Source organism: Apium graveolens, chromosome 7 (genome assembly GCF_009905375.1).
Source record: "Apium graveolens cultivar Ventura chromosome 7, ASM990537v1, whole genome shotgun sequence".
Taxonomy (NCBI): Eukaryota; Viridiplantae; Streptophyta; class Magnoliopsida; order Apiales; family Apiaceae; genus Apium; species Apium graveolens.
The window spans coordinates 88,879,468-88,951,556 of NC_133653.1; the positions used below are offsets into that span (position 1 = coordinate 88,879,468).

The following is a 72,089-nucleotide window of genomic DNA, read 5'->3' on the forward strand; positions in this document are numbered from 1 at the left end:
AGTAAAGCTTTTTATGAATTATGATGAGATCATAATAGTGAGACCTAAAAAGATGATAACTCTAAACTTAAATAGTTCCTGGTCATAGGATTACTAACTGGTAATTAATAATCCGCAGAGATCGGTACATACTATGCTTGCTTCATTATGAAGGATGTCTGTTCTCATAGACATTTGTGTGGTGACACTATAGCTAGTATGTAGGTGCTTATTATGGAATAAGTTCACTGAACATGACTCGCACAGCTGAACAACTGATGGAGTTCACTCACGTGTCAGCAGTTGTTCACTTAGTGATAGTTGTACAAGTATTCTTAGACTTGAGGTCATCATAGTCATCTTGTGTACACTGAACTGTGCTTTGGTTTAGTTCTTAGTCTCCAGGGACAATTATTAGGGCTCTTCTAGGTATAGGAATTTGTACACGAAGATAGTGTATGATCAATAAAGGATCTACCCCTTCCAGTGAAGGAAGCGAATGTTCAAGGCTGATCCACTTATGCTAGTTCAGGAATCTCTGGCCAGAGTAAATGAAATTAGAAAGGAGTTTCTAATTTGCATAGAACAACGCATAGTAAATGGTAAGCAAGTGATTAAATTAGATAGGCTTGACACGAGATTCATGCCTTGTATTTAATCGGGACATTGTAGGGTAAAAGGAGTTTATTGTACGGTAACTATTCACTGACAGGTTCTTGGTATTCTAAGCAGTGAATTCATATTATCCGGATAGTCGCGATATGTTGAGAAGCATCACTCACGATGTAGAATAAATGTGATTAATTAATTAATCATATTTAATAAATTAGAGAATTTATATAAATAATGATAAAATAGTTTTATTATTATTTATTTCTACTACCGGCTTAATATTGAACCTACAGGGTCACACCATAAAAAGAGAATAATTTTATGGTGGAGGAATTAATTAATAATGGCTAATAATTATTTATTTGTGAAATAAATAATTAATTGGCAAATTTAATAATTGATTAAATGAGATTTAATTGATTATAAATTAATTAAGAAAAGTTCTTAATATTATTAATTAAGGATTTAATTTTTGGAAATTAAATCAAGAGAGAGAATTATTTCTAAAGTGTTTAGAAAAAGGATTAATAATTAAAAGGTGTTTTAATTATTAATGAGAATAATAAATGGGATAATAATAATATTTATGGGAAAATTTCAGCTGAAAATTTTGCCTATAAATACACTATTATAGACCCTATTTTTATTCTAAACCCAAGAAACCCAAAAGTTTTAGAAAACCAAATTCTCTCCACCTCCTCCTCCTCCTAAAAGTCGTTTTCTTGGTGGATAGCGGTGGAGTGCTTCACACTTGAGGAGCAACTGCTAAGAATTTCTGATCGTTGTCTCCTAAATATTTTTAAAGGTTAGATTCGATCCCTCGAATTTTTATTCACGATTTATATGCTTTTATTTGGATTTTGTGTGTGTAAAAGTGTTTTTCCACGCCCCGCTGCGTTTAAAAATCCAACAATGGTATCAGAGCGTAGGTTGTATGCATATAGATCTGTGGTAAAAATTTCAGAATTTTATGTGCTTGTATGAATTAATTATGATTTTTACAAGTTATATTATGGATTAATTTTGCCTGATGAGAAATCGTTTCTCAGAATAATTTTGAATGTTGATCTGGGTTCTACAAGTGTTGTAGATCGTCTGGGTATTTTTTTCATAATTTTATGATGTATAGATTTTTTATTATGAATTTTTGAAGTTCTTGTAATTAAAATTCGTAATTAAATAAGTATAAATATATGTATATATATTATATATATATATATGTTTTGTATCATCTGTAAGTTATCTACATCTACTGTGCTGTTGTCTTCTGTTATAGGGCTGTCAGCAAAGCAAGAGAAGGTCAGATGTCAGGCGACGCGGATTCCAAGAAACCAGGCGGCGGCTGAGGAAATAAAAAAAAAATATATATATATATATATATATATATATATATATATATATATATATATATATATATATAGGGCTGTAACACATTTCCGGAATGCGTTACACACCTGTAACGCATTCAGGGAATGCGTTACACCTTTTAAATGGCTTAAAAGGCTGTAACGCATCACCGGAATGCGTTACAGGGCTTGTAACGCGTTCCTGTAATGCGTTACAGCCCGACTGTCCATATTAAATTTGATTTTCTGGGAGTTTCGTAACTCCGTTTTGGGCGTGTAATATACCGTTGGATTCGTTTTTCCGAGACGGATCTAATGGAGCGATCAATTTTAGTTTATATAAAAGGTTTGAACTGTTTATATTTCCATGAAGTGTTTTAAAGCTGTTTTTGACTGTTTTTGATTGCTTTTAAATGCTTCATGTGATACATAGAGATGTATAATGCTTAGACTAATGTGCTAGATGATGTAACATGCCTACCTTGATGTTTATTCATGTTGATATATGTGATATATACTTAGTTTATCATGCGATGATAGATTTAGGTGAACTTAAATGAACATAAGGCGTTTGTTAGATAACCTAGCATAGTGAAATTGTTTCATAACCTTAAGAACACTATTATGAATACAATCATGAGATTCTTGTGTTTGTGAAATACGTAATTGAATATGAATTTTCGATATGAGAGAAAGGATGATTTTGTCAACAACATATTTCTATCTGTAAGAAAGGGTTATTAAGTGACGCCTCTTGACAATGCTCCACCCGATCTGGGAATCATCTGATTATTGATTATTGATTTGAAATATTTAATTTAAAAGGAAGAATTTCTTTATAATATGATTATGATTGTAACGTAATATAATCCCTCTAAAATTAAATAATATCAAGTAGTAATTGGCCAATGATACAACGGGATTGTGTCGGTCATAGCCTTCCAACATGATAGAAAAGTAGTTCTTATTTTTGAATCATTGTCGTTTCGTGCCACAGCCGAGGGCTTTGATTTCGAAATAAGAAATACTTGTCTATTACATAGAGATGTGTACATTGAATAAGAATCTAAAGGTCGTTACGTACCACAACCGTGGGCCTTTGGGGACTGATTCAATTGTACGGAATGTTGGGTTAGACTTGACTTAGAATATTGAGTTTGTCGTGCCACAGCCGTGACTCAATTATTCAAGAGGTTAAAGTTTGATTAGGGAATAACATGAGATGTAATTGACAAGAGTTGTCTGCCTATTGAACATTACATGGCGGTTCGTGCTACAGCCGGGGTCGTGTAATGGAATGTAGGATCCCTATTCCCACTAGCATTATGAATGCTTAATTTTTCATGTAGAGGGTTGAATAAATTAGATAAACTAGTGGGAGCCACTTATGAATAAAGACCCGATTCATATAGTGTTTTAAAATGAAATCGAATATTTGCTAAGTGTTGTTATGTGTTTATCATTTACAGATTTACTTTGTACGTTATATCTTCTGCACTATCACTCAGGAGCATACTAGATGCTCACAAATTGACTGGTCCTAATTATGCTGACTGGCTTCGAAACTTGAGAATTGTTCTCAGGATTGAGAAGCTGGAATACGTGATTGACTCACCTAAGCCTACTGAACCTGCTAGTGATGCACATAATGATGAACACATTGTGTATCGTAAGTGGATGGATGATGCAAATGTTTCTCAATGCATCATGCTAGCTTCCATGAACATTGAGCTACAGAAGCAACATGAGCATATGGATGCCCACACTATCCTCATGCATCTACAAGAGTTGTATGATGTGGCGGGGAGGACAGCTCGATATGAGATATCGAAGGAGCTGTTCGGGTGTAGGATGTCTGAGGGATCATCTATGAATGACCAAGTACTTAAGATGATCAATTTGATTGAACGTCTTGGACAACTTGGTTTTGCCATGGATGGGGAGCTGAGCCAAGACTTGGTCTTGCAATCGCTTCCGAGTTCGTTCTCGCAGTTTGTTGTGAACTTTCACATGAATAAGTTGGATGTCAGCCTGCCTGAACTCCACAACATGTTGAAGACTGCGGAATTGAATTTTCCCCTAAGAAGAGTTCTGTTCTTCTAATTGGTGAAGGTTCCAATCCTAAGAAAAGGAAGAGGAACTCTTCCAAGAAGAAGAAAGTAGGTGAGAAAATGCCGGTTCCACCAAAAGCTGAAGACCCCAAGAGCAAAGTTGTTTGCTTTCACTGTAACAAGTTAGGGCACTGGAAGAGGAACTGCAAGGTTTACCTTGCAGAATTGAAGAAGAAGGGTAGTGAGACTACCGCTTCTGATTCAGGTATGTTCATGATAGAAGTGAATATGTCATTTCTACTTGGGTATTAGATACCGCCTGTGGTTCTCATATCTGCAATTTGTTGCAGGGACCAAGGAGAAGTAGGACTCTTGAGGAAGAGGAGGTGATTCTACTGATGGGAAATGGAGCAAGAGTTGCTGCTGAAGATGTAGAATCATTTCATTTACATAGGCCTACGGGCAAGACTATTGTTTGAAATAATTGTTATTTTGTTCCCTCGATTGTGAGGAATATTATTCCCAAGTTAGACTTGGATGGATTTTCATTTATTATTAAGAATAATGAATGTTCTATCCTTAGAGATAATGTTCTTTATGGACGTGGAATTTTAAATAATGGTCTGTATGTATGTGACGTAGAGCATGATTTACTTCAGATTGAACAAACTAATAAAAGAAAACGAGATGATGAAAATCTGACCTATTTATGGCACTGTAGGCTAGGTCATATAAGTGAAAATAGACTTCGGACATTGCATAAGGAAGGGTTACTAGACCCCTTTGATTTTGAATCATATCCTACATGTGAGTCTTGTCTATTGGGTAAAATGACCAAATCTCCATTTAGTGGACATGGAGAGAGGGCTACAGATTTGCTAGGATTGGTACACACAGATGTATGTGGACCAATGTCTACGCAAGCCATGGGAGGATTTTCGTACTTCATTACTTTCATAGATGATAGATCTAGATTCGGATATGTGTATTTGATGAAACACAAGTCTGAAGCCTTTGAAAAGTTCAAGGAATATAAACATGAAGTGGAGAAACAAACCAAACACAGTATTATAACTCTTCGATCAGATCGAGGTGGTGAATACTTGAATGGAGAGTTTCTAGATTATCTCAAAGAAAATGGTATAGTCTCCCAGTGGACTCCTCCATATACTTCACAGTTGAATGGGGTATCTGAAAGGAGAAATCGAACTCTGTTAGACATGGTTCGATCCATGATGAGCTATGCAAATCTTCCAGTATTCCTATGGGGTTATTCATTGGAAACCTCAACATATTTACTGAATAAGGTACCTTCCAAATCTGTTCCTCAAACTCCGTATGAGATATGGAAAGAAAGGAAACCGAGTCTTAAACACGTTAAGATTTGGGGATGTCCAGCTTATGTCAAGAAAGTTGACCCAGATAAGCTGGAATCTCGATCCGTAAAATGTAGTTTTGTGGGATATCCCAAAGAGACTTTAGGGTATTACTTTTACACCGATCATCGGGTGTTTGTCTCCAGACATGCTACCTTCTTGGAAAAGCAGTTTATCCTTGAAGGAAACAGTGGGAGCAAAATTGAACTTAATGAAGTTCAAGAAGCACAAACTACTACAGATCGAGTGGAAACACCTGTTCCGACTGAACAACCTTTTGTGGAACAACCCATTCATAGATCAGGGAGAGTGTCTCGCCAACCTGAGAGGTAATATGGCCTTGTCATTGAGAATGACAATGAGTTGTCAATCATTTGATGATGACGACCCTGTGACCTATAATGAGGATATGAGTAGTGTTGACTCAGAGAAATGGCATAGTGCCATGAAATCCAGAATGGAATCTATGTATACGGTATACAAAAGATAGATTATAGCAGATGGCCAGGTGGAGACCTATAAGGCCAGGCTTGTGGCAAAAGAATTCAAACAAAGGCAATGGATTGACTTTGATGAAGCCTTTTACCTGTAGCCCTATTATAATCAGTTCGGATTTTGCTTGCGAATGTTGCTTACTACGACTATGAGATCTGGCAAATAGCCAGATGGTTTTCTTTCCAAGGGAAATGAAAACCTAGTGGTAAGCTGCTGCGAACCATATGTGGTTTAAAGCAAGCTTCTCGTAGATGGAACATCCGTTCTGATGAGACAATCAAAGAGTTTGATTTTATCAAAAACGTGGATGAACCATGCGTCTACAAAAGGGTTAGTGGGAGCGCGATAACATTTCTTGTATTGTATTGAAATAGAGTTGACACACATAACAACATAGCAGACCCACTCACAAAGCTACTTTATGAAAGTCACTTTGATCGTCAAGATGGGTATTAGATACCAGAGTGATTGGCTTTAGTACAAGTGGGAGATTGAAAGGAATATGTCCTAAGTCCAATCGTGTATTAGGATTTAGGAATAACTTTTATGTAATCTGTTTTGATTTCATTGATATTAATAAAGACTTGTTTTGTTTTTTTATTACGGGCTCTATCTATTTAAGTGTTTAAATAAGATATACCATAGTTTAGAGTAAAGCTTTTTATGGATTATGATGAGATCATAATAGTGAGACCTAAAAAGATGATAACTCTAAACTTAAATAGTTCCTGGTCGTAGGATTACTAACTGGTAATTAATAATCCGCAGAGATCGGTACATACTATGCTTGCTTCATTAAGAAGGATGTCTGTTCTCATAGACATTTGTGTGGTGACACTATAGCTAGTATGTAGGTGCTTATTATGGAATAAGTTCACTGAACATGACTCGCACAGCTGAACAACTGATGGAGTTCACTCACGTGTCAGCAGTTGTTCACTTAGTGATAGTTGTACAAGTATCCTTAGACTTGAGGTCATCATAGTCATCTTGTGTACACTGAACTGTGCTTTGGTTTAGTTCTTAGTCTCCAGGGACAATTATTAGGGCTCTACTGGGTATAGGAATTGTACACGAAGATAGTGTATGATCAATAAAGGATCTACCCCTTCCAGTGAAGGAAGCGAATGTTCAAGGCTGATCCACTTATGCTAGTTCAGGAATCTCTGGCCAGAGTAAATGAAATTAGAAAGGAGTTTCTAATTTGCATAGAACTACGCATAGTAAATGGTAAGCAAGTGATTATATTAGATAGGCTTGACACGAGATCCATGCCTTGTATTTAATCGGGACATTGTAGGGTAGAAGGAGTTTATTGTACGGTAACTATTCACTGACAGGTTCTTGGTATTCTAAGCAGTGAATTCATATTATTCGGATAGTCGCGATATGTTGAGAAGCATCACTCACGATGTAGAATAAATGTGATTAATTAATTAATCATATTTAATAAATTAGAGAATTTATATAAATAATGATAAAATAGTTTTATTATCATTTATTTCTACTACCGGCTTAATATTGAACCTACAGGGTCACACCATAAAAAGAGAATGATTTTATGGTGGAGGAATTAATTAATAATGGCTAATAATTATTTATTTATGAAATAAATAATTAATTGGCAAATTTAATAATTGATTAAATGAGATTTAATTGATTATAAATTAATTATGAAAAGTTCTTAATATTATTAATTAAGGATTTAATTTTTGGAAATTAAATCAAGAGAGAGAATTATTTCTAAACTGTTTAGAAAAAGGATTAATAATTAAAAGGTATTTTAATTATTAATGAGAATAATAAATAGGATAATAATAATAATATTTATGGGAAAATTTCAGCAGAAAATTTTGCCTATAAATACACTATTATAGACCCTATTTTTATTCTAAACCCAAGAAACCCAAAAGTTTTAGAAAACCAAATTCTCTCCACCTGAATGCGTTACACCTTTTAAATGGCTTAAAAGGCTGTAACGCATCACCGGAATGCGTTACAGGGCTTGTAACACGTTCCTGTAATGCGTTATAGCCCGACTGTCCATATTAAATTTGATTTTCTGGGAGTTTCGTAACTCCGTTTTGGGCGTGTAATATACCGTTGGATTCGTTTTTCCGAGACGGATCTAATGGAGTGATCAATTTTAGTTTATATAAAAGGTTTGAACTGTTTATATTTCCATGAAGTGTTTTAAAGCTGTTTTTGACTATTTTTGATTGCTTTTAAATGTTTCATGTGATACATAGAGATGTATAATGCTTAGACTAATGTGCTAGATGATGTAACATGCCTACCTTGATGTTTATTCATGTTGATATATGTGATATATACTTAGTTTATCATGCGATGATAGATTTAGGTGAACTTAAATGAACATAAGGCGTTTGTTAGATAACCTAGCATAGTGAAATTGTTTCATAACCTTAAGAACAATATTATGAATACAATCATGAGATTCTTGTGTTTGTGAAACACGTAATTGAATATGAATTTTCGATATGAGAGAAAGGATGATTCTGTCAACAACAGATTTCTATCTGTAAGAAAGGGTTATTAAGTGACACCTCTAGACAATGCTCCACCCGATCTGGGAATCATCTGATTATTGATTATTAATTTGAAATATTTAATTTAAAAGAAAGAATTTCTTTATAATATGATTATGATTGTAACATAATATAATCCCTCTAAAATTAAATAATATCAAGTAGTAATTGGCCAATGATACAACGGGCTTGTGTCGGTCATAGCCTTCCAACATGATAGAAAAGTAGTTCTTATTTTTGAATCATTGTCGTTTCGTGCCACAGCTGAGGGATTTGATTTCGAAATAAGAAATACTTGTCTATTATATAGAGATGTGTACATTGAATAAGAATCTAAAGGTCGTTACGTGCCACAGCTGTGGGCCTTTGGTGACTGATTCAATTGTACGGAATGTTGGGTTAGACTTGACTTAGAATATTGAGTTTGTCGTGCCACAGCCGTGACTCAATTATTCAAGAGGCTAAAGTTTGATTAGGGAATAACATGAGATGTAATTGACAAGAGTTGTCTGCCTATTGAACATTACATGGCGGTTCGTGCTACAGCCGGGGTCGTGTAATGGAATGTAGGATCCCTATTCCCACTAGCATTATGAATGCTTAATTTTTCATGTAGAGGGTTGAATAAATTAGATAAACTAGTGGGAGCCACTTATGAATAAAGACCCGATTCATATAGTGTTTTAAAATGAAATCGAATATTTGCTAAGTGTTGTTATGTGTTTATCATTTACAGATTTACTTTGTACGTTATGTCTTCTGCACTATCACTCAGGAGCATACTAGATGCTCACAAATTGACTGGTCCTAATTATGCTGACTGGCTTCGAAACTTGAGAATTGTTCTCAGGATTGAGAAGCTGGAATACGTGATTGACTCACCTAAGCCTACTAAACCTGCTAGTGATGCACATAATGATGAACACGTTGTGTATCGTAAGTGGATGGATGATGCAAATGTTGCTCAATGCATCATGCTAGCTTCCATGAACATTGAGCTACAGAAGCAACATGAGCATATGGATGCTCACACTATCCTCATGCATCTACAAGAGTTGTATGATGTGGCAGGGAGGACAGCTCGATATGAGATATCGAAGGAGCTGTTCGGGTGTAGGATGTCTGAGGGATCATCTATGAATGACCATGTACTTAAGATGATCAATTTGATTGAACGTCTTGGACAACTTGGTTTTGCCATGGATGGGGAGCTGAGCCAAGACTTGGTCTTGCAATCGCTTCTGAGTTCGTTCTCGCAGTTTGTTGTGAACTTTTACATGAATAAGTTGGATGTCAGCCTGCCTGAACTCCACAACATGTTGAAGACTGCGGAATCGAATTTTCCCCTAAGAAGAGTTCTGTTCTTCTAATTGGTGAAGGTTCCAATCCTAAGAAAAGGAAGAGGAACTCTTCCAAGAAGAAGAAAGTAGGTGAGAAAACGCCGGTTCCACCAAAAGCTGAAGACCCCAAGAGCAAAGTTGTTTGCTTTCACTGTAACAAGTTAGGGCACTGGAAGAGGAACTATAAGGTTTACCTTGCAGAATTGAAGAAGAAGGGTAGTGAGACTACCGCTTCTGATTCAGGTATGTTCATGATAGAAGTGAATATGTCATTTCTACTTGGGTATTAGATACCGCCTGTGGTTCTCATATCTGCAATTTGTTGCAGGGACCAAGGAGAAGTAGGACTCTTGAGGAAGAGGAGGTGATTCTACTGATGGGAAATGGGGCAAGAGTTGCTGCTGAAGATGTAGAATCATTTTATTTACATAGGCCTACGGGCAAGACTATTGTTTGAAATAATTGTTATTTTGTTCCCTCGATTGTGAGGAATATTATTCCCAAGTTAGACTTGGATGGATTTTCATTTATTATTAAGAATAATGAATGTTCTATCCTTAGAGATAATGTTCTTTATGGACGTGGAATTTTAAATAATGGTCTGTATGTATGTGACGTAGAGCATGATTTACTTCAGATTGAACAAACTAATAAAAGAAAATGAGATGATGAAAATCTGACCTATTTATGGCACTGTAGGCTAGGTCATATAAGTGAAAATAGACTTCGGACATTGCATAAGGAAGGGTTACTAGACCCCTTTGATTTTGAATCATATCCTACATGCGAGTCTTGTTTATTGGGTAAAATGACCAAATCTCCATTTAGTGGACATGGAGAGAGGGCTACAGATTTGCTAGGATTGGTACACACAGATGTATGTGGACCAATATCTACGCAATCCATGGGAGGATTTTCGTACTTCATTACTTTCATAGATGATAGATCTAGATTCGGATATGTGTATTTGATGAAACACAAGTCTGAAGCCTTTGAAAAGTTCAAGGAATATAAACATGAAGTGGAGAAACAAACCAAACACAGTATTATAACTCTTCGATCAGATCGAGCTGGTGAATACTTGAATGGAGAGTTTCTAGATTATCTCAAAGAAAATGGTATAGTCTCCCAGTGGACTCCTCCATATACTCCACAGTTGAATGGGGTATCTGAAAGGAGAAATCGAACTCTGTTAGACATGGTTCGATCCATGATGAGCTATGCAAATCTTCCAGTATTCCTATGGGGTTATGCATTGGAAACCTCAGCATATTTACTGAATAAGGTACCTTCCAAATCTGTTCCTCAAACTCCGTATGAGATATGGAAAGAAAGGAAACCGAGTCTTAAACACGTTAAGATTTGGGGATGTCCAGCTTATGTCAAGAAAGTTGACCCAGATAAGCTGGAATCTCGATCCGTAAAATATAGTTTTGTGGGATATCCCAAAGAGACTTTAGGGTATTACTTTTACACCGATCATCGGGTGTTTGTCTCCAGACATGCTACCTTCTTGGAAAAGCAGTTTATCCTTGAAGGAAACAGTGGGAGCAAAATTGAACTTAATGAAGTTCAAGAAGCACAAACTACTACAGATCGAGTGGAAACACCTGTTCTGACTGAACAACCTTTTGTGGAACAGCCCATTCATAGATCAGGGAGAGTGTCTCGCCAACCTGAGAGGTAATATGGCCTTGTCATTGAGAATGACAATGAGTTGTCAATCATTTGATGATGACGACCCTGTGACCTATAATGAGGATATGAGTAGTGTTGACTCAGAGAAATGGCATAGTGCCATGAAATCCAGAATGGAATCTATGTATACGGTATACAAAAGATAGATTATAGCAGATGGCCAGGTGGAGACCTATAAGGCCAGGCTTGTGGCAAAAGAATTCAAACAAAGGCAATGGATTGACTTTGATGAAGCCTTTTACCTGTTGCCCTATTATAATCAGTTCGGATTTTGCTTGCGAATGTTGCTTACTACGACTATGAGATCTGGCAAATAGCCAGATGGTTTTCTTTCCAAGGGAAATGAAAACCTAGTGTGTAAGCTGCTGTGAACCATATGTGGTTTAAAGCAAGCTTCTCGTAGATGGAACATCCGTTTTGATGAGACAATCAAAGAGTTTGATTTTATCAAAAACTTGGATGAACCATGCGTCTACAAAAGGGTTAGTGGGAGCGCGATTACATTTCTTGTATTGTATTGAAATAGAGTTGACACACATAACAACATAGCAGACCCACTCACAAAGCTACTTTATGAAAGTCACTTTGATCGTCAAGATGGGTATTAGATACCAGAGTGATTGGCTTTAATACAAGTGGGAGATTGAAAGGAATATGTCCTAAGTCCAATCGTGTATTAGGATTTAGGAATAACTTTTATGTAATCTGTTTTGATTTCATTGATATTAATAAAGACTTGTTTTGTTTTTATTACGGGCTCTATCTATTTAAGTGTTTAAATAAGATATACCATAGTTTAGAGTAAAGCTTTTTATGGATTATGATGAGATCATAATAGTGAGACCTAAAAAGATGATAACTCTAAACTTTAATAGTTCCTGGTCGTAGGATTACTAACTGGTAATTAATAATCCGCAGAGATCGGTACATACTATGCTTGCTTTATTATGAAGGATGTCTGTTCTCATAGACATTTGTGTGGTGACACTATAGCTAGTATGTAGGTGCTTATTATGGAATAAGTTCACTGAACATGACTCGCACAGCTGAACAAATGATGGAGTTCACTCACGTGTCAGCAGTTGTTCACTTAGTGATAGTTGTACAAGTATCCTTAGACTTGAGGTCATCATAGTCATCTTGTGTACACTGAACTGTGCTTTGGTTTAGTTCTTAGTCTCCAGGGACAATTATTAGGGCTCTACTGGGTATAGGAATTGTACATGAAGATAGTATGATCAATAAAGGATCTACCCCTTCCAGTGAAGGAAGCGAATGTTCAAGGCTGATCCACTTATGCTAGTTCAGGAATCTCTAGCCAGAGTAAATGAAATTAGAAAGGAGTTTCTAATTTGCATAGAACTACGCATAGTAAATGGTAAGCAAGTGATTAAATTAGATAGGCTTGACACGAGATCCATGCCTTGTATTTAATCGGGACATTGTAGGGTAGAAGGAGTTTATTGTACGGTAACTATTCACTGACAGGTTCTTGGTATTCTAAGCAGTGAATTCATATTATCCGGATAGTCGCGATATGTTGAGAAGCATCACTCACAATGTAGAATAAATGTGATTAATTAATTAATCATATTTAATAAATTAGAGAATTTATATAAATAATGATAAAATAGTTTTATTATTATTTATTTCTACTACCGGCGTAATATTGAACCTATAGGGTCACACCATAAAAAGAGAATGATTTTATGGTGGAGGAATTAATTAATAATGGCTAATAATTATTTATTTGTGAAATAAATAATTAATTGGAAAATTTAATAATTGATTAAATGAGATTTAATTGATTATAAATTAATTAAGAAAAGTTCTTAATATTATTAATTAAGGATTTAATTTTTGGAAATTAAATCAAGAGAGAGAATTATTTCTAAAGTGTTTAGAAAAAGGATTAATAATTAAAAGGTGTTTTAATTATTAATGAAAATAATAAATGGGATAATAATAATAATATTTATGGGAAAATTTCAGTTGAAAATTTTGCTTATAAATACACTATTATAGACCCTATTTTTATTCTAAACCCAAGAAACCCAAAAGTTTTAGAAAACCAAATTCTCTCCACCTCCTCCTCCTCCTAAAAGTCGTTTTCTTGGTGGATACCGGTGGAGTGCTTCACACTTGAGGAGCAACTGCTAAGGATCTCTGATCGTTGTCTCCGAATTATTTTTAAAGGTTAGATTCGATCCTTCGAATTTTTATTCACGATTTATATGCTTTTATTTGGATTTTGTGTGTGTAAAAGTGTTTTTCCACGCCCCGCTGCGTTTAAAAATCCAACAGAAGGATGATCAAGGTATTCTCAGGTTTTCTTCAAGAATTTGGATTCCACCGGTGACGGAGCTAAAGAATGAAATTTTACAGGAAGCACATAATTCAAGGTATTCAATCCATCCAGGGAGTACCAAAATGTATAGAGATTTAAAGGAAAATTATTGGTGGCCAGACATGAAGAGGGAAATTGTGGAATGGGTTAGCAGATGTTATACATGTCAGAGAGTTAAAGCCGAACATCAAAGACCAAGCGGATTGCTACAGCCATTGGAGATTCCAGAGTGGAAGTGGGAACATATTGCCATGGATTTCATAGTTGGATTACCAAGGACAAGGGCAAATCATGATGCCATTTAGGTTATAGTGGATAGACTTACCAAGTCAGCTCATTTTCTGCCTATAAATGAAAGATTTTCACTCGACAAGTTGGTCCATATGTACCTGAAGGAAATTATAGTTCGTCATGGAGTTCCTGTGTCTATCGTATCTGATCGAGATCCAAGATTTAATTCGAGATTTTGAAAAAGTTTTCAAGAATGTTTGGGAACAAGACTGAATATGAGTACAGCTTACCACCCCCAGACGGACGGCCAAAGTGAAAGAACGATTCAGACAATCGAGGACATATTACGTGTTTGTGCTATTGATTTCAAAGGAAGTTGGGACGAGCATTTACCTCTCGTAGAGTTTGCTTATAATAACAGTTATCATGCCAGTATTGGGATGCCACCCTATGAAGCCCTTTATGGACGCAAATGCAGATCTCCAGTGCATTGGGACGAAGTAGGAGAACGCAAAATACTTGGACCGGAATTAGTACAACAAACAAAGGAAGTGGTTGAAATAATCCAGAAGAGAATAATAGCCGCACAGGACCGTCAAAGGAAATATGCAGACCAGTCCAGGAAAGACATGGAATTCGAAGAAGGAAACTTGGTATTACTGAAAGTATCACCGTGGAAGGGACTACCGAGGTTTGGAAAGAAAAGAAAGTTGAGCCCAAGATATGTCGGACCTTTTGAGATTCTAAAGCGTGTTGGCAAAGTAGCTTACGAGTTGGCGTTACCTCCGCACATGGAGCACATTCACAATACTTTCACGTATCAATGCTTAAGAAATATAATCCAGACTCCAGGCATGTAATAGAATATGAGCCAATAGAGTTTCAGGCAGATTTGTCATATGTAGAGAGTCCGATAGAGATTTTAGAGAAAAGAGAGAAGGTATTGAGAAATAAAGTGGTAAAGCTAGTAAGAGTGTTATGGAAAAACCCAAAGGTTGAAGAGTTAATCTGGGAGTTAGAAAGTGATATGAGAGAAAAGTACCCTCATTTGTTTTCTTAGGAGATTCTGAGGACAGAATCCTTTTAGGGGGGAGGATGTAATATCTGGGATATATTGTGTAATTATTTTTGCTAATAAATAATTAATATATGTGTTCAGTATCTATGCTGTGAATTAATTGTTAAGTGTTAAATGTGTTTGGATGTTTAAAAATATTATTAATTGAGTATTTTAATTTTTATATGTCCAAAATAAAATATAGATAATTGTCATATCTTCCCAATTATTTTTATGTTGATTTATGAATTTATAAGGATCATATGAAATTTATAAAATCTTTTTCCGAGTATTTAAAATCTATTTTATAAAAACGGGAACCAACCGACGTCATCCGTTGTTACGTTTTTGGAACCCGAAACTCTTCCGAGAACTCCTTCCTAACCTAATTATAATATTCCGAGCATATTCCATGTTTTGACTTTTTCGATCCGGCGTACGGTTTGTCCTGCGCGGGTCCCGGCGCAACATTTTTGATACAATATTCGTTTCGGTAAATCAATAAAATTCGTATTTTCGATAAACGGGAGCTTTTTATTAAACTATCCCAATTATCACCTCGTAATACGTATAACCAGGCTTTGAGACCAAGACCGCAGTACAAATTGTACTGGTTTGAATAACTGTCCCGAAAACCGATACCGTTTGGATCAGTTTCTACAAATAAACTTACCGTTTTATATCCGGAATGATCCAACGGGATACTAATTTTCCGTAATTATAAATAGCCTTTCCGTATTTTATTTCGTATCAAAAATCATTTGCAGACAGTTAATTATATAAATTTTCAGAGAAAATTCCTATATTCATATAATCTTCTGAGAATCAAACCATCAATCGGAGGTGTTACCGGAGTCCTTTTGAAAAGCTCGAGTACTCAGTCCAAAGGTCTTGAGGTGTTCTATCAGATTTTGTGTTCCAAATCACTGTAGAAATCAAGGTTTATTTTCTGAAAAATTATTTATTTTCGAATTAATTTTATTAAAAATATGATTTTTTGTTCGGATGATTGTTTGTATGATTTGATGCTTGCATGTTGTAGAGCTTGTTTTCCTGATGATTTTCATATGTCATACGTCTGATTTGGAGTTCAATAACATGTTCAAAATTGAGTTTAATTCTCGAATTTTAAAATTAGGGTTTATAACCCGTATGAATGTTCTTAATTGAATTTGGGGGTTTCTTATTTCGGGATAGATAGATGTTGTGGTATAGTGGGTTGTATTCTCTGTGAAATTTGCAATCTATTCGTACCAGTTTCACAAATCGATGAGGTCTGTAGAGAAGGGAGTTGTCATTTGAAGTTTACGTCGAACTCGCCGAAAACCGACGAACTTCTCGGCCAAATTCCGGCCAACTCAGGGATTATCAGGTCGATTTGATGGCATAGTTATGTTCCTGATGAATTATAGATGTGATCTGGAGGTGGTGGTGGCCTGAGCATTCCTGGATCGTCTTCTCCGGCGAGACAGGGCATTTTCCGGCGACCCCCCTGTAAAATTACAGTTTAGTACCTGAATTATTGGGGAAGAAACAATTACGTCCCTGAACTTTCCAGAATTTGCAAAAATAGGATTCATGTTTTAAAAATATTCAAAAATCATATTTCTTATTTATTTTTATTAAAAAAATTCGATTTTAATTTCTGAAAATTCCAAAAATTATTATTTTAATTCCGAAAATTATTTTTAATTCAAAAATAAATCTGAATTAATTAGTTAATTAATTTCAGTTAATTTTTAATTGATTAATTGGTCAATTAATTCGGAAATTGATTGATTAATTGATTTAATTAATTATTAATTGATTTTAATTAATTATTTAATTAGATTTAATTATTTAAAAATGATTTAAAAATTCCGAAAAAATAATTTCGAGCTTTAAAAGATTATTTTAAATTGTTTTCAAGGCTCGATAATTACTATGAAATTGTTTTGAAGCCAGAATTGGCCAACCGAACCCTGTTTACTACTTCGAACTTGATTCAACGATCTATTTTAATTCCGAAAAATGTTTTAAAAATTATTTTAAATATCCGAAAGCCTATTTATGACCCGAGACTTCTTTATAAATGATATACCATTGATTATGTGACGTGTTATGTGTTATATGTGACTTGTTGGTTAACTGTCGGTCTATATATTCGATGTTTACTTGTTTATTGCATAACTTTCAATCCGTTAATCGGATTTGGGTGAAACGAAGGGTAGATAGAAGTATGTGTCGAATAGAATCGTATAAGTTAAATATTGATAGATGCTTATGTTATGTGAGCAGAAGAGGCAAAGCGTAGGAAAGGGAAACAGATAGTCAAGGAGTAATACAGTGGTGATTGAGAGCAAGTGCAGTTTAGTAAGCTAGTACCAGGCAAGTGTTCTGAACTTTCTCGAGATATTGTAGTGATTGATATTCCTGTTTTATATTGCAAGTGCTTTAAAGCACTGAACCCTAAACCTTGATTCCAGTTATTGATCTTGAGCCGTAAACCTGATTCTTTCTAGACCATTGATTGTTGTATACCCAAATACGAACCTCAAATATACGATACCACTCCACAAATATATACAAACTAAATATTAAACACTGAACCAGATTGCTTACACATTCAAACCCTTGTATCTTATGCTTTGAAAGATCAAATCCTTGGAACCCTGAAATGTTGATTCCTTTGTTATCCAATTCTTTCATTACCTAACAGCCAAACTTTGAAAATGCCATATTGATCTTTATACAGATTGAAACCATTTTCATTATTGAACGTCCAATGTTGTTAATGATCCTGTTTATTGTTTATTACTGCTTATTCTGTTATTATGGTAGAATTTGATTGTTTTTATAAAATTATGGACCAGATTCGTGGTCAGACCATATAATGGTCAAGTTAGACCAATGTGTGCCTTGGATCCAGTAGTTAGAGCAGTGATGTGTGCTTTGCTAGGGGTTAGTGTGTGACTGATCAGCAGCCTAACCTTGGTTTTTAAAATGAAAATATAATATCCAATTCTAAATCATAATCCATTGTTCACTTGATATCATAACCATATTTACCTGATGATCATTATTCTCAGTTTTGTCATTGTGACTTGCTGAGCTAGTTAGCTCATTTGTGCGATGTTGTTTATGTTCTTTCCAGTTAAAAAGGAACCGGTTGGTACCGAGGATCCCCAGTCCAGCGCGAGAGCTAGGGGTTCAGGTTGATCGAGTTGAGCTAGTAGGCTTCTTTTGGAATAATTTAAGTTTGTAAAAAGTTTGTAATAATGTTTAATACTCAGTTCTAAGTTGGATAGTTGGGATTTGAACTGTTTGTAATATAAGTAAGTATGGTTGGCTTGTGTGCATACTTTAACCTGTTGCGGTCCGTGGTAGTTGATAAGTAGGGTCACTGCATATCATTATTATTATCTTTATCATTGTTATAAGCAGGTTATTAATAAGGTGTGTGTGTGTGGACCCCAAACTTCTGACCCGGGTTTGGAGGCCGCCACACATTTCCTGTTGATAGATTATTAGAGCATGTTCTTTATTCATGCTAGCCTGTCATGTAAATGTTAGAACTGAATTACAACTGTTAGGAGAGAGAGAACACACTGCCACAAAGCATTGCCATGTTCTACATTTTTTGATAAATAATTTTATTAATATAGTTACATTTATCTACATAATTTTGATAAATAATATTGGTATTTTCTTACCCTCTTTTTTAACTTTTTCATTATTAATATCATGACAGGATACTTATCGCCGTTTATTTGTTGAGCGTTATCTTGAAGGCGCCGAACGTCCTGATTTTGATCAGAAGTTGTGGGAGGAGGCTTCAACTGTCAAGAAGAACTATGTTAAAGGTCAAGGTCAGCGACGACGCCCATCCATTTATGGCTCGGGTAGCACACAGTATTCACAATCATCGAGCCATCCATCTGCCCATGGTCCGGCTGACTGTGTGAGAGCTATATGCCAAAATCCAGAGCTACTTCTTATACTGGCAGGGTATTTAGCGGCTTTACATCCTGATGAGTTAGCTCGTGCAGTGGCTGCGGCAAATGCATCACAACAGAAGGACAATAATGAGGTAATCAAACATCTAAGCATGTACTGCCCAATTAATCAGAGTTATTCAATAAAAATTTAAATGGTTTTATTATTGTGTTAAATGCAGGGATCGCACCAGCAGCATCTTGATAAGGATGACGAGTTTGGTTCATCGTAGGATTTTATGTATGCAATGATATTTCTGAATTTTCTTTCGTACTTTAACGATATTCGAACATATGGGTGTGGTTCTCAAGGATTATGTTGTTTTAAGATATTGTGAACTCTTTAAGTTGTTCAAGGATTATGTTGTTTCAAGATCTTGTGAATTTTTTAATTTGTTCAAGGATAATGTTGTTTTAAGATATTATGAACTCTTTAATATCCCAGGAGATGTTATATTTGTGTTGGGACAATTATTATATATAGCAAATTTTTTGTGTGGGGATAAAACATATATAAAATATAGAAAATTTGAAAAAGCAACAATATTTTAGTTAAAAAATAAATATCAGCGACAGAAAGCAGTAGTTGTTATTATTTCGATAAAATAATTAATCGGCGACAAAGACCAGTAGTTGATGTTGGTCGCTAGTTTCAGCTACCGCAAATAGTAGCTAAAACTAGTAGCAAATAAGAATTAAATCAGCGGCAGAAAATGGTCGCTAATACTGGTCGGTGTTTTCAGCGACGGCAGGTTGTAGCAAAAGTTTGTAGCAGATAAGTATGTCCAAAAGCGACGGAAAAGTTGTTGCTAAATTTTTCGCAAATATTGGAGACGGACTACGGTCGCTAATATCAGTCGTGAACATGTGCGACGAGAATCTGTTGCTGAAAGGTGTCGCAAATGTTGGCTACGAAATGCGGTCACTGATGGCGTCGCAGACACGTGGCATCACATAAGACGATGCTGACTAGGAGTAGCAACCTCGTTGTCGCTAATAGCGGATGCAAAAAAAGCTGTCGCTGAAAGACGTCGCCGTTGTACCTAACAGCGACCAGTTTATCTGCTACTGATTTCTGCGACGGGAGGCGGTCGCTGATAAGCTTCTCCTACCGGCAGCGGTCGCTGATAGTCGGTCGCTGATAGAACTGTTTCTTGTAGTGACAATGGCGTCCAATTACGAGTTCGAAGAAATTCAACAGCTCGAATTGGCCGGTTACGACCCGAATTTCGTACCCAACTCGTTCAAATCATTCGTGGTTCATCTCTACCGACACATCCGCGAAAAGAAGATTCTTCATATGTACGAGACCTCGTTTGAAACACTAAGTGAACCCTTGTTCAAAGACACTCATTGACCTTCTGTGGATGTTGTGGCTCAGTACATTGATAATGATCACGGGTTATGCTTGTTGTATCGTGAGATGTGGTTTCGACATCTTTTCGATAGGTTATCGCCCACTTTGAAGCAGAGGATTTTGTTCTGTTTTATTTCAAAAGTGGTTGCATTTTGTTATTTTGATATAATTAGTTGTATTTGGGGTACATCAAACATTTGACCATTAATTCACCATCAAATATAACGGGGATGTGCTATAAAGGGTATTTTCTGAGAGGGGTATCATAATTGAAGGGTGCGGATTACATATATTCAAAGTTCTGTACCCAATTTATATTTACCCAAAAGCGTTAGGATGCAAAATGAAAATAACTCTAAAATAATATACTTTTCATGTTCTTAAATTTTTCATATGTGTAGAGTTATAACTTATATTAGTAAAACAGAATTATAGTGGGCTTTAAACTTGGTTTAAGATTCAGTTTGAGCAATTTTTAGTTTTTAAGTATAAGATAGTTGTTAAAACAAAATTTTATTTGAAGGACTAAAATATATTTCACATTTTACCGTAATCATATAGTAATTATTTTTTAATTAAAATCTAATAATTTGTATTTTAATAAAAACTAATGTGCTTTAATTTAAATTTTTTATTATTTCTTGTAAAAAATTTCTTATCACGTTATTATTTTTGCAAGAACTAAAATTTTAAGAAAATATAATGGTGTGCTGTAATTTTTGAAAATTTTTATGTCAATCGGAGGGGTTGTTAAATTTAAGTTTTGAAGTGTAAGTAAGTTAAAAAATAATTAACTTAGTTGTGTTAAAAAATAATTAACCATTTTGTGTTTTCTTTGTAAATAGGTATTAAAAGATTTTACCTCTATATTTACAAATAATATAAATTAAGTTAAATTAACTTTTTATTTTAAAATATATGTTAGTTAATATTTTGTTTGGTTGAAAGTATATTTTATTTTTTAGAATAATAATTTAACACCATTTTTATTTAGATGTAGGTGTTTGGTTTTTAAAGTTGTAGGATTATGTATTTATTTCATTGTTACATGTAAGTATTTGTATTGTATGTAGGTATTTATATTTTAATTTTTTTTAAGACTATCATTTCATTTATGGTTGTTAGGGATTATATACTACCTGATGATATAACATAATTTATTTTTATTTTAAATAATCAAAATAAGAGAATAATCGAATCAAATTATACCCTATTTCAATTTTTATAATTTGGCATAAATGTTTCATATCTCCAAAAGTGTTAACTCGCAACTATAAATTTTAAAAATCCAACTCGTAAGAAAATTATAAAAAATAGAGTAACATTTAAAAGAAAATAAAATCACCATTTGTTGTTAGTGAATTGGATTGCTGTAGGGTGCCCAAATTAAAAGAAAGTTGATCGTTCTTAGCTAAATGCCTTTTGAGTGGAAACAACTCACGGTGGAAACAACTCACTTTATTCTTATTTGCTTGAATCCAAATTTGCAACAAACATGTTTTATTTCCTTATGCCAGTTTTCTTATGGGTAATCAAAATAAATCTTAGAACCCTCTACGAGTAAAGTGGCCGATACTGAGAAGATTGACCAAACCTGAACTCACAAACGAAACACAAATATTAGTACGATCAAAACTTCATTCACACCGCTCAATAAAAATATATCATAAAATCAATAATTTAATTTAAAAACAATACTTACATATATATATTTATACATACAAATATATATAGGCAAATAATCAAAAATAGAAACTAAAATTAAAATAAAAATTAGAAACTAATCTAAGTCATTAGATAATCTAATCTAATGAGAGCATCTCCAACGATGCACCTGTTAGCTATAAAATCTAGCTGGCAATTAAAAATTTAAAAATATACCTAATATGTAAAAAAAACAGCTCTCCAACCTGTTAGCAAAACTTTTAGATAATGAAAAACCAGCAAGGTAAATATATTGAATGGGAATCCATTATTTATATCAAATTCATGTCATTTCCCTCCAAAATAATGTATTCTCCCGCTACAACCCTAGTTATGTGTCTAGGTATATCTGTATATATATTCATAATTTAATAGTTATAAAATATATATGTATTACTTTTAAATTTTAAATTTTAATTTTATTTAATGTTAAGTGTAAAATTATTTTATTATAAAATTATAAAAAAATTCATTGTTTGTTTAAAAAAAATCACTGTTAACTAAATTCGTTAATTACTTTATAACTATTTTAATTTAATTATGTATTTATAAAAATTACTTATAAACGATAATAAATAAAATTAGTAAATATTTTAAAATATATATGTAATGTTTGTTAACTAGTTTGTTTAGATTGTAACAATTATATCAAAAAAAAAGTTATTAATTGTATATTTTATTTTTACTGGTATTTAATAAAAATATGAATAAAATATTAGATATAAAATATGAATAAAATCATTAAAATTAAAAAATAACAATCAATAATGTTTTTCAAATATGGCTAACCATTATAGCTAATACCATTAAAGTAAAATTTCTTACAGGTTCAATAAATTTTAAATAATATCTATTTTACCATTTAGCTAATGAAAATAGCTAATCTCCTTAGAGATGCTCTGACCCTAAAAATCACAGCACCCAACTAATCTGCACCCTTCTATACATAATTTTAGCTTTTCTCCTCCGTTTTTAATTTAATTTTTCCCGTTAAACGGTATTTTTTTTTAAATCCGACTTCACTTTATTTTTCTCCATCTCTCAACGATCAATTTTCATACCATATGTGTTATATTTCGAAATAACTAAAAAATATTATTTGGTTCTAATTTCTATTCTAATTTTTTTTATTAGAGTTGACCCCATATATATCTATATATAGATGGAAGGTTGCAGTTCACCATTATTGCAGGCTGCAGCTACTGTCGATATATGTATAAACTTTTCTCCAATAATAAATCCTCGTTTTATAATATTATATTTTAATGTATTGTTTCATATTAGAAGAATGTAAGACTTGTTATGCATGATTAACTTTGTTTGATTTGAAGAGAAAGTTTAGAAAAATATAAGGTAATTGTATATTTTAATAAGATTAACTTTTTTGACTTAAAAAGAAAATTTAGAAGAATATAAATTAATTACAGTTTTTAAAAAATTTAATTCAAAAAAAAAGAGAATGAGATAATTTAAGAGACGCCACGTACGCCCTATTCTTTTCCTTTATATGATAGTATTTACTTGTATATGCGTTACGTTGAAAATAAAATAAATGTTTTATAATTATAATTTTAAAGTGCATGCGAAAATGCATTAATATATAAAATTATATGGTTTTTTATTGTTGTACTCATGATTACATATTTCAGAAATAGAAATATTCGTTTGATGTATCAATTTGTGATTCATTAGGAGATTTTGACAAATTGGATAATTTATCATCGATTTAGCTACTCGGTCAAATATTTTGAACCGATTTATCGGTGATTTTTGAAAAATCAAATAATTTCTATAACAGACTTGTACTTGTGCATTGCCAATATATGTCATATTTACTCTTACCGTTACCAGCATCTTAAACATCTATTGTGCTCCATTATATTATTTGACTATATCAAAATTACTTAAATATAAATAGGAAGTGACGTAATTTATAATCAAATAGTATAAAAATGAATTTTCAAGTCGTCTGTAAGGGTTGATTCAGTTGGCTAAATAAGGGATAACTATCCTATTAGTCACAGTTCGAATCACGCAAAAAGAGAATTTATGATTATACCTCCTGAATCAGAGTATATCGTTTAAATGTGATTTACCTTAATCCACGTGATTTGTAGGTTATTGCGTGAGTCCGTGAGATTTATTCAGTACGCACCCCGAAGGGTAGGGTAGCGGTTACGGGTTTTTTATGATAAAAAAAACTTTCAAGTCTCGTAGCATCCATAGCTCTTCCTAAAACAAAATGTTGCATGTAAATGCCCCGGTCTTCTCCTTGAATACTAAAATGTTAATTTGATTTAAGGGAAAGATTTAGAAGAATTTTTTTTAATATATTGGAATTTGGCCTTTACATAAAGATGGTAATTTGATTTTGGTAATTTGATTGAAAGAGAATATTTTATAGAAATATAATTTGATTTATGAAGAAAGTTTAGAGAATATAATATAATAGAAAATTGTCGTTTGACTTGAGGAGAAATTTTAGTAAAATATTAAGATGATAATTTGGTTTAAGGAGAAGATTTAAGAAAAATATAAAATAATTTATCAAATATAATAAATTAAAATTAATCAATATTTTGTATTTATAGGTAGTCAATATTATTTTTTATTATTACGTACCATTTCTCCCAACAATATTGTTGCTTTAGTTTCTTTTTTATCCGTTAAGAAAAAAGCAACTCTATCATTTTTGAAAAGAGGTATAAATTATTATATTTATAGACTCTTCTAAAATTTTATAAGAATATTAATGTTTATTTATAAATTTTGAACTACAATTTTTTTTGAAATACGATATAAATTCTAGAAATCAAAACGCAAACATCTAAATATCAGATGATATATGAATTGAAGTTACACTAAAGAGTGCAAGACATTTGTGGTTAATTTCCTCGTACCAAAGAGTATTTCAACTACTTGATTAAACAAATTAGGTACTCCCTTTATTTTTTTATATTACGTTTGATTTTTGTGTATACAGACTATAGTTAAAATAATAATTTTTTAAACTTTTTTTTAAATTAAAATATATAATTAAAACTTTAATTTAAAAAAAAAATTAAAAATATTATTTTAACTATATGATCAATGGACTTAGAAATGTGTACGTAAGAGTCAAACCACATTAAAAGTAAGTACTCTATGCTCTAATTTATAATTTTTTTTTTATTTTGTTATAGACAGAAGGGTAGTCATATTTTTCCCACTAGCTAATATCATTTTTCCCAACAAGAACTAACTGATATCATTGAAAGAACTTGAAAATTCATTTCTTGAAATTACAAGAGATATTTACAAGAAAATGAATTAATTAGATATAGTTAGCCTAGCTAAACTAAACTTAACTACAGCAAAATAAATATGATGATGTTGACAAACAACATCTACATGATTACAAAATTAGAAATGATTAGCCTAAACATTGTAGTTATTCGATGGAAAAAATGACAATTAAATCAGCTTAATGAGATCTTTAATGAGCTGAGGATTTGACTGGAGTTGTGGCTTTTGGGTTAAACTTCTAACAAAATTCTTGGGAACCAAACACTTCTCCGCTGAATACAGTTTCTCCTGAACCAAAGGAGATGTCACAAGTGCTTCAAGTTCAGGACTCTGCATTTCTTCCTCATTTTCCTCCTGCAATTTAATATTATAATTAGTAATTATTAATAAATAAATATGCAGCATTAACTGCAATTATTTGGCCAATTTCATACAGTGGTCATTTATTGCATGCAATGTGTTGGAATTGGACCACTTTGAAGCATTATTGACCATTTCTCTTCATTGTAGTGGCCGAAACAGGATTTTAAAAGAATCAGAAACCTTAAACCTCACAACAACAAACAAATTGAAATGAGAAATTTTACGAGAATATGCAAATTACCTGCATAAGTTGAAGAAGTCCAATTTGGGCTTGCATGAACTTGATATATTTAGAAGCAGCTTGAAACATCTCTGCAGTGTTCATTTTTTGTCCACCAGGAATAAGCTTTCCAAGCTCTTGTGTCTTCTCTGTTATCTTCCTCCTGCGAATTCGTGCCGCTATGCTCTGTTGTGACAAGTTCCCTCCTGCATTTGCTGCTTTCTTCACTTCATTATCAGTACTACCCTCATTAAAAACTGGTGGCATTGGAAGTTCCGGCAAGACAAATTCGGGCAGGAAAGGAGGATTCGGAACAAATCCCACATCATACTTACCGATGTAGTTGTCATGAATAGTCATATCAGGATAGAAAAAACAATTTTCCTGAAATTTGGTACGTTTCGGGTAATGATCAAAGCATGCATCCTCCTCCACAATTTCTTTTGGTGGGAGGATGTCTAAGGAAGCAGGAGAAGGCGTAAAGGCGGTATAAGCATCGACATTTTCATCAGAGCAGAACAAGTGGTCGTTTTGAGTAAACAATGTGTCAATGCAAGTGTCAAAGTTGTCATGGAAATTGAGAAGCTCTGGTGGCAAAAGTAGGTCTTGAGAAAGTAGTTGGTCTTGAGGAAAAAAGAAATTTTCACAATTAGTAGTAGTTTGATCTTGTTTGAGATGCTGATGATCAAGTACTTGAGTACCCCAGTTGGAGTAGTAGGTCAGTGCCATGTTTTGATGCTAATCAACTTCAACAACCTGTTAATCAAACATTAACAAAAGGTAAACTAAAGCTTCATAGTAAACTTAAAAAACAAAGTAAACAAATGTTTAGACATGCAGTCAGAATTAGACATGTAAAAGAAACAGAAAAGTGTAAGTAGGATAAGAAAGTAAATGCAAAAATACCTGAGAGAGGTTAGCTAGGAAGATGTCTTTAATTATGTTAATCTCAGTGTTAATCTAGTCTAAATACAAGACTTGCTCTTGAAAAACATGGGGAGTAAAAACAGTTACTAGAGTGTAATATATAGAGGATTATAGATAATTACACTTTTTTTTGACAGTGAAAGAGATTAGATAACTGACAGGGATAATTAAGTAAATTAGAGTGTTAATGAAATAATAGGGGCTATAACCACTCTCTCACACACGCACAATCTGGTACCTGCATTTCCTAGTTTTTCTCCCCATTTTCACATGACAGTTATCAGACCCTGCAGCCTGCAATAGACATGCTACTACTTATGTACTGTTGTCTATTTGTGTGTGTATGTAATTAGTGTTGTAAATTAATTAATTAATTAATTACACTTCCAAGTAACTGTATTTTATTGACCCTCAAGTAGGATTTTGGTTCAGTTATCTTAGTATTCTTATTATATTAATTATTTTTTATTGGTGTAATATTTTTATTACACTTGTGAATAACTATAATTTGCTTGGTTTCAAAAAAAAACATATAATTTGCTGCTACCCCATTTAATCGGTCAATACTTATACGTTATTTTATTTTGTCTAGGATTTGTAATGCCGTATTATTGATGTGAGGTAATAGTTCAAAACATGCTGAGCAATTCAACCCAAATAAAAACCTGGTTTTCTTTAAATGCAATGTCCTGTGATAAATTAGTAGTTTAATTATTTTATTTTTAGTTTTTAACATGAAAGAAGCCTATACATTTTTTTAATAATTTAATAAATAAATCAAGAATCAAGAATTTTATTAAGTTGTATGAATTCATTTGTCCAAGATATTTTTTTAGCCTAATATACCTTATAAAATATATTTTAAAAAAAATTCGGAGCGAACATGTGAAAATAAAGAGCAATGGTTTTCATTTTCATTGATGTTGGTACGTAATATATAATAAATTCATCTTCTTCTAAAAATAATAATTTCCATAAGCTAATACACAATTTGTTTGACATAAACTTTTTATTATATTTTTGTCTATGTCATCGTCCATATTCCTTTTGTTTTGATTTAAACGGCTTCCTTATCAATAGAATTAGGCAATACACATGTTGGTCTCTATTTCCTATTCAATTTCTTTTTGTTCTTTTTGATTGTACGTCTTGCTTGGAGAGGAAGGGTCCAAGGGGCCTTCTCGTCATTATAATTACTTTGCCAGTCAAATATCCAAGCTATAAACTCGGGGTGTCTAGTTACTAGTGAAAACGTTCGCGCCAAAATTAAGGAGCTAATTTCTATTTTCGTACTTGGGCCACCATAAAAGGAGAGAGGTTGTTTAACTATTTTAACCAAAAATTTAATTATATTTATAATAATACTAATAAAATTAAATCATAAATTCACAGCATTCAGTAATTCTTCTTGCGTGACTAATCCGTTTTATAAATAAGTTTGCTATGCCAAATACTTTTTTTTTTATACTAAAAACAAGCTGCAGTAAAAAAAACAAGTCTTATTAGGCAGTACCGGTGCAACTGTCTTGTAAGGTTTGGTAAAATTTGTGACAAACATTCGGTAAACGAAACATGGAGCAATGTTGCAACTCTGACAATCTATAAACGACAACTTACTAATATTGGCTAGCCATGTTGTCGTCGAGGCTACAACTCCCTCCTGATGCAACATTGTACAAGGGATCTAGTCCTTCTGGTGACCAACTTGCTAATATTGGTAAGCCAAATGTTGTGCTCAAAGGCTTGAAACTCCCTCCTGATATAACAACATTCTACAGGGGTCCGGGGCCCTTGGTGACCGTCTTAAACATTTGTGTTTAAATTTAACATATTACACTACAGTTTCTAATATACTCATGTAGTCAAACAGTCTTCCCAGGTTCCATACTTTGAGCTGAAAGTTCCGCCACCACTCTGCTGTGCATACTCAGATATGACAGCACGAGCACAAATGTCCCACGTCTTTGCTATTTCCCCAATCGACATGGGCTGTGAAAGGCTTCGAAGCGAGATGCTAAATTTCGACCTTGCCTTCATTGAAAGATCTTCATAATCCTTGCTGAGAAAGAAAACACAGAATAGTAAGATTTAGTGCTCAGGGCAGGGTATAGTGTTTTCTACTCTCTGAACACTAAAAAGTTCTAAACAGTGAAGTGATAAGCAGGCACACTACTTCCATTGGTATAACAATCAAATGCTACCTTTTAACCATCTAATCTGCTGTTGGTTAATGAAACTAAACCAATCCCAGAAAGATTAATAGGAATACCACCTACTAAGAGTTAATGATAAAGGCAACCCAAAATACACAAATAACTAAAAAAGTTCTATTTGTTTCACAAATATCCCAAATAAGCGATGATGGGTGCCGGGGCACACTTCAACATTTGTTTCATGTATGTTAAATCACCAAGATACTGATGCCATTTCAATTTGAGAGCTCTATCACTATTTTAAGATGAAAAAAATATGAAGATGAAACATACAACACCCGACTCAGTGCCGTGCTATATAAATCAATTATCTGACAGCTATTTTCAACGATCAGTGAAGGAGAGGGGATGTTAATAGAAATATTAAAAACAAAGAGGCTTAGGGCAAAGAACTTATTACTCAACGGACCCTTGAGAAAAAATTACTGTGAGGAGGAGAATTGCTGAGCGTATCACTGACAAAATATTTCATATGTAGTACCGAATTTTATGTACCTCGGTGACTTCAAGATAAAGAAAAACACGACTATTATAAAGAAAATGCAGGCAAAAAATGCTAAAAAATATTTAACGACATACAAGTTCCTATTATTCGTACCTGACTTCAACCGGAAACTTGTCTAAAAGAATCGGGCTACAATTTGGATAATTTCTGGGAACAAGCAATCTCAAGGGCTGAATTGGTGACTGTAGCAAAAGAAATACTTTGTCAGAAAAGCTAAAATAATGCCTTACAGGTCCTTGAAAACACAACTTATAAATCAGCACAGAAAGGAAGAAGACAACTTATCAGGATTGAACATTACCATTTGGGAGGAAACATACTGCGACTTTAAGTTTGGACTCAGAGCTACTGCACTATAAGAACACTTCACCATAGTTCCTTCACCGCCTTCTTTAGCTGCAGCCATTGCAGTTGGATCTGCATCTTCATCACTGATATCTACCACAGTATCTATAAGTCGAGAATTTATCTCCTTCATTTCTTCAAACAGAGCCTGATTAGCCTGTCACCAAAAGAAGAAATTATATGTTACAGAACAAGCACATATAGGCCAATTTGATATGCCGACTCAGCAGTTGATATTAGAATACATATATATCAATACAATTAGGCAATTATCCTACATCAGTATTTGGCACTGCATAGAATGCACACAATATCCTCAATGGTTGAACACATTCAATATTTTAGTAGCAGCTAGCAGCTACGAAACAAACATGCTATCAGAAGCTGCATAGATGTCTGAAAATAATAAACTAAACATCTAAAAAAATGGTCAGTCAGGTAAGCGACTAGGCATATAGGTAAGCGACTAAGCACAAAATATAACACAAATACATATACATTATGATGTACATACCAGGCAAATAGGCAATACAGACATTTAAAGTACTTAAGCATAATTACATTAGCATTAGCACTCAAATGATTGAACTGAGACAGCATATCAAGGACTAATCCAGAATAATCACATTAAAAAATTAAGATTTTATACTACAAAAATTCCGAAAGGAAACCAAGTTTACATGTTTGAAATTCTCCTGTTCACAAGTTGAAAATTTAAAAGATTAAATCTTCGGAAAACAAAAGGTAATTATATATAACACATACAGTAAGATTAAGAAAAGACAAGTAATATTTAAAATAACCTTTAATAAATTTGAAACTTTTTTTATTTCAATCTTTTTTATGGTAAAATCGATCTTTGTAAAAGTAGGCAATTACATAATTTTGAAAAACTAAAAAAAATCAAATAATTGATAATATTATTTTAATAAATTAATTCTATCATGTCATGTTTTTAATTTTTTTCAGGCTTCACGTTATTCTTAAAAGCTTACTTTTTTCAATTAAATAAATAATTATTCATATTTCATTATTATAATCTTGAACTGGGCCCGATCTATTAATGTTACAACTGATAAATAAATATACAAATTTATCTATCCAATTACTTTTGCAAACTTCAAGCACACAAAGTGCTCACTTTTGATAGTTCAGGTACAAAAATTGTATATTTTCATTATTCTAGTATACAAAGAGTAATAAATTTGACAAACTTAGGATATTTTAACCGCAGTACACAAATTACTTGTTCTTGCAAAGTCAGGTACACAAAGTACACTATTGATAGTTCAGGTACACAGTGCAAAAATTGCATAGAGGAGGTCCATAAGTGCATTTTACTCTAATTGAAACATCAAACTTGAACAGTCTGTTAAATCAACAAATTCTACACTAGCCGAACACTAGGTATGTAGTAATATGTAATGGAACACCTGCAACAAAAATCTGTAAGTTGTGTGTTTCTGCTTATAGTGAGAACAGCAGATTTCACTTTTTTTTAAATCTTGAGGTTTAGATTGTTGTCCCGATTTAAACATTCTTAAAATATACTTACGAAGATGTTTTTTGTCAGGATCTGCACAGTGTTTCTAGTACTATTGCTGTGTTAGTATTACTGTTAGTAGTAATTAGTGGAAGGGTAGTTCTGTTTTTTCATTTCAAGGAGTTTGTTACATTTCAATCAAGGTTTATAAATACTTGTATCCTGAGGTGTTGAAACTATTATCAGAAAAAGGAAATCAGTTTTCCACCAATCTCTTTCTCTCTTTAGATCTGTTTAATAATCATAGACAAAAAGATTGAACTGTCAGAGAATGTGTGTTATCTTTCTCATTGAAAAGTGTCCCTTTATACAGTAGGAGTCCTAGCTAATTACAGGAAAATTAGATGCTAAAAAACTAGCTAATCACATGCTAATTACAAGCTATCCTCTCATATACAACTAATTAGTTAGTCAATCAATCAAAGCACAGTATATGCATCAATAATCACACAATATATGCTTTCAAATATTCAAATAATTCAGTAATGAACCAAAATGAAGGAAGGCCTTTGCTGTTATATACTCAAACAAGAAAGAAAAGTAAGGACAAAAGGGTAACTTCAGCTGGAAATGGAATAACGGGTCAACAGTTAAGTCAAGGGGCAAAAGGGAGAATACAGTAAAGGAGCAGGGGCAAAAGGGACTTTGTGCAGTTGGACAAAAGGGGGGGAAGTGCGTAGGGTTTCATCTTATCGATTGGCATTTGTGTTGTTTAGTAGTTGGAGAGAATTGGGCCTCTCGAAAGTCCAACAATCTATCTTTCAATTGTAAACCTCGTTAATTATCATTGTTAGTTGAGATTGTTTTTCAGTTATTATCTTGTTGAATTAAGTAAAACATTGCAAAGTGGTATCAGAGCACTTCGTATCCGATGGGGCCACCAACGACGGCACAGCGGTTGGATATGGTGGAGGAGAAGCTATTGTTAGTTGAGGAATCGTTGAAGGAGATGGTCACTAAGACTGTAGAGAAAGCTATGGAAGCTATGAGGCACTCGTTGACAGAGGTATTGATGGAGGGACAAGGAGCAGCCAATCAAAAGATGGGGGCGGAGTTTGAAGCGATGTCTGGCCGCCTCGAGGGTAGAATCAACCGCAGCCGAGAGTACCACGAGTCACTCATCAATACTATGCGTAACGAGCAGATCAAATTCCAATCTGAGGTACGCTCTACACTCACGAACCTACAGTCCTTTCAAGCCCCTGTCCCAGACAAAATCGATGCAAGTGTGAATAAACATGGGTAATCAGTGGAAACATTGGGGCTAACTCCGTTGGGGAAGTTGGAGATGAATGGAGGGTTTGGGGTTCGTGGCACACAAGGAGGGAGTGTAGCCGGTGGTGGATCTGGTGGAGGTCCGGGGGGAAATTACAGTGGATACGGTGGGATGGGCAGTATGAGTGGAGGCAATGGGAACTGGAGGTATAGAAAATTGGATATGCCCATTTTCGATGGCGTTGATCCAGATGGCTGGATATTGAGAGTGGAGCGGTATTTTTCTTTTTACCGGTTGTCGGAGGAAGAGATGTTAGAGGCGGTGATAGTAGCTTTGGATGGGGATGCGTTACGGTGGTATCAATGGGAAAATAAACGACACCCATTACGACGATGGGCAGATTTGAAGGTGTTTATACTACGACAGTTTAGGCCTAGTAACGGAGGATCGTTATATGAACAATGGCTAGCTACTGCTCAAACAACCACAGTTAACGAGTATAAACGCAAGTTTATTGAGACTGCAGCTCCACTCGAGCAAGTGTCGGAAGAGATGCTGTTAGAGCATTTTGTTAATGGAGTGAGGTTGCTACATCCCATGTGCCTGGAACAAGCCATGGAGCAAGCAGTAAGGGTAGAGGAGAAATTAAAGGTGATTGGATATCGAAGGATGGGGCTAAGTCACATCAAGACAGGGGCATTGTCGTTGTACAACAGTGGGTCGTCTACAGTATCCCCGTATTCAGGAATACAACCCTCTAGTCCCACACTGACCAGGGCTTGGAGTGCAAGATCGTCTACGACTCAGGCATCGGTCCAACCTCCCAGGACGGTGACCACTAGAGGTTAAAAGGTTGACGGAAAGGGAGCTCCAGGAAAAAAGAGTCAAGGGGCTTTGTTACAGATGTGATGCGAAATGGATGGTGGGACATAGATGTGCTAAACGAGAGCTGAGTGTGATGCTGATTGAGGAGGAAGAAGGAGAGGTAGAAGGTGAAGGTCCGGACAGCCCACAATCACCGCCCGGAGAGTTGTTAACAGAGGTCTCGTTAAATTCAGTAATAGGGCTTTCCAACCCGAAGACAATGAAGTTAAAAGGGCTGCTCGGGGATCACGAAGTTGTGGTGATGATCGACCCGGGAGCCACACACAACTTCATATCATTAGCCACGGTGGATAGGGCATGAGTTAAGGTCACGAATTCAGGTAGTTTCGGTGTATCATTGGGGAATGGTGAACCTATGAAAGGGGACGGAGTATGTAAAGACGTATTGTTACAACTAGATGGAGGAGTAGAGGTAAGGGAGGATTTTTTGCCACTAAAACCGGGAAGCACGGATGTCATCTTAGGCATCCAATGGTTGGAAAAGCTGGGGATGGTACTCACTAACTGGAAAACACAGGTTATGAAGTTCGAGATGGAGGGTGAGCCTGTTACACTGGTGGGAGATCCAACACTGGTCCGATCTCAAATTTCATTGAAGGCACTGTTGAGAGGTATAAAAAAACATGGTGGTGGCTACTGGGTGGAATGCAGCCGCATAGAGGCCACGGTACAGGACAGTGGTAACTGCACTGGGAAAGATCCAGAATTCTTAACAGAGGTGTTGGCCAAGCATAACAGGGTATTTGAGGACCCAGTAGGACTCCCTCCCAGCCGGAACCGAGAACATGCCATTGTGTTGAAAGATGGAAACAATCCCATCAGTGTTCATCTGTATCGATATCCCCAATCACAAAAAGATGAAATTGAAAAGCTAATCCGAGAGATGCTTGAGGTGGGAATCATCAAACCTTCAACTAGTCCATTCACTAGCCCTGTGCTTCTAGTAAAAAAAAAGGACGGTTCATGGAGATTTTGCATCGATTACCAGGCTCTAAATAAAGAAATTGTGCCGGACAAATTGCCCATTCCCGTAATCGGCGAATTATTGGATGAATTACACGGGGCTGTGGTATTCTCAAGGCTGGATTTACGAGCCGGGTATCACCAGATTTTGGTTAAGCCCGAAGATACGCACAAGACGGCCTTTCGCACCCATGACGGCCATTATGAATTCTTAGTCCTACCATTTGGATTAATGAATGGTCCAGCAACGTTCCAATCATTGATGAACGATTTTTTCCGCCCTTACCTACGCAGATTCGTCTTGGTTTTTTTCGACGATATCCTTGTGTATAGCAGCAGTTTGGAGGAACACCAACAACACTTAAATACCGTTCTGGAGGTATTAGGCTGTCAATCTTTGTTTGTGAATCGGAAGAAATGTGAGTTCGGAAAGACTACTATCGGATATTTGGGACATGTAATATCTGCACAAGGGGTGGAGGTGGATCGAGAAAAGGTCCAAGCAATGTTGGAATGGCCACCACCACAGAATTTATGCGAGTTAAGGGGCTTTCTTGGATTGACGGGCTACTATCGTAAGTTTGCGGCAAACTATGCCCAGATTGCGCATGCCCAGATTGCGCAGCCATTGACCGAACAGTTAAAAAAGATAACTTCGGGTGGACTGCAACTGCTATGGAAGCGTTTGACAGGTTAAAAGCAGCTATGATCAGCCCACCCGTGCTAAGAATGCCAGATTTTCAGCAAACGTTTGTGCTTGAAACAGACGCATCCGGTTATGGCGTTGGCGCGGTACTAATGCAGATGGGCAGACTCATAGCATATTTCAGCAAACTATTGGGAGTAAATGCAAGACAGAAGTCCGTGTATGAAAAGGAACTGATCGCGATTTGTCTCGCCGTGCAAAAGTGGAAACCATATTTGTTGGGTAGACACTTCATAGTGCGATCCGACCAACAAAGCTTGTGATTCTTGATGCAACAAAGGGAAGTAAACCCACATTATCAAAAGTGGGTCACCAAATTGCTGGGTTATGATTTCGAAATCCAATTTAAGGCAGGGGCTTCGAATAAAGTCGCTGATGCACTGTCTTGAAAGCAAGTGGGAGAGGTGATTCTGAATACGCTAGTGACTACCAGTGGTGTCATGGGAGCTGTTAGAGAAAGAAATGGAGGGTGATAAGGAATTACAGCGTATCAGATCAGAAGTAGAAACAGAAGTCAGGCAGCATAAACGTTTCTCTGTGGTGGACAAACGCCTACTGTATAAAGGGAGGTGCGTCCTGCCCCGAAAATCCCAACTGATCCCTAAACTGATGTATGAGTACCATGATGCAGCTATGGGGGGCCATTCCGGGGAAGTCAAGACGTACTTAAGAATGGCTACAAACTGGTTCTGGATGGGGATGAGGCAAGACATCAAGTTGTATGTGCAGAAATGTCAAGTGTGCCAACAACAAAAGGTTTCCCAACAACTTCCAGCAGGGCTACTGCAGCCTCTTCCAATTCCGACGATGGTGTGGGAGGATGTGTCCCTCGATTTCGTAGAAGGATTACCACTGTCTCACGGGTATAATACCATTTTGGTGGTAGTCGATCAGTTTTCAAAGTACGCCCATTTCATTGGGTTAAGGCATCCGTTTGATGCATTTACGGTGGCAGCAGTATTTATGAAAGAAGTAGTACGTTTGCATGGTTTTCCCGCGTCAATTGTATCGGATCGGGACCGAATTTTTTTAAGCACATTTTGGAATGAGTTATTTAAACTTCACGGGACAGTTTTGAAGAGCACTGCCTACCACCCGCAAACGGACGGGCAGACGGAGATTGTGAATAAGAGTCTTGAGACATACTTGCGCTGTTTCATTGGTGATAAGCCGAAGTCATGGGCTAAGTGGCTGCCCTGGGCCGAATTTTCCTATAATTCGCACCACATTGTTCTACTAAGGTTAGTCCTTTTAAGGTAATTTATGGGCGTGACCCTCCCCATATTGTGAGGCTGGTGAAGGGGTGTACCCCCGTGGATAGTTTGGATGAGTTTCTGCAAGAACGTGATGCTGTGCTAGATGAATTGCATTTTCAGTTATTGAAGTCCCAGCACATTATGAAAGTAGCCGCTGACAATCGTAGAAGAGATGTCGAGTTTTTGGCAGATGACTTGGTGTATTTGAAATTACAACCTTACCGGCAACAGTCACTGGCTAGAAGACCATTCGAAAAGTTGGCAGCCCGTTTTTACGGACCCTTTCGCATATTGCAGCGTGTAGGACGAGTGGCCTACAAGCTGGACCTTCCCAGCCACAGTAAACTGCATCCAGTGTTTCACGTGTCACAATTAAAAAGAGCAGTGGGGACGACTCCGGTGTCACCTACTCTCCCAGCTCAGTTAACAGCAGATTTTGAACTGATCGTCGAGCCCGAACAAGTCCTGGAAGTCCGTCAAGTGCAAACAGGGGATGGGCCAAAACTGGAGGCTTTAATTAAGTGGAAGGACCTGCCGAATCATGAGTCTACTTGGGAAGATGTCATCACGGCAGCCCTGAATTTCCTAGGTTCCACCTTGAGGACAAGGTGGATGTTTGTGTGAGGGGTAATGTAATGAACCAAAATGAAGGAAGGCCTTTGCTGTTATATACTCGAACAAGAAAGAAAAGTAAGGACAAAAGGGTAACTTCAGCTGGAAATGGAATAACGGGTCAACAGTTAAGTCAAGGGGCAAAAGGGAGAATACAGTAAAGGAGCAGGGGCAAAAGGGACTTTGTGCAGTTGGACAAAAAGGGGGAAGTGTGTAGGGTTTCATCTTATCGATTGGCATTTGTGTTGTTTAGTAGTTGGAGAGAATTGGGCCTCTCGAAAGTCCAACAATCTATCTTTCTTCTTTCAATTGTAAACCTCGTTAATTATCATTGTTAGTTGAGATTGTTTTTCAGTTATTATCTTGTTGAATTAAGTAAAACATTGCAAATTCCTGGATATCAAGGAATCAGTTATGCCACAAAATATTCTTTAAGATCAGCATTTAGTTTCTTTGACACTGTTTACTCTCCCTCTCTCTCTCTCTATCTATCTATCTATAACTGAATTTTCTCTCTCTAGGGTTTACATCTCTCTATTACTATCATTTCTCACCTGTTTCTCTTGCTATTCTAGCTTATCTTCACTGATTCTCTACTTGTTTTACTGTTCAATTCATTTAAAAACATAGGACATATGAACAACTCAAAAAAAAACATGTCAAGGCATGACATTTATAATATCAACCTTTTCATTTAAATAGGACTACTTTTGAGGAAAATACACTCTAAGCTAATCATAGCACAGTTCAAGAATAATTTGAAGCATCACGGCAACCCATCAAATCATATGTCTATAGTCATAATGAAGAGAAATGACTTTAAATCATAGATGAACAGAAAACTGATACCTCATTTCTTGGTTTCTTGGCAATAGATGTTGCAGTTGACTCCAAGTCAGACAACTCTGAGCCATTAAACTGCTTGAAACTATCATTCATACTGCCTGTAGAAGATACAACATCTGAAGGCATAGCAGTTGTATAGCGCTTCATTTTTTTTGTTCCAGTTGTACCATCTTGCGAGATAAAGTTTCTTGCCTGTAGACGGCACTTGGTCATCGCAACCAAATCCTCTCCAACTGCTGCTCTTGATCCATTACCTGGAGCAGATCCTGCTACTCGATCTACCATACTAACGACTGATCCAATGTCACGAACAGAAGCAGTTAATGCATCAGCTGACATTGACTTCATCTGTAAATAAAACAGTAAACATCACGATAGTTCAAGTGCAGGAACTTTTTATGCAACACATAGTAGAACCAAAACTGAATTGCACTAACCGCTTTAAGTAAACGTTCAATAGGCTGTTCTGTAGCATTTGACTTGCCAGATGCAACTGTAGCTGGCACAGGATGATGTCCTTCTGGACTAGTAAACTCAGCCAGCAACGGTGATGCTGATATCCCAGGAGTCCCTATAGCAAGGGATTGGGCTGGCACCGATGCACCCGCTGTTTGATGGTGTCCAATATTTCCGGCATTGGACAATGCTGAAACACCGGAATTAACTTTTTCCGATTCCCCTGGCATAGGTGAAGGAACTGATGGAGTTGAAGGAGACGGCACAATAAAAGGTGAGTTGGCAGATTGCAAAGGAGTACCAGCTTTGGTGAGAGCACTAAGCATATTTTGCTGGTCAATCTGAGGAGAAGCGTGCTGAGAAATCTGTGGTGATGCAGGCTGCAGTAGTTGCGGTGACGAAATATGAAATTGATTTGCTGGCTTCAACTGTTGATATGCTGACCTCTGACTTGCAGAATGCTGTTGCTGAAAAACACCTGATTTAACACCCAGTTGTTGTCTTATCTTCATGTCAGTAGAATCAGACATTTGATGAAGGTGTGGTGACTGGTTTGACTGCATCTGTGCTGGCTGCTGTAGCTTTGTTTGCTGAAATTGTTGCTGTTGTTGCATCATCTGTTTTTGCATAGCAATTTGTTGCAGTTGGCGCTGTTGCATATGCTTCATTTGCTGGTTTTGCATCAACTGTTCTTGCTGCTTCAGATGCTGCTGCTGCTGCTGAAGCATGTTTGAAGTTTGCTGCATAGGATTATGGTTTGCCTGTAAGGAATTCATCCCATTTTGTGACGAAATGAGGTTTGCATTTGCCTGTTGTGCACCACTCACATTATTTTGTTGTAGAGATCCACTAGCTACTTGCTGCATTGAGTTCATAGAGTTACTCTGTCCTGGATCTAAAGCTGAACCTGGCTGTAGTGAATTTATCATATTCTGCTGTGCGTTGGGAAGCCCAGATACAGGAGAAGAAGGATTATGTTGCAAACTGGCCATAGTTTTCTGCTGCATTGTGCCCCCAGAACCTGGTAAATTCATTGATTGCATCTGGGGATTCATTTGATTATCAAGGGGTTGCAGTTGTGTCATCTGAGACTGTGGTGGTTGTGACTGCTGCATGGAGTGCATATGTTGTGGGGGAAGTGCCTGTCCTTGCTGCATCGGAGGAATAGGTTTCCGAGGCCTATTTGAATTAAGAATGCTCATAATCTGCTTTTCATATGATCCCAGTTTATCCTTGTAACCAATTTGTATATTGCTCTTGGAAACTTGTAATAATGATATAAAACGCTCCAGCATACTCTTAAAGGCTTTAAGCTTCTCCAGTTGCGGATTCTTTCCTTGCTGCTGCTGCATATGTGGCTGTTGTTGTAGAATAGACTCATTCTGCAGATGGAGTGAGGCATGGTAAATACATATGATATCATCAAGTTAACCGGAAAAAAATGTGTACGCCATCATCGACATTCGACACAATACTCCAAAGAAGAGACTCGTTATTGGAATTTTTCTATAGGTTGGCAAAAGAAGAAATAAAAGACAAAATCCCAAGATGGTAGTTAAGAAACATCTTAAAACACAAAAGTAAATAAAAAAAACATTACCTGATGCAATTTAGCAGCAATTTTCTGGTACATATCATTTAGATCCAAATAGTACATATCCTTCATGGCCTTTATCTGCAAGCAAAAGCTATATAGTTTCAGAAACGATCACTTAAAAGATGTTTTCATAGTAGTAGAAAGAAAAACTACAGTCCATCTGCTACTAATAGATCACATCAATGTAATTATTACGACTGCATTGCAAATGATTACCGACCTTCTCTAAATATCCCATTACATGTGACATTTCCCTTCAAAAAGATGTTTTTTTTCAATTTGTCCAAAGTACCTTTCCCATTACTAAACTAATTCACAAATCATCTCCACACCCATTCCAATCAGTCTCAGTGACTCTTAATTTAATATATCCTCAGTAACTCACTTTGTTGGCCCTTGGCAGTTAAAGAATTTTATGCTGAACTCTAGGTCTCCTTAAATAAGTGTTCATTATTAACCATTTTAATAGGCATATGCATGTGTGTGGGTGTGGGACTCCCAAGTAACAATCATCAGCATGATATAGCATTAAACTCTTGTGAAAAGCTTAGATAGTGCTGTTAGTATTCAACGAAGTGTACTTCTTAGTCTTCTCTGCAGTATTAATATCTGCAGAACTGTGCTCTTTATAATTCAAATATTTAGTTCAAAGATGCATTACATTCTCTAAATTTAGCAAGATAAACGGTATTTCCCAAATTTACAAAAATGATATATATAGTTATTTAATTTATCAAAGAGCGAAAGAGAGGGCACGTAAAAAAGGGAGAAGGGGGTTCATATTTTGAAGAATTATCACTATGCAGCAACCACATATTCTACTTCCAAGTTTAATGTATGCAACCCCTATGACTCTCGACCAGACTGTGACTTGATACGCTAAACCCAGATCAGTACTTAGGGATGGCAACGGGTCGGGTTCAGATAGGGTATTATAAAATCCAAATCCAAATATTTTCGGGTTATCCAAATATGTCAGGTTTCGGATCGGATCATATATTTTGCAGATATCCAAGATTATGAATAATGTAATCATATTTAATATAATTTATACATAAAAACACCATTAGTTACATTTATATAATAGCTAAAATTACAATACATTAATTAAGAAGAGTCAAACACATTTTTTTGCACGGGTCGACGTGGTAAGTAAAATCTAAGATACGTTAATAACATAATATTTAGTATTCCATCACAAAATGACTTTTTTTATCTAAATATATAAAAATAACATCTTAAATAATAAAAAATGAGATTGAATTAACGAGTTATAATTAACTAAATAAGTGTTATCTTGACATTATCAACTACTACTCAAATAATATAATAAAATATGTAAATTATATCTTACATCTAAAATATTATATATTATATTATTTATGTGTTGGGTTTTAATCGGATTTTGGGTCTGGATCGGATTTCGGATCGGGTATCGGTTCGGTATCATTGATATCCAAATCCAAATCCAAAATTTCGGGTTCGGTATATCCAAAGTTTCGGGTTTCGGATCGGGTATCCGCCAGATCGGATTAATTTGCCATCCCTATCAGTGCTGTGTTTTTTCCATTTTAAACATATAACTAGTAAGTTCATCTTGAACGAAATCACATCTACATTACCTTTTGATATATCTCTTCTTGCCAATCTCCATTAGTTGAATCCTGGGAAGCTACAAATTAAAAAATAAAACATATATCAATATCTTCCAAAAAATCAGCCCACTACAAAATACTTCATATGGGACAAGCTCAAATTTAATTAAAAAGGCTAGATTTAGAACATGATAAACATTTTGGCTAGTACGCAGCTTAAGTAACATTCAACCATTATTCTGTCGAGCCTTTCTAGTGCAAAATCATACTCCTGACCCCTAACATGGTGTAACTTCACTTTATTAAAATTTAGAATTTAAAAACAAATGAATTACATGACAAACTCAATGTTAACGGATCCAGATTCTAGAAGAAACATACTTCAAATTAACAGTAGATAATAGCTAATAAGCAGATCTTCAAGAATTCAACCGAGAGCTCCATATCACGTAATACGAAAAAATGTACACATATTGTAACAGAACAAACTTATCAGTTTCACTGACATTGTTTTATGCCATTAGATACATCAGATATATTAAAGAGGAATATTTTTAAAGAGTTGCCTAAAAGTATATTTTACACCTAGATACATAGTGTGATAAATGTATAATGTTTATTCCATGAAATTGACACTAATCTGGTGGTAAAGATTTACGGTTACCAAGGCAAGTCGATAACTGAAAGTTTTCACTTTCCCAACAAAACAATACCATATTTACATCTGTACTCTATAGATACCACTAATTTCTTAAACCTGTCTTTTCCATGAGAAAATCACTTAATTACAGAATTGTAAAGTTCCGCTGCATCTTCAAACAGGAGAGGAGCTGAAAAAAGGTACGAGACAATTTGTAGATGCTACAAATTCCATTCACTGGCTTGTGCGAAGTAGTCTCATACTGATTTTAGCTTGTATACAACCAAGTACTGCCACAACTCTTTCTCGGCTCTCCCTAATTTATGGTAAGCGGATACAAGGTGCGGATCTTAGAACACAGCACACACACACACACACATATATATATATGAGTGTCGGACTCAATATATTTGAAAAACTGAGATACATGAACAATTCCAAAGTTTGGACGCGAGTACAGGGATACCGTATAATTTAAATATCAATTATTTCTTTTATTAAAAATACTCTGAAACATAATTTTAGGGTATAGATATCTATTTTTTTTCACAAAAGTGACAGATTTTATAATATAAATTATACTTTAGAATATTTTATTATAATTATCATTTATTACTGCAAGAAACTTGAAAAGCATTTCACATCCAAAGTGAATTTATATGAAGAATAATATAAAATACTACAATCTCTTTTATATCCTATATAGGACATTTTTTAACATAAATATATGATACTTACCACAATACACTACAGAAATGCATGTGGAGTATTTTAACAGTTGGCCACCATTAAGTTATTAACATAATTATACATATGTTAGATATGTCAGGATACATTGCTTTGTTCAATAAGACGCGTCAAGTTCTTGACAACCCTTCATTATCTTCACTTGGTCCTCGTACAAAAATCATAATGGGAACACTTGTGTGTGTGTGATTGTGTGTGTTTGTGTGTGTGTGTGTGTGTGTGTGAGAGAGAGAGAGAGAGAGAGAGAGAGAGGGAGAAGAGGGAGAAGAGGGAGGGAGAGGGGGGAGGGGGAGGCTTATATGAACTTATACTTGCAGTTTGACCTATAAAAGCTTGTTCAAAGTACAAAGACCCGTGATACTTGTTGCAAACTGTTCTAATACAGAACAACAAGAACTCACTGAACATATTCATAGATGGTAGAAATTCAACAGGTTATATATGTATGGAACAGTCTAGTGCATTCTCGATACACAACAAATAAAAGATACAAATAAAAGCATCTATTTTACAGAGTTCAGAACTACAAGAAAGTAATCAATAAAAGAGCAGTTAACCGAAAGTATTTTAACAGATCTATGGCAGACTATTTGATTGATAATCGGAAATATAAACCACACATTAATTCATCACATATTAAAAATTCAGGATGCATGCATGAAGTTGCATATTAAAGAAGTGCAAGAATGTTAAATGACAAGGATAGAATTACATACTTGAAGGTGCCTCCGGCATCGCTCTTTGTGGTTGGAAAACCTGCTTCTGATCAATCACATTCTGCTGTTGAAGCAAGGTGGCTGGTGTTTGGAGCCTTTGCTGCATATCACGGTTCAACTGATTTGGCTGCTGTTGCAGACCTAGTGGCTTATGCAATTGTCCAGGCTGTGACTGTATCTGAGACATCATCTGCTGTGACTGCTGTTGTGACTGATTTTGGTTTGGCAATAGATTTGACATCATCTGCTGCTGCGATTGTTGTTGTGACTGTTGACCTTGACTCGGCAACAAATTGGAAATGCTCTGCTGAGATTGCTGGAGTGGAACCTTAGATTGTTGTAGCATGTGTACAGAGTGTTGATTATTCGGCATGACAGAGGTACCAGTCTGAGCTCCTAATACTTGATGGTGCTGTTGCTGCTGTTGCTGAAGTCCACCAACACTTCCCTGAGGTCCTATTTGCTGCTGATGCATATGTGGAAGGTTGTTTGGCAAACCCATCAGCTGTTGCTGTTGATTGGAAAGATTATTTTGTTGACCTAGCATCCGTTGCTGTTGCTGCATGTCAGAAATGCTATTTTGTTGCCCAATTAGCTGGTTTTGTTGAATATTTGTAGCGTTGGACTGCCCCACAAGATGCTGCTGCTGCTGTTGCTGCTGCTGTGTAGGCAATACTGCTTGTTGTTGCAATGTCGTTTGCTGTTGATGAATATTTGATGCCTGTTGCTGTCGTTGCCTGAGAGATTGTGGATGTTGCTGAAGCACAGATTGTGTGGATTGCTGATTCTGCTGAAGGCTGGAAAGTGGAGAAGACTGCATCATACTAGGTTGCATAACAGATTGCTGAGAAGAATGCAGCTGATTTGACTGCAACAGATTTTGCTGCTGCTGTAGTTGCTGAAGGTGAGATTGCATCTGGGAGTGTGATATAGCTCCTGACTGGTACTTCTGCTTCAAATGCTGCTGATAAAGACTCTGCTGGGAAGTTTGGGGTTGCTGTTGCTGTTGAGGAACCCCTTGTTGCCTCCCAGGCTGCATCTGCCTCTGGGAATTTCCAAACATATTTGAAGAAACACCTTGTCCAATTGAACTTGCTACAGAGTTCTGTACAACCCCAGAGATGTTTGGTATGCTCTGCATGTTGTTATTCTGGTTAACAACATTAGGAATATTATTCTGTGATAAATTGCTAACCATGGGCAACGAGGACGTCAAACTAGCAGATCCTTGCATTCCAGCTGAGCTTATATTATTAGCAATATTCTGAGGTAGTAGTTGACCCGACTGGGACAAATTAGTTTGTACCGGAACAGGAAGTGGTGGCCCTTGGCTGTTCAGCTGAGATTGCATGTTCTGAGAACCTGTTCACCAAGAGGAGCAAAATGGGAAAAAAATGGGCAAAACTCACAAAAGTAAATGCCATGAAAATAAAACTGATGTGCCAACAGTGCACAGAAATAATAGATAACAAATATGCATGAAATAATATCACCAGGACAAAAGTTAAAAAAATTGTAGGAACGATGCCGGACAACTAACGGAGTGGCTGAATGGAAACTCATGACCGCCAGCACATAAATCCAACGGCACAAAAATTAATGGTTCAATATGTATAGAAACTCAATCTAAATAGAATACGACAAGGTTAAGTATAAACAGTGTAAACTAAATCTAATGGACTAGGGCCCATAACAGACAAATCTGTAATGAACTAGAACACACAACAAAACCCTAATGAACTAGGGCCAATAATAACTAGACTTATCATGAATAACTTAAATAAACATTTAAAAAAACAACTATGTAGCTACACCCCACATAAAACTATAAACTACTTTGATACCCAAGCAATTTATCTAAACTAAATATAATTATTAATATTTACCCCAATAAAAATAATAATTCTCTTTCATTTCCACTCAAGGGAGTCTGAACAGAAACCAAATTTGGGAACAATACAGATTATACTTCTCTTAAAAGCCGTCAAAAATCCTTTGCAGTTCATCATTAGTAACAATTTAATAATGCAATCAGAGGGAGAAAAAATAATAAATTTATTTATGTAATAATGTTTCGATAACATAATTCCAGAAATAAACGGAAAATCAAAAACATTTTGATATTCACAAATGTTCTCTCGCACACAAACACACACGCGTTTTTAGATAAAATATAAAATCCTGGTAATTATAGGAAATAAATTAGTTCTCTACGCATTTAGCCACAGGAGATCAGTTTCATTTATACTGTCATAACACTGCCACATAAGAAGAATTGTGAACTCCGCTAGTATTTACCATAAAAGAAATTACCAACTTAAGTTTATATACAATTAAAGTCACTTCGTATTACCATTTTTCACAATCTTTTCTGACTGATTTAATTAATTCATGAAGATCACATTATATTCGATGCCTTTTAAAATGGAAGGACAAGAAACATATATGGTTAAGTTCCCGATCACACTCAACATACTACTGTGCACACGAGGGAGAAGTTAGAAACATTTCTACTGCAAGGGGCAAGGGATGATAGAAGATCATCGAGAATTTCTGGTAAACTGGTTTAGGATATGATAAGCATATATGCAAAAACATCGTCCCTTGCGATTCTTTTAGAAAGTTTATCATAACACTTATTGAAGGTCTGCCATAAAAAATCATAGTTCCATGGAATTTAACATTATTTCCCTCCTCCAAACCATTACTAATGCAACGCACTCCATATAAAGAGTTCTACAATCCCAGTGAAACAAGCAACGCAAAGCAAATGAGCATGTGCACGTGCACGTATCTACAGATTAGCACAGACCACTATGTTTACGATCTGAAAGTGCCAAGACTTTAGAAGCTAAAGAGTAACACGAAAACTCTATGCATGATTATGCCAAGTTTCAAGCGACAGGCTGTTCTCATTTCCACATGCACATATTCTAACATTAAAATGTACTGTTACAGATTATCTTCAAAATGAGATAAAGAATCAAAGATAGAAGCCAAGAAAACATGTATTAGTTAACATAGCTAATTGTGCAGAAGCACATTTACCTGGATCCGGGGGATTCTGCCCATTATTAGAGGAGTTAGATTGCATAGCATTAGGCATCGGATTTTTTGTTTCCATAGTCAGCATCTTTAATGATATCTTTCTAAGATAATCGGACTGAAATTAATTAATTGCAAAATTTCAATAAAAATATTATGACAAAGTAGAAATGCATTCAATAATTAACTTCCTGAAAACTTTAATATGCAGAAGAAAATATGACACAATATGAGAAGAAAGTAAACGTATTGTAACGCTCATATTAAACACGCAATGCGCAGCTACATAACCTGGCTGGTTGCAGCAGTATAAATTTTCTCTTCAAATCTCACAGCAATTTTCTCGAGCTCTTGCAATCCCTCTTGTCCAGAGAATGGAAGATGCCTCTTCAAAGTGTCCATTCTACACATAAATGAATTAATTATTACGTCGACTCATGAAACTATATCAATTAATAATATAGGTCTAACAAAACTTTAATCCCTTTACCTTACATAATAAGAATCTAGATTCAAAAGGTCGTAATTATTAATCACAACCCTAGAACTGAATAAATTCACTTAATTTATAAGTTAACCAAGATACAATTGTACCTACTTTTTACCTATTTTTTTCCTGACACACATACACGCTACATACATAAATAGCCACATAAAACCTTAATTAAGAATCAATTTACATACATCTTGGTGACAATTCGTTGCCGGGAATCAGCTTGCAGCTGACCCCTCCAATCCCCGCCAGCATCCATAGCTGGTTCCCCACCACTTTGAGTAGGTCTCCAGTTGTTATTATCCATCAAACCCTAATTTCCACAGCAACCAAACAAGGCATTAAAATCAGGTCAAAATCGGAAAAAGTCCAACCAACTCAACAACCATCCCAAATTCACCACTCACCTCAAATCCACAGCACCCGAATCATAAAATCCAATACAATTCTCGGTAAAAAATCCAAACTTTCAACCTTATCAACCAAATTCAACAAACCCCAAGTCACAAATTATCCAAAACACCAACAACCCAACTTCAAATTCAAAAAAAAAAAGAACAAATCTGTACACAAATAACCACATATATCACAACAAATGAATCGAATAAAAAACAATCAACATACACAGCTAAAAACAACCAAATTACAGCTACATCAAAATCCACTCACCTCAAATTCAGCTCCAATTCCTTAAATCACACAATTGTCCGAGAACGACCTAATCAATCAAAAAGATGAAGAAATTAAAGAAACACAATTACACAAACAGCAAAAAAGATCAAAACTTCAATCAATTCAACACAATTTGTACATAAATCTGTGTGTGTGAACAAATGAATTAAATCAGATATAAAAGAGATAGATGAATGATAAAATAAAAGATTACAGTAAATTATTATAATCGAGAGAGATGAAGATGCCTGGGTCTTCTTGTTGTAAAATGAAGGTAGCTTTGTTATACATATGTTACACAATTTTCAACCCTGTATTTTAGGGGGTTTTCTGTTAAAACTCTTTAACTGCTCCTGTTCGGTAACTTTCCCAGTTGACTTCCTTGCTTGCATATTGTTTCATGTAAATGTTGCCTTAATTTGTTCTCATAATTCCAACCAGATTATTAGAGTCTGTTTTACTTTAAATATTCGCCCTTCTCGTTAGTTGTCCAGTTTTTACCTTTAACCAGTGTGGTAAATTATGGAATTGGTAAAGATCGGTCGAGTTACCGATTTATGATTAATTGAAAATCGGGGATTAATCGGAAAGATTAATCGGAGTAAAAATTGACTGTATTATAATAGTAAATTATATTTAGTATATTATTATCATTATATTATTTATTTATTAACAAATATATATTTATTATATCGTAATTTCTGTAATTATTCATATTTAAATTAATATATTATTTTAATTTAAATAAATAATTATATATACTCCAATAAAGAAAAAATCGTAAGAATTAATCGAATTTCAAAGATCGAATCGGTCGGATATTTTGTAGGGGGTTGAATCAGGGATTTATCGGGAATTTTTAGAACACTGCTTTTAACTAATTTATTCACAACATTTATATAATTATATATATATATGTATTTGTAAAATAATAATTTTAATTGTATTCTTAGATTTGTTCACGATTTCATAATAAATATATTAACACACACACATATATATATATTCATTATTATTTTAACTGGACACCTTTAAAAAAAGATAAAATAATTGATTGAACGATATAATTTTATTAATATTTTCATATGTTTTTAAAAAGAAATTATTTTGGTCAGTAGTCACATTGTCATTTTGAATTTTGTTTTATCCCGTATCAATAATTAACATTATTGTATTTTAATCTAAAAATTTGATGATAGTTTTTCTAAAGTCCCGATCAATTATATAATTTTGTTTCAACACGGGTAAATATTATACATAATTTTATTTAAGTTGATCAAATTATATTTTGGTTTGTTTTAGTTTGGAACCATTGTATAATATTTTAATAGGCCGGATGAATAGTTCAAAATGTTCATATCTCGAGAAAACGGATGAGAGGAGAACTACTAGATTATTGTACAAGTGTTACTCCCAGATTCCTTCGGATTGATGAACAGGCTCCGGCCTCCGTGAAGGTAGCTTCGACTTAGACTTGAAAGCGAAGAGAATGTGAGGGTTTGTACCCCCGATTCATCTCCGGTGTGAGAATAAGAATCTGGTTGTAAAGTGGGTAGAAAATACAAGAAAAGTAGAGTATTTTTAGAGAAAATGTGTGTATATCTTTTGTCTTACTTTTCAAGGGATTTTATACCCAATTTTGTCATGAATGCCCATCCGTTACTCATAATTAAGGAGGGAGTGAAAAGGGGGCGTTATGTGCCTTCTATATTCCAACGTTCGGGGAGAAAGATGGGCCTCGGCCTGAGGTTCTCCGTGGACCTTCGGCTAATGGGCATGGTGGACCTTCGGCCTAATAGTTCAATCGTCTGATGGGCCTTCATTCAGTGGGCCTTATTGGGCCTATAGCCAACATGTCCCTGTCCTTCAGCTGGGCCTTCGGGGGCGGGCCGATGGACATTAATTCTGGCCCATATTGGGGCGAAGAAACCCTAGGGTGACTGCTTCAGTTTCGCCTTGATCTTCGTTCGTACACGTGGCAAGCTTGTGGGAACTTGTGGTGCATTAAAGTGACAACTGTTGGCACGTCGTTCCATGGCTCAATCTCAGTCGTTGAATCTCAACCGTTTTAATCTGGGACGTCCGTTTTAAACCCCCCCAAACGTCGCCCTTTTAATATCGTTTTGGGCGACTATATAAGAGTCATTGTGCATTTCTTTTCCTTTTTATCACTTTCAGTTTCTCTCCACAACAACAATCGTCGTCAAGTTCTCAAGTCACGGGCAACAACAACTCAACTTTTCCAGATCACCCCATTTCAATCCAGGAGCATCTTCAAATTAGTAAGTCCCTTTTTTTCTCAGTGTTCCTTACATTTTCATGCAAGTTTTTGAGTTTTTACGGATTTTGCATGCAAGTCCAGTGGTTGTTTTCCGGGGCTTTTAGGTGTGTCTTGTTGTTGTGTTTTGTTGTTGTGTTTTGGGGACTTTTGGTTTATGGGGCATTCCTGGGTAGGTAATAGGAGTTTTCTGGGTTTTGTTAGTTTTAGGGGCGCCCCATGGGTTTAAAGATGGCTTGCGAGGCGTTTTTTAGCCAAGAACTCTCTTCGGGGGTTCTTGGCTTAAGAACGTCCTTCGGGAGCCGAACTAGGGTGCAGATGTGCCGTTTGGAGTTTAAAGAAGGCGGGTGAAGGGTTTTTAGGGGCAAGAACTTCCTTCGGGAGACTTGCCTTTTCGGAACATCCTTCGGGAGACGACTCCAAATTCTTATTTTGTTCGCTCGGTTCTAGGACATGTACTTGGCCATTTATCTTTTTCGTTTTTCTTTTGTCTTGTCCCGAGTACATGGACTAATGTCTCTCTGTTTCCGAATACAGGGACATGGATCGAGCGAATCGCCCTCCAGAGACTTGGGACCCAAGGTCGGGCACTTTGGCAGGAACATCTTTCATTCGCCCAGAGAGAACGGGTCGGGATCTCTTCGGATCTGCAGCAAATTATCCGGCAGCGAACAACTGGTCGGAGCTGTCGAAGAAGAGGATAATTCAGATGTATTCTGATTTCTTCATCCCTCGGAACTTCTTCTGGCTCTACGCCCCCAAGGAAAATGAGCGAATTTACGATACGCCTGGAGTGCCGGAGGGGTACGGCGACTGCGATGTCGGGATTTCGGAGGCGGCGTTCAAGTGCAGCTTCCGAGTGCCGACACTGAAGATAGTAAAGCATCTCTTCAAACAAATGAGGATCACTCTGGGGTAGATGGACCCCAATGGGTTCATCCATATCAACTGCTTCCAGAATAGGTGCCTCCACGCAGGAGTCACTCCCACTCCGAGGCTATTCTGGTGGCATTATGACTTCAGAAAGAACTTGAAGAGCCCAGGTTTTTACACCATCGCTCATCGGGCTGGCCAGGCAGATTGGATGACTACTAACTCCAGCAACAAGAACACCCACACTCACTGGTGTTTCGTGAGTGGGAGGATGTAGGCCTCAATGTCCGTCTGGCGGGATGTGAATCCTTCGCTACTCATCGCCCCGAGTTTAACAGAGAGGGAGAAGGAGGACTACGCGGCCCTGGTAGATGTCTGCGTGAGCAAGCTGGTCCCGAAGAATTTCGGGACAGAGACTGGCTGCTAAGTTTATGGGGTGAGGGTAATAAACTTCTCCTTCATTTATCTAGTTTGCTTTTATTATTTGTGTAGTAGCTTTCTTCCATTCATTCATACTTTTCTTCATTTTGTCTTCTCTATCGTCTGACGTATTTTGCCTTATTTTTGTTTCAGTGTCTTCTAAAGAGGCCCTGATTGAAAGGAAGAAGGCCAGGGCGGCCGAGAAGAGGGCCGCAGAGGAGGCAACGAAGAAGAAGGCTGTTGAAGGAAGGGCCACACCGAATCCTTTGGAGGAGACGGAGGAGAGGCCCGAGGCTGAGAGGGTCTCGCCGCTTCTCCAGGCCCCGGCTGCTTCCGAGGAGGATGAGCCGGAGATTGTGAGGGAGGGGAACCCCTCTAAGAGGACCCGTAGCCGGGAGGGGGTCGTTCAGTCCTATCTCCCCGGATAGGGTGTGCTGACGTCCGACCACACTGTCTCCCGGCGAGGCAGTCTACAAAGGAAGTGACTTCGGATTTGTGCCACGGTACCTTATCTTTATCATTCGGTACCTTTCTCTTTCCTCGTGTGATGCTTTTGCCTTGTCTTTTGTGCAGGCTGCCCCTTGGGCTGCGGCCGTGGAAGACAAAGTTCGGGACATGGAAACTCGGATGGACAAGGTGAAGGAGCTGGAGAAGAGGGCCACGGAGGCCGAGGAGGAACTCAAAATGGTGAAAACCCAGAACGAGGTCCTGGACGGCCAGGCCACCTTGCTGAAAGGAGATAGGGGCAAGCTGGAGGAGGCCCTCGAGAAGGCGAACCAGAGGATCTCCCACCAGAACGTCCAGCTGAAGAAGTCCCGCAAGGAGCTTCAGAAGAAGCAGAAACAGCTGGACCCGACGGAAGAGCACTACTTCCAGTTCGGCGTTGACTATGTTCTGGAGAAGGCTCATAGCCTTAACTAGGATTATAAGCAGCTGCTGGACGAAAGCCTGGAGAATCCTATCGGCCGGCCAGCAGTTGAAGCCCCTCATGTCTCCTACGGCGAAGACGAAGAGCTCTCGGATGAAGACCCCCAGACCTAAGCCTCCGGCACTGAAGTGCTTGATATGACTGAAGATGATCTTGTGGCGAAGTTTGCCGTTGGTGTTTCCATGGTCATACCGAACTCTTACAGCGGCTTCCTTCGTTCATCTTCTTTACTTGTAATTTCATTTTTTGTAATTAATACTCCTGCCTTCGAGCTTTTGTAATTTAACTAGTCTTCGGGCTTTTATATTTTAATGCATCTTTCTTCTTTTGTCAGCATTGTTCCTTTTATTTTAACCATGTATTCGGCCTTATTCATTTGCCATAACGATTTCAATAAGACGAATTGTATCTTCGGCTTTATTTGCCTTAATAGTTTTAATAAACCGAATTGTATCTTCGGCTTATTCACCTTAACAATTTTAATAAAACGGTTGTATCTTCGGCTTATTCGCCTTAATAATTTTAATACCGAATTGTATCTTCGGCTTATTCTTCTTAACAATTTTAATAAAACGAATCACATCTTCGGCTTTATTTATTCGCCTTAGCAATTTTAATGCCTTACTACCCCTTATGGCCCCGAGTGTTAAAGGTTGAAGGTGAGTTCGGGTTGTTAATACTATGAAAGGCTTCTATTGGGCGAAGAAACAGAGATGCTGATCGTTTTGTGATTGCCCCTTGACCAGCATGACTTCGTTCATTCGGTCAATAAAGAGGAGGGGTTGGTCTTCTTTGGGATTGCCCCTATACCAAATCGTCATCGCTCTGGATATATTTTGAATATATGCGTGATTGAGGCTGAAGGGTCCTGTCTTCTTTGGGATTGCCCCTAGACAGGGTTTCCTTCGGTCTTCTTTAATATCACAACAATAAGGGAAAGACGAAGGAGAAGGTCTTACCTCAGGATTTCCCCTAAAGATTCTTTGTTCGTCCTTACCAAGTGTTCATTACAAATTAAATAATAGTGGTGGAGTGAATGATGTTTGATTTGCGCGGGATTTCCCCTAGGTTCTAAACTATACATACTTCGTTCATAAGTTGGACAAATATGGCGGTCAGAGAGTTTATTGTCTTCGGGATCGCCCCTAGATAATACTCATGTGGCCGCGCATTTGGTAAATAAAGAAATGTGACCGGAAGTGTATTTTCATTCATGATTGAATTGCTTACGCTTTTCATATAAAATTCAGTTACAAATTGACTTTAATGGAAATTTCTTACTGGTAAAATTTTTGAAGGCGACTGGCGTGCCAGGTGTTTTTGATTGCTTTGCCCGATAATATTTCAAGCTTGTACGTTTCTAGGCAAACGACCTCAATCATCTTATAGGGCCCTTCCCAGTTTGGTTGTAGCTTTCGTTGTTTGGTGGGCATAGAAATAGCTAGCTCCCTTAGGACTTGGTCCCCTATGTCGAACGACCTCTTCTTAATACTGGAGTCATAATGCTGGGCTGCCTGTAGCGAGTATTTTATGTTCCTTTGGTGGGCAACTTCTCTTTCTTCCTCCAATAATTCCACGTTCTCCCTTAGTCCAAAGCTGTTGGTTTCCATATTGTAGACCTCCGTTCGGTGTGATTCTAGTCCCACTTCGACTGGAACTAGGGCTTTGGTCCCATTGGCCATTCTGAAGGGAGTTTCCCCTATTGAAGTCCTTGGGGTCGTTCGGTAGGCCCACAAGATCCAAGGGAGTTCTTCCAACCATCTACCTTTAGCCTCACCCAGTCTCTTCTTGATACCTCGAAAGATTACTTTGTTTGCCGCTTCGATTGCCCCATTCCCTTGCGGATGGGCGACTGAGCTAAATCTTTGTTCAATTCTGAAGTGGTGCAGGAACTTGCGAAACTTGTTTCCAATAAACTGAGTCCCATTATCAGAGATGCAAATCTTCGGAATTTCGAATCGGAGAATAATTTTTTCTAAAAAGAACTTCTTTGTTGCTTCTTCGGTTGTGGCTCACAAAGGTCGGGCTTCAACCCACTTGGTCATGTAATCAATGGAAATTATGCAATACTTTGCTTGCTTCGTGATAGTTGGGAGAATGCCAACTATGTCCACGACCCACACGACGAACAGAATGGGACTTAGCACGGAAGTCATTTCTTCTGGGGGTTGCCTCGGGATAGTGGCGAACAACTGGCACTGTACATACTTCTTGGCATACTCGCTGGCATCGGCCTTCAGGGTTGGCCAGAAGAATCCCTGGCGAAGGATTTTGAAGGCGAGGGACCGACCGGCCAGATGCTTACCACAAATTCCTTCATGCACTACTGCAAGAGCTTGATGTTGTTCTTCGGTGTTTAGGCATCTAAGGAGGGGCTGACTGACTGATCGACGATACATTCTTCCATTAATGGTAGTGTAGCTCGATGCTCTATACTTTACCTTTAGCGCCTCCCTTCGGTCCAGAGGTAGAATACCTTTCCAGAAAGTTCCTTAGGGGAGTCATCCAATCGTTCCCCTAGTGTATCTCCGGACATTCTTTCTTCTCGATCGAAGGCGTCTTGGCTTCGGTGAGGTAGATATAACCAGTTAGGCTCTGTGTCTCAGCCGAAGCTATCCTGGAAAGGGTGTCTGCCCGTCCATTGTTCTCCCTGCCAATTTGACTTAGCTCAAATGTTTCAAATGACAGAGAAGCATCTTTTACCTTGGTGGCGTAAGCCTTCGTCCGGGGGTCTCTCTGCTCATATTCTCCAGAGAAGTGCTTTACAACCAGCATAGAATCACTGAAGGCCCTTAGGTGCTTCGCCTCAAGGCTTCGGGCCAACTTCATCCCTGCGAGGAGTGCTTCGTACTCTGCTTCATTGTTCGTTAGAGGAAAGTCGAATCTTATAGCCTGGAATATTTCGAACCCTTCGGGGCTGAAAAGTATTAGGCCGGCCCCACACTTTTTTCCAGCTACCGACCCATCTAAAAAGAGTTTCCATTTTCCAGGGGTCCGAATGAGATTTTCATCGGGCGTGAGATCCTGCGGCCCCGAGAATATGCACTCGACCACAAAGTCTGCCAGGGATTGGGCCTTGATCGCCGTTATGGGGACATACTCGAGATCAAACTCCCCAAGTTCAATGGACCAGGCTACTACTCTTCCAGAGGCTTCGGGCCTCGTTAAAATCTTCTTTAGAGGTTGACTGGTGATAACTTGAATCGTTCGGCTCTGGAAGTAATGTCGCAATTTTCGGGAGGCCATAACCAACCCATATGTGAATTTTTCGGCATTGGGGTATCTCGTCTCTGCATCCTTGAGGACATGGGACACGTAGAACACAAGGTGTTGATTGCCTTCATGATTTTTACAAGCACGTCCCCTAGGGTTCTGTCGGACACAGCCAGGTAAAGATGGAGAGTTTCCTTCGGATCAGGCGTCATTAGGAGTGGTGCCTTGGTAAGGTATTCTTTCACTTCCTCGAATGCTCTCTGGCATTCGGGCCCCCACTCAAAATTTTTTGACCCCTTAAGCACGACGAAGAAAGGGAGTGCCCTTTCGACTGATCTGGAGATGAAGCGCCGAAGGGTGGCGAGTCGGACAGTTAGCTTTTGGATGTCTCTGATGCATCTAAGGGCTTCCATATTAATAACTGCTTCAATTTTTTCTGGGTTCGCCTCTATCCCCCGGGCACTGACCATGTAGCCCAGGAACTTGCCACTGGAGACTCTGAAGGTGCATTTGTTCGGATTGATCCTCATGTTTCTCCGGAGTGTTTCGAAGCACTCTTTCAAGTCTTCGGCATGATCTTGGAACAGTGATTTTACAATCATGTCATCCACATATGCTTCCATGTTCCGACCGATCTGCTCTTTAAAGACCTTGTTTACCATTCATTGGTAAAGGGTGAGTCACATGCGTCAGTTTGTGTGTGGCTCCAGTGTTCTTTAGTTCGAAGGGCATTTTAATATAAGCATAAGTCCCCCTCGGAGTTATGAACGTTGTCTTGGGCACATCCTTATCATTAATGGAAATTTGATGATATCCAGAAAAAGCATCCATAAAACTAAGTACCTGGAACCCTATCGTTGCGTCTATCAGTTGGTCGATGCTAGGCAAGCGGTAGTGTTCCTTCAGACATGCTTTATTGAGGTTCGTATAATCTACGCACATCCTCCACTTCCCATTTGATTTCTTAACAACCACCACATTGGCTAGCCAGTCAGGATATTCAATTTCTTCAATGAATTTGGTTTACAACAGCTTCTCTACTTTGGCCTCTATGACCTTCTGTCGTTCGACTGCGAATGTTCTCTTCTTCTGCTTCACCGATTTGGCCTCAGGCTATACATTCAAACAGTGCTTAGCCGTCTTAGGATCCAAACCGGGCATATCTTACGACCCCCAGGAGAACACATCATGGTATTGCCAAGTGATAGCTATTACCTTTTCCTTCAAATCTGCCCCTGTAGGGGAGTAGGAATCTCAGGTCTTACAGCTTCAGGCAATGCTAGCAGTGGTATGTTAAGTTTTCCCATAATGGCTCCCAAAGCAACTGTATTCTGTATTTGTAAATACTTATGGGACTCCACTAGGGCCTGAATATCATGTTGTTGACTTTCAACCAGTGTAGTTAGAGCTCGGACTTGTGAAGATAAATCTGAGTTGGAATTTTGAAGTGAAGAAATTTGATCTTGAAGTTCTTGTATCTGAGGAGTAGAGGTTTTGGCTGAGAAGGACCCAAAGTGTTCATCAACAGCTTTTCTGACACCCTCCATGAGAAGAAATGAAGGCTCATACCTAGCAGTATACATTTGATTTAGCTTGACCCTGGTATCATTTGAATTTGTAATGTGAGTTTGAACTTGATCAAACAGGGCCTTGAAAGAACTCTTCATTATTGATACTTCCTTCTCAATGGAGGCCAGATCCATTCTTGACATTTGTAAAGTGAAAGACTGGAATTGATTTTTGATGTCCTTTTGAGAATGCACAATGTCATCCATCTTTTCCTTGATCAACCTCCTGATTTTATCTTCATGTCCAGTCAATTTTACTTCAAGGGCCTTTCCAAAGAGATGGAAAACCTTGAGTTGAGCTTTATGCACATCCATAATGGCATCATAGACTTCAAGAGGAGTGAGAGTTTTAGCATTGCTTCCCAAGATAGTTATGTATTCTCTCCTGAATCTAGCCAAAACTTCATCCATTTCTGCCACATGGTCACCAGACAACCAGGCATCTACATTTCCATCCTCTTCAGGCTCATCTACTATCTTTTCCTTCTGTTGTTCAACCTCTTCATTGAAGCATAGCAGTATAGCTTGATAGTCCTGGTTCCCCATGTCTGAAGTGAGCAATTGCTGAGAAAGATTAGCCAAGCCTGAGATTTGATCTACCAATATGTCATCAATTGTCAAAAGGCTGAGCTTCCATATCTTGTAGCCATTGTGCCATGACATGTGGTTGGTTGGGTTGAGATGTGGATGGCTGTTGAGAAATGTTCACAGTATCACCTGTGACTGAAGTCATAGTTTGACTCACAGATAGATCTGTGATTTTGACAGTTTATTGTTCACCACATGTAGTAGGAACCTCTATTGGAATTGGAGAGGATTTGAATGGGTCACTGTCATGTACACCAGCCTCAAACCTTTGTGCACCTTGCAGAGCACTGTCACATAAATGTGATGAACTTACCTCTCCCATAACAGGGTCATTGGCAATTGTACTCCTAGCTTCAACTGTGAAGGCAATTTCAGCTAGGGTTGTGAGGGGAGTTGTTCCTTCTAGAAGAACTTCCAATTGAATTGGAGAGGATTTAGATAGCTCCCCCTCAGGAGTACTACCCTCAAACCTATTCATCTGTGAAGATGATTGTGCACATAAAGGTGCAAAAGTGACCACGGGGTCTTCAGTAAAAACTGATGAAACCCCCATGTTTGTGATGGTGTCATCAAGATCTACCCCAACTAGTAGTCTCTCACCATCTAGATATTGATTCTGGGTGGTGAGCACAGTTTCATGAACCATGTCACTTGAGTGTTGGTGCACTTGGGAATCAGATTCAAGTGCTCTATATGATGAAGAAATTTGGGAGATTAGAGAAGTTTGCTCAGTTGTGAGTGTTGGCAGCTCCCCCAGAATGGATGAGGGAGCTTCAAGTGATGTGCCCTCACTGTGTGTGCCATCCTTATTTCTTCTACCATACCATACACTCTTGGTGCAGGTTGTGCTGACTCAGTACATGATGCATTAGGGTGAATGCTCTTTTCAATAGATACACCCTGTTGAGAGGATGCATCTAGTAACTGTTTACTCCCCATTTGTTCAACTGTGCCCTTTTGGGAGGACACAGAGGTGTTTTGAGTGGTCAGCTCAGGTATTTTACTCTTCTTTGGTCTCTTGACCAAGGGTGACTCTAGTTCAGTAAGTATTGTTTCAGTCTCATTTATAACAGCAAGGGTTGGTTCCTTTCTCTTCTTTTTACTCACTTCAGTCTTTTGAGAGACTAAAGTGGTTGGTTTGCTAACATCTAGTGGTTTAGAAGAAGGGGCTACAGCCTTGGAAGGTCCCTGTTGGTGTGCCTGTGTTTGTGCTTCCACAGGCTCAGGAACCATAGCTGAACTAGCAAATTTAGGAGCCCTCATGTCTGGCATAGGGTAAGGATAAGTCCTGAATCTCTCCAACATAAATGGAGTGATTCTGAGACTTACACTCACCTTATTCTTTGAAGTAAGTGAGCCAAATATAATTTTGGACACTTGCTTGCAATTGCCAATTCTACTACTATCAATACCAGCTAACAAATGTATGTCATTGACTTTATGAGCTAAAGTAGATATAATAAATCTTGGCAAAAAAATTTCTTTACCTCTATTCTTCAAAGGCATAGTAAGCCTGGTAGCCAGCTCCTCCAGAATTAGACCTCCAACATTCAGATGTCTGTTGTGAGCTATTGAGAACACCAGCTTCTGCACCACACTTGAGATGTTGTCAAAGCCAGTTTTTCTGCAAGTGAAAGCCCTCACTACAGAGTCAAACACAAAGGACCATTCCTTCCTAAGGTTTGTTCTGTTCAGGCTTGCCAAGTTGATCGAGCCACTGTAGTTGATGAAGTCCATGAATTCACTCAGCTCATCTGCAGTTGGCATCTCTCCATAATTTTCAGTTGGCAATCCCAGGGCTGTATTCACATCAGCAGCTGAAAACTCAATTTCCTGGCCTCCAATTGTGCATGTGACCACCATAGAAGTGATATTCTCTAGAACAACTGTCCTAGTTATAGCTGATGTCCAAAATTCATGAAGAACGTCCAAATACAGCACAAGACTTGCAGTTAAAGCACCTGCAATGTAGGATTCAGAAAGAAACTTCACAAACCCCTTGAAACTATCAAGGGCTTGGTTAGCATCAAGAAAAGCAATAAAGTTAGTTCCCTTCTCTGGAATGATAGCTCTAACAATGTTTTATGTCATTGTAGTGTTTAGAAGTAGTAGGTAAGAAAAAGTTTTGAGAAAGGAGCAAAAACGAGAGAGAAATCGCCTTTTGTCTGAAAGCTAAGTCACTTGAGATCTCGAGAAGGTGTAAGTACAGTGTGTGTATCGAGAAGTCTGGGTATTTATAGAAAAAGTAAAATACTTATCGAGAAGTCAAAGATGACTTATCGAGAACTATGATAAATACCCAGTTTGTCCGAAAATGGACTAAAAATAATTCTAATTTATTTGAATTGAATCAAATTAAAATCAGAATAACTTTTCCAAAAGTATTTGTCTAAAATAATTCATTGAATCAAATTATTTTAGTTCTGAGTTATTGATAAGTCTCAAAATATTCTTGTCGAGAACTCTGTGAGTTAACACTATTAGAGAACTCTACATGGTCTTATCGATAAGTCATAATAGAGCTTATCGAGAAGTCATTCGAAAAGTCTGTAAATAGACTTATCGAGGACTCGCTCGAGAACTCTAAAATGACTTGTCGATAAGTCATTTTGACTTATCGAGAACTCAGTTCTCTATAATTTTGAGTGCTATTTTTCTGCCTTGTGTTAATTTTACACATTAAAGATGTAAATTAACAACTAAGCAGTTTACTTAGAATTTGAAATATTCTAAGTTAACTTTTTTGAGTTTTTAAAGAAAAATAAATATACAGAGATTCTGAAATATTTATAATTCATATTTCAGTTAATTCCCAATTAAATCAAACTAGGTTGATTTATTAGAGATTAATCTGCTGTAAAACATTAGCTGAGTTCTTGCCTTAAGATGAAGAATTGAGCATTCCAATTTCACTCACAAGTCTAGTGAAGGTTACTTCATCCAAAGGTTTAGTAAAAATGTCAGCTAATTATTTTTCTGTTGGAACAAAAATGAGCTCAGTGGTACCATTTGCAGCATGTTCCCTGATAAAATGGTACCTAACATCAATGTGCTTTGTTCTAGAATGATTAACTGGATTAGCTACTATAGATATGGCACTAGTATTGTCACACATAATAGGAATTTTATGTAACACTAGACCATAGTCCATTAGCTGATTTCTAATCCAAAGCACTTGAGCACAACAACTTCCAGCACCTATATATTCAGCCTCAGCTGTGGAAGTTGACACGGATTGTTGTTTCTTACTATACCAGGACACAAGTCTTTGACCAAGAAATTGACAGCTTCCACTAGTATTTTTCCTATCAACCCTGCATCCAGCAAAATCTGCATCTGTGTATCCTACAGCTTCAAAACCGGTTCCCTTAGGATACCATAGTCCCAAGTTTGGAGTTCCCTTTAAGTATCTGAAAATCCTTTTGACAGCCATCAAGTGTGATTCTTTTGGATTGGCTTGAAATCTGGCACATAGACAAGTAGCAAACATGATGTCTGGTCTACTAGCAGTCAAATACAGCAATGATCCAATCATTCCTCTGTAGCTTGAAATATCCACACTCTTGCCTTTCTTGTCTTCATCCAACTTGGTTGCAGTAGACATTGGTGTAGATGCAGGTGAGCTATCCACCATACCAAATTTCTTCAATAAGTCATTCATATATTTGGTTTGGATGATGAAAATACCATCACTTCTGTGACTAACTTGAAGGCCAAGAAAGTAACTCAATTCTCCCATCATGCTCATTTCATACTCACTCTGCATTAGCCTAGAGAATCTTTGACAAAGCTTTTCATTTGTAGATCCAAAGATGATATCATCCACATAGATTTGAACTAGGATAATATCTTCATCATGCTTCTCGTAGAAGAGAGTCTTATCAATAGTACCTCTGGTAAAATCATGTTTGAGTAGAAATTCTGACAGTGTGTCATACCAGGTTCTAGGTGCCTTTTTTAGTCCATATAGAGCCTTGAGTAATTTGTAAACAAAGTTAGGGAATTCTGGATCTTCAAAGCCAGGTGGTTGTTGCACATAAACTTCTTCTTCTGGTTCACCATTAAAAAAAGCACTCTTGACATCCATTTGATACATCTTAAAATTTGAGTGTGCAGCAAATGCCAGAAAAATTCTTATTGCTTCTAGTCTTACAACAGGAGCAAAAGTCTCATCATAGTCAATTCCCTCTTCTTGTGAGTAGCCTTTAGCAACCAACCTTGCTTTGTTTCTAGTAACAATTCCATTTTCATCCATTTTGTTCCTGTACACCCATTTAGTTCCAATTATGCTTCTGGTCTTTGGTGCAGGGACTAAATTCCAAACTTTGTTTCTCTCAAACTTATCCAGCTCCTCCTGCATGGCACATATCCAGTCGGGATCCAATAGGGCTTCTTCAGTTTTCTTTGGCTCTACTTGAGACAGAAAACATGCATGTAGGCATTAAGTAGCAGTTGCACTTCTAGTTCTCACACCAGCTGAGGGATCACCAATAATAGCTTCTACTGTATGACTCATATCCCACTTTCTGGTATGTGTCTGTTGACTAGTGCCTTCATCATTTTCTTCAGTATTACCATGACTGTCATTTCCATTCTCTCCTTCTCCCCCTGAGTTTTTGCCATCAAATTCAGGTGTCTGAAGAGAGCTTTCATTTCCATGATTTTGTTCAGAGATCTCTTCATTTGTTACTTGTTGTGTCATAACTTCATCTTCCTCATTAGAATCACTATCAATGGTTAGATTTTCAAATGCAAGGGCTTCAGCATCATTTACATCAAGACATTCCAAGCCTGGATACTTGTCATCATCAAAAGTCACATCTGTGCTTTCCATAATTTTCTTTTGATCAATCACATAAACTTTATAGGCTATTCTTTCCAATAAATATCCCAGAAAAATTGCTTCAAAAACTTTAGAGTCAAATTTTCCCACATATTCAGAGTTGTCTTTTAGAATATAACACTTGCTTCCAAACACATGTAGATGCTTCACTGTAGGCTTCCTGTTAGACATGATTGAGTAGGGTGATTTGCCATGAGCTTTGTTGATGAGATATTTGTTTTGAGTGTAGCATGCAGTATTAACAGCCTCTTCCCAAAAACTAGTTGGCAACTGAGCATCTTGTAGCAAAGTTCTAGCAGCTTCAACCAATGTTCTATTTTTCCTCTCAACTACTCCATTCTGTTGAGGTGTGCTAGCTACTGAAAATTCTTGAACAATGCCTTTGCTTTTGCAGAATTCACTTAATGTTGAGTTTCTGAATTCTGTTTCATTATCACTTCTCAATCTTTTCACACTAACTTTTCCTTCAGCTTGCTTATCAATTTTTTTGATGTGCTCAATTATGATGTTTGGAGTTTCATCTTTAGAGTACATGAACTTAACCCAAGTGTATCTTGAGAAATCATCAACCATGACAAGGGCATATTTGTTCCTTGAAATAGACAAGACATTTACTGGCCCAAACAAGTCCATGTGAATAAGTTGCAGAGGTGCACTTATATAATTCACAGATTTTGACTTGTGACTTGATCTTTTCATTTTTCCTTTCTGACAAGCTTCACAAACTTCCAGTTGAGCAAATTCCAGATTGGGCATGTCTCTCACAAGTTCCTTCTTGACTAGGGTGTTGATTGCTTTGAAATTCAAGTGAGATAGTTTTTTATGCCACAATTTGCTTTGCTCTTCTGATGCCTTGGTGTAGAAACAACACATTCCATCCTTATTTGTTGAGTCTAAGTCTGCAACAAACAAGTTTCCCTTTCTTACTCCCTTAAGAGCAATTTCACCAGTCTTTTTGCTAATAAAAGCACAATCTTCTTTGTTGAAAACAACTTGAAAACCTCTGTCTGCAAATTGACTAACACTTAGGAGATTTACTTCTAATCCAGCAACTAGTGCTACATCTTCAATGACAATATTTCCAGAAATAATCTTGCCATATCCCATTATGAATCCTTTGTTGTTGTCTCCAAAGGTTACCAAAGGGCCAGCCATCTCCCCAAATTGTGATAGCAGGGCCTTATCACCTGTCATATGCCTGGAGCATCCACTATCAATGATCCATATGACCTTCTTTCCTTTTCCCTGCACACAATGAGGATTAAGTGTGTTTAGCTACCCAAGCTGTGTTGGGTACTTTCTTCTTGTTAACTGATTTTGCAGAAGTAGAATGAGAATTTTGAGATAAAATGGAATTCATAGACTGTTGAGCATTTTCCCTTTTAGATACAGAATCAATTTTTTGATTCCATGAGATCAATTCTCAATTTGTGGCAACTCTTCATCATTTTCATGTTGCAGGGAATGCAGTCAAACTTGTCACAGAATGAATAGGAATCATTAGCATTAGCTTCATTGTACTTGCAGACTCCTTCAGGTGGATTGCTAACAACCTTTTTACAAAGATGAGTTAGGTGATTCATTGATCCATATTTCTCACACCTCTTTCTAGGAGCATATGCAACATAAGCAAAATTATTGCTTTTGTTTATCCCAATCTTTCCATTTCTATTCTTCTTTTTCTTTTTGACCTCTTCAGCTTTAATCTCCTTCACAAGCTCCTTAGTTTCTTGATTGGCTTTTGGTATTTCAACAGGGATGGAAGACTGAGTTGTCTCATTCTTTTGCTTGTCCTCATCAGCTATCTCTTGTTTGATTATCAACTCTTCTTCACTGAAGTTCACCTCACATGCCTTGAACAAAGGTGATTCAACTTTCTTCAACATTATTAGAACATTCTCAGCTTCGGTTGATTTTCCTTTGTCACTGACAGACTTCTTTTTGTTGTTCAAACCCTCATAGTCAAGACCAATGGCAATGTTTGCACAAGGCTTGTTCTTTTCATGATATTGTCCAATCAACTCAAAAGCATTTTTGAAGGATTTCAACTTCACTTCATTCTTCTCCAGCCTTTCTCTCAACACTGCTTCAATTTCAATTGCACACTTTAATTTATTCTTTAAGTATGCAATTTCTTGTTTAGCAGCATCAAGCTCAACCAGCAACAATTCAACCTCTTGCTTTTCACTCTCAAGTTTTTCATTGATCTTTTTCAATCTGCTAACTTCCTCATTTGCAGCAACCATGCTTGTATGAATGTGCAACATTTCTGTGCTCATCTTTTCAACAGTTTCCTTATATTGACTCACATTTAAATCAATTGTGGTGAGAGTTGGTACCTGTGATTTAGATGATGAAGAGTCTCCTTGCTCCAAGGCCATGAGTGCATAGTTTCCAACTTCTTCATCTTCATCATTATCTGAATCATCCCAGCACTTGCCCTCAGCAATATAAGTTTTCCCTTGTTGCTTCTTTAAAAGAGCATCATACTTTGCTTCCAATTCAAGATAGGCTTTGTCTTTCTTTGCTTTCTTAGGTTTCCTACATTCTGTAGCAAAATGGCCCAACTCATCACAGTTAAAGCATCTTATTTTTGATCTATCAACAGATCCAGTTTTGTAGCCAGTTTTGCTATCAGGAGTGTACTTCCCTTTTCCTTTCCAGCTGCTGTCTTTGTTGAAGAACTGTCCTTTGCTCTTGAAAAATCTTGGTTTCTTTACTCTAATATTAGAGAATTTTCTAGCCAAGTAAGCCATTGATTTGTCTAGCTCATCAAGCTCATCAAGAGTGTAGAACTCATCTTCTTCATCCAATTCCAGTATAACTTGCTCTTCAGTGTCACTGACTCTTTTCTCACTTGTAGAAATTGCTGGAGTTGGGGATCTTTGCTCATCATTAGAAGTCTGGCCATCATTCACAATCAGTGCACTTGAGCCATCCATTACATATTCTTGACCATCCCTTAATGACTTATTTTGAATCATTTCAAGTTCATAAGTTTTCAGAACCCCATAGAGCACTTCCAGTGTGATTCTACTCAGATCCCTTCCTTCTCTGATTGCAGAGATCTTTTGTTCCAAATGGTCAGGGAGAGTGAGCAAGAACTTCAAATTCACTTCTTCAACATCATAAAATTTATCATGAAGCTGCAAGTCATTTATCACCTTATTAAACCTTTCGAACACATCAGTAATACCCTCATTTGGTTTAGCCATAAAACCCTCATACTGAGAAATCAATATCCTTCTTTGATTTGACCTAACCTCCTCAGTTCCTTCACAAAGTATTTCAATCTTTTCCCAGATCTGTTTAGCAGTGTCACAGTTGACAATGTTATTATACATTACATTGTCAAGTGACTTAATTAGTATCAGTTGCAAAGCACTGTCTAGGGAAACTTTCTCTCTTTCAGGTTCAGTATACTCAGAAGGATCCTTGGGAGCATAATGAGCTGGAATAACCATATCTCCATCTGTGGTTTCCTCAACTCTAACTACAGGAGTGAAAGGCCCATTCTTGAGGATGCCAATGTAAAGATGATTGGCCATTCTTATAAACAGCAACATTTTCTTTTTCCATAAAGTGTAATTGGCCTTATCAAAGGGAGGAATCTTGATACTACTGATTTTCTGTGTATTCATTTTTCCAAGATCTAATCTGTTTACTTTCAGATTTTGCTCTGATACCAAGACTAAGGGGGAGATAGATGCAAGGCTAGCACAATCAACACTCAAAAGTCAAGAACAATGTATAGAACAATAGAGGCTCCTTATGGCTGCTCAAGGTCCAGGAATGACACAAGAATTTGACAACTTGCTCACTGGATTAAGGAACTCTCTCAACAACAACTTCTTCACTTACAGAAAGACCTTGGAAAAGACTATCAATTATATCAGGGTGCTGCAGATCTCAGTCAAGGACCAGTTTTTGGAGAAAAGGATAGTGATCAATCTTAATGATTCTTGTGTAGATAGATGTATGCAAGTCAACTTCAATTATCTATTTTCTAGAAGAGCATCTGAGATAGACATTTTGATTAACAAGTTCAAAATGATCAAAAATAAAGAGAAAATGCTACTAGCAGAGTTGAAGAAGGCTCAAGAAGCTGCATTCCCAGAAGCCTACCTACATCCAAGCAAAGGGGTGCACTACATCTGCTCTACAACTAAGCAACTGAAACATTTCCAAATACCAAATAACTGTGTCATGGCCAACATAAGACTGATAATGGTGCTTGAGTCTGAGCTGAAAAGAAGAGATTGAAGACTAGTGAAGATGAAGCTATGATCAAGATTCTGAGGAGATACATTGATAGCTCTGAAGCCAATTTGCCTAAAACTAAAATCAACACGGATGACTTGGGTGATGATGAGCAGAAGAAAGATGGTGAAAATCCTTCTGGCTCAAACTCAAGTCAACCTGGTAAGGCAATTGGTGAAAAAGGTGATAGTGAGAAAGAGAAGGAGAAGAAAAGTAGATCTGAGACTCAAATGAGGGGTGGAAGGAGACAAAGACAAAAGAATGATACCTCACAACCTCTCCAAACCCTAAATATCCAAATACCAATTGCTAAACCTTCACATTCAATCTCAACAGAAAATACTCAACCTCAAACCTCTAAGCCTAAATATTTCTACAAGCACACAACCAACTCTCTCCTCAAAACTCAAATCACTCACAGCCATACTTCTCTGAAAAGACTCAAAACCTTACCTTCATTTCAGCCACCCCTTAAAACACACTTCAAAACAGTTGGAATAGGTCCAAAAGAAGCCAAGGTCAAAAGGAGATTAAGAAAACAAAGAAGAGAACAACTGATAGCTGAATCTTCCAATGATCATGGATTTGGTGAAAAGGCCATCTGGAACAGATATAATCAAGATGATTTCAAACCTCTAAATGTTGTTGATTCAGATGAAGACTACTTCCAATAGCTAGCTAAAAGAATAGTCAGAGTTTGGGTCGTTCACATCAAAGAAGTTAGAATCTACTACAATGATGGGTCCTTTGAACAGCTTAGAAATAGACTATTGGATTCTCTCTCAATTGTTGAGCTGAAAAGGGTGCTAAGTTTGATGAATGGTAAAGATTCAGCCACCAAGGCATGGAGAACAATATTGGCAGTGTTTGTGGTTAACAGAGAGGAGATGAGAAATGAGCAGAGAGCCTTGTTAGCAGAAAAGAGGAGAAAGTATGAGCATGAAATTGATGAGTATATTAGAAGATCAGAAGAGTTGAAGGCATCAGGCAAGAGTAGAATATCAAAGGATGGAAGATTCCTGAATATAAAAGCTGGTTCTTTGTCAAGTTACAGAATAGGGATGTTAGCTAGATATCCTAAGCCAGATTTGCTGAAACTAATAGAGGCTCTAGCTGACACCCCATCCTAGAAGAATTGGAAATACTTGTGCAAATTAAGAACATAATTGAGAAAGAATCAGACAGCTCAGTCTTTACTTAATTATTGTAAACTGTCCAATGTACAAGTGTTGTATCAGCTTTTGTATCATTTTATTTTCATTCTTTAACTTGGGGTTAGTCTTGTTAACAGGCATGAATTTGTGATAAGCAATCTTCTCACAAATTGGGGGAGATTGTTGTGCAAGACATGCCAGTATCATAACAAGACTAAGTCATACTGACAACCCTAAGATTAGTTGTATTGTAACCTTAATCTATAATTCATACTTGTAACACTTAATGTCTGTAAAATGTAAATGGAGCAGACTGGAGCATTTTTCTCTAAACAGTGTCAAGCCTAAGAATTCTATCTGAAAGAAGATCAAGAAGATCAAGAAGATCATGCCTCAGAAGAATTATGAAGAAGCTTGGAGTTGAATAAATCTATTTGGTGTAAAACATTCTAAGTCAAGATCTCTACAAGTCACAGAATTAGTGTTATAGAGAAATCATTCGAGAACTCCAGAATGACTTATCGAGAAGTCATTTAAACTCCAGAGAGTACCGACGGATGAGTAACATCTACCCAACGGATGAGCAATATCTACTCGACGGATGAGGACTGTCTACTCGACGGATAAACCATCACTACTCGACGGATAAGCAACATCCACCGGGTGTAGAGAACTCAGGAATTGTCTGTCGAGAACTCAGAGATATCGACAAGTATACATTCATTAGAGAACTCTGAGTTATCGATAAGCCAAAGTCCATTAGAGAACTCTGAGTTATCGATAAACCAAAATTCACTAGAGAACTCAGAGTTGTCGATAAGTCTAGGCAACAATGAAGTTTCAGAGATATCGACAAGCCAACATGCCTATCGAGATGTCGAGTTCTCTACAGCTTAACTGGAGATCTCGAAGTGAAGAAATTTTTCTAAGTACAGAATTGCAGAACAGTTCAATATCCAAGGTTGCAAATCAACAAACAATTCACACAGCTGGATTGACAAGTCTACAAAAAGCAGCTTGAGAGATGTGCAAGATCAACGATAAAGATTAACTGACAGAGAAGATTAAAGTAATCACGGGATGCTAAAGATATGCTAAGCCAGGAATGGAAGATTTGCTTTTCTATAAATAGAAATGACAAGTGATAGTTTAGAAAAGCTAATAGCATGTTTATTATCCACTGTGTAAACCAGCAGTTAACTGAGTTATAAAGTTAACACTGGTCCTCTAGTTAAGTTAAGAAGAACAATCAGATTAGAAAAATTGTGTGTTCTCTCTCAAGAAAGAAGCTAAGTTCTAAAACAAGAACTTAGAGATTCTGTAGCAAAACACTGCTTGATTTTTAATATAAAATTAAGTGAGTTTTGAAGATCTTTGTTTTACATATTTGCACAGCTATTTATGTTTAACATCCATTCTACTAAATCATTAACAACAACCAACTGCTAAAGCCTAAGTCGATCGAAAATCAAACATTTAAGCCAAAATACATTCACCCCCCCCCTCTGTGTTGTATTCATACCTAACAGCCCCCATGTTTTTCCCTATACGAACCATTTTTCCTCAACGGCTTGCATACAACTCTACCTCTTCGGTTTTCGCCGCGGGTTCAGCGATCGGGCTCGAGAGATCCGCTCCAAACTTTTCCAACTCAATATTCAGTGTTTCACGGCTTCTACCGGGTTCGGCTTCGGCCCGCTTTCTTTTCCCGGTTTCGTCCGGCCCTCCATATTCTTGATCCTTCTTCAGGTCCTCAAGCATTATGATTCTGGCGGTTTTTTGATCGCCCCTCATTTCTCCTACCCCTTTCTCGGTTGGAAACTTGAGGTTAAGATGGGGTATAGACTCCACCGCTTCAAAGGTCGACAAGAAAGGTCTTCCGAATATAGCATTGTATGGGCTCTTAATCCGAACCACATAGAACTTCACCGGCTTCTCAACAATTTATGGCAATTTTCCCAGGAGGACAGGGAGCGTAATTGTTCCCTCAAACTGAATGGGATGTCCCCCAATGGCGTAAAGGGGAGCCTCATTACAGTGCTCTAACTGTTCTCCGGCTAAATTCATCTTACAGTAGGTTTTGTGGAACAGTATGTTGGCCGAACTCCTGGTATCTACCATCACCTTCCATATTTTATTATGCCCGATGATAGGTTTTATAATGAGAGGGTCCTCGTGTGAGCGAATGACATCCTCGTAGTCCTCAGTGTTGAAAGTCATGGGCATGTGGGGCTTTGCCTGACCAAACTGGTAGAGATTGTATACCTGTCGGGCGTACATTTTCTTGGTTGTCTTGCTATCCTTATCTAGGATGCTGCCCCCAGATATAGTCTTTACTTCGCCCCTTATCCTATCCCTTCGTTCTGGTTCTTCGGCTTCTATCTCTTCCTCCTGGTTCTCTTTCGGCCCCAGTATGTCTCTGAGATCTCGGACGAACTGATTAAGTTCGCCGTCTTTGATCATACGCTCAATTAGTCTTTTGAGGTGATAGCACTCTTCAGTGTTATGCCCCTTATCCCTGTGGAAGTCGCAGTATTTGTCGGGATTCTTCTTATGGTTGGGGACCTTCATTTTTGCCGGCCGAACGAACCCAAGCTTGCATTTGATTTCATGGAGAATCTTGGAGATCGGCGCATTCAAAGGGGTGAATACTGCCGAATCCCTATCTCGTCACCATTCGGCCCCTCGATCTGTCTCTTTTCTTCATTCTTTCCTACCATCCCTTCGGTCAGAGCCTGATTTTGAGCCTTCATATTTGTCAGCTCGCTTCGATCGGTCACCCCTTCGGGAATCCTTATACCCTCATTACTTTCCATTTTTCAGCGAATGTTGTCGCCCCTCACATATATCATTCAGGGATCTAGGGGAAAAATCGTAAAGAGATGAACGAAGCTTTTTACCTTTATAGGGGCCAACCCCACCGTCAAGAAGCCCATTGCTTTGACCTTGTCCAGATTAGTAACCATTCCAGCTTCTACCTTAAACCGAGCGAGATAATCCCCCAACTCCTCATTCTCCCTCTGTCTGCAGTGGACCAGGGCTTCAGTGTCCTTCGCCTTTCGGCACAGGTGAGAGTAGTACTTCAGAAACTTCCTTTTCAGTTGCTCGTAGGATCCAATGGACCTAGGCTTAAGGGATTTGTACCACATCGAAGCTGACCCTTTAGATAGGTCTTGAACATTTTGCATAGCATGATATCATTATGGCCCATCCCAATCATCAGTAATTCATACTTTTTGCAGTGGTCCTCAGGGTCTCCCTTCCCACTGAACTCACTCATCTTAGGAAATTGCCTTTTTTCGCCCAGAGAGGGTCGATACTGTTCAATTTCTTGGGTCACGACCGGTTCCCTGTCGGCCCTCCTATCGCCGAACAAGGCCTTTTCTAGGCCTTTTCTAGGAAAGTGAGCCTGAGGATCCGTCGGGCTCCTCGTCCGAGTCAGATGAGAAGGGTTGCTTTGTCCTCTTTCTTTGGGGATACGAATCAGAGTCAGACTCATCTTCTTCATTATGCGCCCTTCAATCTCTCCTATCCTTATTCGTTCTTCCCTAATCGTCGGCCAGCAATGCTTCACGTAGGGTCTTTTCTTACAGTTCAATTTCTTCTCTTTGAAGCTGCAGGGCCTTTAGTCGCAGCGCATCAGCCTCTCATCGCTTAGCGCGGGCTTCTGCATCCCTTTCTGCTTGGTCACTTTTGGCTTTGCCCTTCTCCGCGGCCTTTTCTGCCCGGATCTTTAGGAGCAAGGCTTCTTCTTCAGGAGTTAATGTGATGACTCCATCTCCGCCCACTAGGGTGGAGGGTTGCCCCTTATCGGTAAAACCAGGTGGCGGTGAATGCTCATGAATTATTTCTGTCATGCTCTCGTTATCTCGGCTTGTAACTCTCGTATTCCCACAGACGGCGCCAAATGTTACGCCCAGATTCCTTCGGATTGATGAACAGCCTTCGGCCTCCGTGAAGGTAGCTTCGACTTAGACCTGAAAGCGAAGAGAATGCAAGGGT

General features: G+C 37.3%; 4 protein-coding genes across 6 annotated transcripts; all 4 read right to left on the reverse strand.

The window, feature by feature from the left end:
* Positions 1-25,511: 25,511 nt before the first annotated feature.
* LOC141670385 (transcription factor bHLH52-like) lies at positions 25,512-27,013 on the reverse strand. The gene is made up of 3 exons (XM_074476202.1): positions 26,891-27,013; positions 26,006-26,740; positions 25,512-25,755 (listed from the first exon to the last, which is right to left on the reverse strand). Exons 2-3 carry the CDS (start codon positions 26,711-26,713, stop codon positions 25,570-25,572), a joined length of 894 nt encoding a protein of 297 aa, XP_074332303.1. The 5' UTR covers positions 26,714-26,740; positions 26,891-27,013; the 3' UTR covers positions 25,512-25,569.
* A 1,377-nt stretch (positions 27,014-28,390) lies between these two features.
* Positions 28,391-48,295, reverse strand: LOC141671923 (mediator of RNA polymerase II transcription subunit 15a). Of its 3 annotated transcripts, none has more exons than XM_074478367.1 (14): positions 48,177-48,290; positions 47,960-48,008; positions 47,698-47,764; positions 47,482-47,603; positions 47,089-47,200; positions 46,801-46,915; positions 43,753-45,114; positions 41,677-41,726; positions 40,058-40,132; positions 38,439-39,839; positions 38,005-38,349; positions 29,931-30,131; positions 29,723-29,811; positions 28,391-28,970 (listed from the first exon to the last, which is right to left on the reverse strand). In XM_074478367.1, the coding sequence occupies exons 4-14, from the start codon at positions 47,595-47,597 to the stop codon at positions 28,766-28,768; spliced, it is 4,071 nt and encodes a 1,356-aa protein (XP_074334468.1). In that variant the 5' UTR covers positions 47,598-47,603; positions 47,698-47,764; positions 47,960-48,008; positions 48,177-48,290; the 3' UTR covers positions 28,391-28,765. The 3 variants fall into 3 exon arrangements, with proteins under 3 accessions (XP_074334468.1, XP_074334469.1, XP_074334470.1); XM_074478368.1 differs by having other exon boundaries at positions 48,211-48,275; XM_074478369.1 differs by lacking the exon at positions 28,391-28,970 and having other exon boundaries at positions 29,713-29,811; positions 48,177-48,295.
* A 21,736-nt stretch (positions 48,296-70,031) lies between these two features.
* On the reverse strand, positions 70,032-70,658 carry LOC141673849 (uncharacterized). Its single transcript, XM_074480577.1, has one exon. It carries the CDS (start codon positions 70,656-70,658, stop codon positions 70,032-70,034), a length of 627 nt encoding a protein of 208 aa, XP_074336678.1.
* A 281-nt stretch (positions 70,659-70,939) lies between these two features.
* LOC141673850 (uncharacterized) lies at positions 70,940-71,275 on the reverse strand. Its single transcript, XM_074480578.1, has one exon. The coding sequence runs from the start codon at positions 71,273-71,275 to the stop codon at positions 70,940-70,942; it is 336 nt and encodes a 111-aa protein (XP_074336679.1).
* Between the last annotated feature and the right edge of the window lie 814 nt (positions 71,276-72,089).

Excerpts from the sequence above, each read along its gene's own strand:
- LOC141670385 (XM_074476202.1), bottom strand. The coding sequence starts at position 26,713 with ATGGCACTGACCTACTACTCCAACTGGGGTACTCAAGTACTTGATCAT. Across the intron at positions 25,756-26,005 it reads GACTTCTTCAACTTATGCAG|GAGGAAAATGAGGAAGAAAT; the intron begins GTAATTTGCATA and ends ATTAAATTGCAG.
- LOC141671923 (XM_074478367.1), bottom strand. The coding sequence starts at position 47,597 with ATGGATAATAACAACTGGAGACCTACTCAAAGTGGTGGGGAACCAGCT. Across the intron at positions 46,916-47,088 it reads ATACTGCTGCAACCAGCCAG|TCCGATTATCTTAGAAAGAT; the intron begins GTTATGTAGCTG and ends AATTAATTTCAG. Across the intron at positions 30,132-38,004 it reads CCAAGAAACCAAGAAATGAG|GCTAATCAGGCTCTGTTTGA; the intron begins GTATCAGTTTTC and ends TTTTGGTGACAG.
- LOC141673849 (XM_074480577.1), bottom strand. The coding sequence starts at position 70,658 with ATGAAGGTCCCCAACCATAAGAAGAATCCCGACAAATACTGCGACTTC.
- LOC141673850 (XM_074480578.1), bottom strand. The coding sequence starts at position 71,275 with ATGCAAAATGTTCAAGACCTATCTAAAGGGTCAGCTTCGATGTGGTAC.